Below are 62790 nucleotides of genomic sequence, written 5' to 3' on the forward strand. Positions count from 1 at the left end.
AACTCAGTGTGGAAGTTAATTAACATTCTGCTTCCAAAGCAATACTGCTATTACGAAGGGCACTAAACTGATCCATGAAGTACAGAGTAAAAGCAAATGGGAAGCAATAGAGATGTATTTCTGAGAATTGAACAGAAGCTTGAAAATTATAGATAATGAACAGACATGAAATAGTATTTACATAAAGGTGGGTTACTAGTAAAATTCTAGCTGTGGATGAATCTCATGGAAAAATTATTATATATTTCTGTCATGCCAGACTTTTGCCTTGTCTCTTTAAAACTCTTATGGTGAAACTCATAGGGAGGTATGTCTTTCCCAGTTCACGTTTACTGTTGTAAAAGTATACGTAAGTAGAAGACTCACTGGTAGGGAATCACTTATGGGACTCTATCCTTGAAGTCACCAAACTGGTGAGTGTATTTTACACCTATTTATGTTGAGCAGGCTCAACAACTTGCATGAAGAATGTCATGTCCTGAAGGGCTGACTTCGTAATTTGCGGCTGTGTATATATTTCCTTCATGAAACCACATTTGTTTTTTCATTATTGTTATTATTTTAAAGGTGCTTAACTATGCACAACTCCTGTTTCTTTTACCATAAACCCTTTTACCTCGTCTTCAGTATTCTGACTTTCTAGATTTCAAACCTTGGCTATGGTGTTGAGGATCAGATTGTTGGCTGCAGACATCTGGATGGGTTTGAAATCTGTGCCTATCATAATCAAATCTCCTCACTATATATTTTAAGTCCATATTTTCATTCTTCCTCTGCATTTCTCATTGTTTTGTATCCTCGCTATTTGTATGAGTGTATGCAGTGTATGCAGTCTCATACAATTATATAAAAATTGTTTCCTTATGCATGGTATGAATTTTTATAGCTTTACGTTCACTTTCTTTCTCTCTCTCCATCATCCCATTTTTTGTTTAAATAGGCAGAATAAGCCAGGTAATATGTACACAGGGACTGCTCCACCATAGATTGGAGCTCTAAGTATCTCTGTTAACACATGCTGTAGCCAAAGAAGTTTACAGCATGCAGAGGGAAAAGGTTATTGTTAGTGTAACTGAATAAGTATTAGGGTTAATATATAATGTATAGGTCTGTGTAATGGATAGTTTTTATTCATCATAAAATGTTCAAATGACTTGCAGATGTATGACCGCTGCAGCTGTTGCAGACCTTGTAATGGCATTAGGCTCTGACTCAGAAAGCAGCTCGTTTGCCAAGAGATTCTGGCAGTGGCTACGGCTGTGATATTCCCATTGAAAAAAGTATTGTCAGCAGTGGAGGTGGTGACACAAAACTGAACTGGAGTATGAGAAGGGGGCAAGGCTGGGTCTAGGAAAATGGGGGTTCTGAAAGCTTTAATTTTTTTCCTGTTTCACTATATTGGTAGCATCCTACCACTATGTGGCCTGCTAGGGGAGCAGCTGGAATTTATGGTCACCAGAGATTCTGGTTGCATGCAGCTTATGTTATCCTAATTGGGGAAAACACACAAATCACCCAAGCTTTGATAATGTAAAACTTCACTCCTGAGTTTTAAAAAGAAAAAACAAGCTTCAGTCCCTACAACAGACAGAACTGAATCTCACTGTGCAAACGCAGTCTGTCTCACAAAAGGTGTGGCATGAGAGCTACCTGCTGCCTATGGAGACTGCGCAGTCAGGGAATATCCTTACCTGGCAGTCAAAGGAATGCCAGCACCCTATGGGTGCATACAGTACTCTGAAATAGTACTAAGGAAGGAAAAAAAAATCCCCTGCATGTTTTGTGGTTGTTTTCCTAGGTCTGATTGAAGTGAAGAAAATAATGAAGACTGACACCTTGAAAGAGGCATACATTTTGTATGTGGGGTGTCATATTGAGATAAACATACTGGGTTTGATACAGCTTTTTTATTCCTGTGTGACCGGAAAAGCAGAAGCAAGATCATTCTTAGAAGAGAACTGGAGAAGGCAGTGAAAATCAAAAGCACAGTTTTGACGGGGTTCAGTGAAATTACTCAGAAAGTAGGATTGAGGGAAGCAAACCCTAGAGACAGCTGAACAGTAAATCTCTGAAACGGTGAGGGAGCATAATAAGAGTCACCACTCAATGAAAAGCGGATTTCGTCGCTGCCTTTTCTGTGGCTTTAAACTACTTATGGAGCATATGGGTTAGTTATGAAATGGACTGCAGTGCTGGCTCTTGCTTTCTATGAGCAGTTACAAAGCCATATGCACTATTGTTTCTGGCAGTTTTTGAAAGGCCTCTGCTGACTTCAGTGTGTTCTTTCTGACCCTGTTCAATGCAATATTTATGAAAGTAAAGCTACCAAAATATTCAGATTATTAAAAAAGAGATGCAATCTACATGAACTTTACTTCCTAGCTTTTAGAAACAAAAATTCCAATCCCTAGTAATGTGACTTACACCTTACATGAGTAAAAGGGAATGAGTTGCTAATAGCTCTCTTATCCAGGGCTCAAAATTCCTTGGGAAAGAGAAAAAAAAGCCAGCAGGCACAACTGTGTTGGCTGTTGGTTGGGGCTATGAGCTGGGACCTAGGTTCCCCCTCTTCCTGGTAAGTGTGCTGCTCACTAGAGCAAGATTACTTATTCAGTCTGGACAAGACTTGGTCAGCAAACCAAAGACCTCTGGAGAAGTTTACCAGGGTCCTGTCAGTGGGAAGCAGTGTGTGACAGCAGTGCACTATTGGGCACACCAAGCAACTCATCCTGCCTCAGTGGCTGTATTTCATCTCACTCCTAAGAGCACGATGTGAAGTATGGGGCTTTCTGAGGGATGCAGGATGTGACTCGGCTTGGACATGGGTCCTGAGAGCAATCAAGGGCATGGTACAGGGCAAATTTTATTTCTGTTCTGGTTTTGGACTAGGTGTGTTTAAATAATCCTACAGAGCATTGTTCCATCATCATCCACACTGGTCAATGAACACTGTGTGCAATGAGGAATAATCTCAGTAATGGATGGGTGCAGTTCCTGTCCCAGGAGGCCCTAGAGCAATGGTATGAGGCATATGATCTGCAGATCTCTGGGATTTCAGGCACCTCTTCTATGGGAGGAGGCTTAAGTATTTCCTTGGGAATCTGCACCCATTCTAGGAAATAAACAGGATGTTGCAAACTGAAAAGAAGTGAAAAGTCACTGTCCTGCAGCTTTCAGGTTAGACAGTCTATGGGGGAAGTGGGTCTGTATCCTCAGGCATTCATTACAAAGATCTGGGAGCATGCCTCTCAGGATGTGCCAGTGGCACAATGCATCTCTGTGCTGCAGATTCCCAACCCAGCTCTGAATGGGCCAGTCTTTCTTGGAGGAAGGAACAGACCTTGGCAGGGATACAAGTTTGGATCCCAGAAGCAGTATTGTCTTGCTAGCATAGCACTCAGTCTCGAGCTAATTGGTCTTGCCTCTCAGCCCACCAGCTAACCTGGGCACAGCATGAGATTGGTATTGCTTCTGCTGCTTCCAGATCCAAAGCTATTTCATGCAGAGCCAGTACAGGGATCTCTGTACCTTATTGCTGTGCAAGCTGTTGACATATCCTTATTTCCTAGATTTTTTTCTCATCAAGAAATCTCAGAAGAAATGTCCAGAATGTCTCCTGTATCTCTTCTTTCTTGTGAGGAAAGGCTGACTTAGGAAATTTAACTCCAGGAGAGACTCACTGGCAGATAAAAGGACATTACAGAATTGCAATCTGTAAGTAGGTCCATAAAAGGAACAGATGAATGAATGGAGAAGTCTTGCAGTGGCCATTGAAAACGATGGTCTGATTGCAACTTCTGATTCAGAAAGGTGCTAAACCACTGATCCCAAGAGCTCATAAGATACACCAGAGGAAGGCTGATACACTTGTTCCTGTTTCTTGCACTCTTTCCCTAAGCACTTACTGCTGGCCACTGTTGGACTCAAAGTAGTTTGACCCACATGTGCCTGTGGAAGGAAAGATTGCCCTGCATTTAAAACCTGGGTGCCAGCTAAGTCCATCCAGACTGTCAGGCATGCACATATTAGCCTTGTACTCAGATGACAACAGCCCTTCATGTTGAGGAAGAGCCTGAAAGCATTAATGAGAATGCTGCACCAAACATCAACCATGAGCTGATTCAGAGCCTGGTCCAGATGCCTGACTGCTCCAAAGAGGAAGGGCTTCCAGCTAGAACAGGTTGCCTAGAGAGGTGGTGGAGACACCTGGAGACATTCAAGGTCAGGCTTGATGGGGCTTTGGGCAATCTGGTCTAGTTGGAGATGTCCCTGCTTATTGTGGGGATGTTGGACTAGATGATCTTTTAGATCCCTTCCAACACAATACATTCTACGATTCTATGTGGTGCTAGGAATATGTGTCACATCTGGAATGACAGTATGGATGTGGGCCTAGAAGATATGGTGTAAGTACAGCAGTGTAGACCATTAGAGAGAGACAGGCTTGTTTACTTTCAGCCCAAGGGTGGGTATGCATGGTAGTTCCCACAAATCTCAACTTGGCAGAGGTGAGAAGGGCAATGTTTGTGGAACTCTTCTGCCCTTGGCATTTCCTATTTGCTTTTTAGCTCAGTGCAGACTCTGTGTAGAGCTCAGCTTTTCTTTTGCTTTGTGCTAGGAGCTCAGGTGCTTGGCCAGTTGCATTAGGCAGCAAAGCACCTAATCCTTGCTGAAGGCCACTTAATCCTCTCAGTTTAATGGGTTTCTACTCCTTCAGATAGTCCCTTCTTCTTTTTTTTTTTTTTTTTTTTTGTCTATTTGTTCAGCAATTGAATTCTTGCCTCTTCCATTTGCAAAACAGTGTTGGGAGCAGGCTGGCTGGCCGGCCATTCTCTTTCCCTGCTACCAACACCTCTCAGTTCTTCTAGACTCCAAAATGCAGAAACTCATAAAAGCAGCTGGAATGAGTAATGGAAAGACAGGTCTCTGTGGACTGAAGAAAGTGTTCTGTAGCCCAGTGTTTGAGAACCTCTCATTAATGCTTCCTGGTTATTTTTTTCTGCATTTCACTTTGCCGAATCCAAATCCTGCTCAAGCTGGTGGGAATTGTTCCACTGACTTCTGTGAGAGTTGGATCTAGCCCCTGATCTGGAAGGTAAAACTAGTCTCACTGGTTTTCTTTTATTTCAGTTGGTTTCACTTTCTGCTTCTTAACTCCCAGAATAACGTAAACGCATTCATAGTCCTCCATGGTGGGGTTCATATTATATGTTTTCCAGAAAATAAAAATCAAGATGTGTGTTAGCATTTCCACCTTTGTCCTTCTGACTCTGATTTTCTGCCACTCTGCCTTGTTTATGGATGCCCTCTGCCCTCCCCCTCCAGCCTCCCACAGTAAAGTTAATGTCTTCCTAAGTATAACAAGAAACTTTGCAGTCAAGCAACAAGATACTCTCAGCTTTTGGCGTCACTAAAAGCAGACAGTTTCCCCTCAGAAGGTAATCAGTTTATTGTATCTCAAGTTAAAAAACAACGTTGGGTTGTGAAAGATGTTTGTTCCATCACCATGGAACTCCTTGTGCAGTTCCCAGGGCATTGCATGTGGGGAGGTGACAGTGGATTTCTACATGACAGCTCAGTCTTCAGCTTTTAAGTTCTTTTTCCTAAAATAGCAGTTTGTTCAAATTAACAACTCCGATAGCAGAAAGCAATGTGGGGTATGATACTACAGAACATACAGAAGGGAACATTATCTTATAGAGCTTTGGGGCTTTATCCTCCAGATCGCCTGAAATTCTTTCCAAGTAATGTGTTAAGATATTGGTAATGCAGTGACTCAACCGTATAAACAGATGGACTGAGGAGTATGCAGTCAGTGATTCAGCTAATGTACAGCTCTGGAATTTCAAAATTGATTTAACAAGAGGAGAAATGTTGAATAAGACATTTATCATTTTTCCTTTTTTGAAGAAGGCTTTAAGTACATTGTTGTTGGGGTTTTTTTATTATTATTTAACTGAACAGAGAGGGTGAAAAAGCACAGACAATAATAGTTCATCAGAAGGATGGCATCTTGATCCCGGCACAGAAACTCCTTGCAGTAGTACTGCACTGCAGCGCCAGCTCTTGGTCCAAGCCCAAGTCCTGCTGTGGGACAAGAACTCTTAATTTCTCCAGAGGGAGTGTTCCCAGCTGAGTCTCCACAATCTAGTTCAAGCAAAGCTTGGCATTTATTTAGACTGAGTTAACTCATTAACTCCAGCTTTAAAATCTTAAAAGCCATATCCATTATAAAATACGTCTCACATTTTTCCCAGGCTCCTCCTATACCACATAAAGTTGTGACTGCAGTTGTGAATGTGCTGTGCCTGCAAATAGGGCATGCAGAGGTTGCTTTCTGGAGTGTTCTCCAAACAGCCAGAGGACATCTAAGTTGTCGACATGTTTTATTGCATACTTCTTTCCCTTGGAGTGATGAAAGAAGAAACTGGTTTGCTGCAGAGGCCGCCCATTGTTAAGAGATCAGCACTTAAAAACTCACCTGATTTTTATGGAAAACTGGGGAAAACCCTGCTCTGTTTAGATTATTCCAGTCTTATCACTGCAATTACAATCTTCATTCAAAATGTTATGAGTACAGATTACTGCCACCTGCATGGAAGCCCATCCCTTCACCTCTATGTAAATGTTTCCTTTGAAAGCTTAATTATGAAAGAGTTGCAAAGTACACAACCAAGAGCCATAGGAAGTCTCCTTATTCTGAATAGGTTAAATATGTATGAATGTTATACTATGTACACAGCTGTAACATTTAGAACTCGTAAATGACTAAAGGATGTCAGAGTAAGCCTAATTGGTCTAGTAGCTGCACGTAGGATCCAGTTTTGCCCTCCAATACATTTACACAATTCCAGTATCACTAAATTGCAAATTGAAAGTGTGTTTCAAAGAATAGATCTGGGAGAGTGCTTTTCCCGTTTGGTGAGATGGGACCTTCACAGCTTAGAGTTTGCAAATATTTTGTCCAACTGTGAGGAGTGCTCTTATATGTCTGGGACTGTTCTCAGTAACCAAGTAAAGTCCCGACCCTACAAACATATCTGTGCATACTTTAAGTAATAAGCTGTGCTTAATGAGTGTATTTAGTATGTACAATGTGAGGAAAGTAACAGAAGTTTGAGAATCTGAGTATTCTGATATTTGCAGTTATAAGCATAAATACTACAGAACCTCATTTTTACTACTTGTAGTTACGAAATATTAAAATGGCATTCACTCTGGCATGTAGCTTTTGCTTTTTTGGGGGGAGGGAAACAACCAGAAAACCCAGCACTCTCACCATTGCATTTAAGTGAGTACACCCATGGCAATGAAAGTTCCTAGCATAAAACTCCATCAGTTATGCAATAATCCGTATAAAATGTGTAGTATGGAGAATTTCCTCATAATTGCTGTCTTCTATCTTATGTCTTGGGCCCTTATGCAGAACTGATGGGGGACAACACAGTTTGTTTGGACAATTAGAAACAAAGAAATAAAAGGCTACCCACCCTTTCCCCTTTTTTTCTTTGTTTTTGTTTTTATTTGCCTTTGAATCACTCATCTCAGTTACTTCTTCATTTTTTCCCCTGCTGCTCCTGTCCTCCCAGTTCTTTCTATTTTCCAAATGTTGCAGGCTTCTCTGAAACGCTGTGTAATTTTTGGTGCTTTTCTTAAATCTTCATCTCCTGGAGTAATTTCAGCTGTGACATTAAAAAAAATTAATCTTAGCTTTGGAGCCTGCAGTGGCTGTATCTGAGAGAACTGCAGATGAAATGAAAAGCAAGGACCTCTTGACAGTGTTTGGGAACTGTGGTTGGGAACTGCATTCAGAGATGGACAGCTGGAAGGCACAAGTTAGATCAAGGGTGATTTTTAGTTTACTTTCTTACGGGAAAAAGGTTTATACAGTCATGTCATGTAAGAATAGGGTAAAACTATTTGGGAGCATATCCATGTTGTTTAATAACATTTGAACCTAGTGACTTACTCCAGCACTGTAGGAGATAGGATTAAACCTGTCAGAATTATTTAGTTCCTGTAACTTTCATGAAAATCAGTTGTGGAGCAGCGAAGATGTATCATGTACTCCCTGAATGATGGAAAGTCCGCAGTGGGAGCTTTTAGGCAACAGCACTCGCTGACTAGAGAAACTTTATGTACACCACAACTTTGGAAGATATTTCAGTCAAAGCTTGCAGCCTAGACCCTAAAGTCGACAAGCCATGAAACATAAAATGTGTGGGGAATCAGGCTTTCTTAATTCTATTGTGTCAGAAGTCACATACTTTAAGATCGAGGGAGTCAGAATATTTATTGATATAATGAAAAACACAAGAGGCTGAGGAGAGTAAAGAACAGAGTAACCTTAATTACAGAGGAGACCAAGAAATGGGATTACTGGGGTGAGGGGAATACAGCAGATGAGGAATTTCTACACCTGTCATGTGTGAGGGGGGAGCTGGGGAAAAGCAAGTGAGAAGCAGGAGGAGAAAGGAAAATTCAAGCTAGGAAAGGCAGCAAGAAAGGCTTTGAAGATCTGGGCTGGGAGAAGAGATTAAACAGAAAATAAATTAGTTTGAATTTAATCTCTACTTTCTCAGAAGAATTTGGTGAACTCCTACCCAAAGAAGTGCAGGCAAGGCAGAAAGAGAACAAAGGGTTTGCAGGAAGAATCAAATTTGAAGAAGAGGCAGGTCTGGGCATGGGAACCAGTTAATTTTAAGCACTGTTTAGTGAATGTGTCACTAATGAATGTGTCAGGGATAATGAGAGACGAAACTTGTGGTAGAAGCCTGCCTGGCCACAGGAACTCTATTAGAGGTGTTGCTACACAGTGCAAGAGCAGAAACAGAGAAAGAGGCTCTCCTGAGTCACACAAACTAAGAGTTGTATTTTTTTCAAAATCTCCTTTATGTAAGTAAGTCGTCCACATGAGCTTTGAGACCTGATTCACACATCTGAGCACTCTGGATTAACATAGTTCATTTTCTTTCCCGCTCTCTCTGCTAGGTGTACAAGTTCTTTCTCTTGTTCGTGAGACCAACAGCCATGTGGTTCTGGCTGTAGAGGGGAAAAGGACTTGAAAACGAGCTCATGTAGAGGTTCCAAGCTGTCTAGCAGAGGATGAAACGGCAGTTTTGTTAGTGGACAAATGGTGGCAGTGTGCACAGAGTGACTAAATTCCTGAAGCCCCAGAGCAACTGTGTTGGCTGAGCAAGGTCTTGACACAGCAGTTTTGCTCGGAGGACTGAAGGCAGACCTGGCTTGCAGGAACACTTAAGTAGCCATTTCTATTACCAGTCCGTTACCCAGATCTTTAAGCGGTTTGGCTCAGGAAAGTGTTATATGAAACAAACTAGGCAGCTTGCTGCTAAAACCACCCGGAAGACTGGCACAGACCTTGAAAGACTGGAGGGCATTCCCAGTTTACAGGGGTATAGGATAATCAAGTAGATTCCCAACTGCTGCTCTGCAGAGGGACTGCAAAACCTGAAATTAAGCCTGCTTTGGTTTTGAGCTGAGTTTCCCAAGACGAGATTTGCTCCATGTGTACCAGCTTCTTCCCCGCCTTGGTAACTTTTGCCCTGAAAGAGGGAGGGAGAAGTTGCTAAGATGATCTTTCAGATATCTTATGAATAGGGAGCAAGGTAGAACTGAGCGGTCACCTCGGTGACCTGACTGAAAGGTTTACGTTCAAGCCCTTTTGCACAGCAGGGAATCTCCGAGAGAGAACCTTTTACGATATCCTAACTGTGAAATCGCCACATCTAGCAGACACCGCGTTTCCCCCGATTCCCCTTAAGCTCCTTGCTTCAGAACAGTTTGGGGAAACCGAGCATGTTGAACTAGCGGCAGGAGGGAAGAGCTGTGATCCCGCTGCTGTCTTCCAAGCAGAGAAGGGGAGTTTCAGTTGAAGGAAGAGATTTGCTCCCAGCGCCTTCGCTTCAGAGGATGCAAAACCTCACCGCACAACCCCGGGGGGGTCCTGGGGACGTGCTGGCTGCAGAGCGGGTTCCCCCTGGCTCAGCGCCGGCAGCGGGAGACGGGTTTGCGGGAAGGCTGGCGGGGGTCTCGGGGAGGGGGTGAGGACGCCAGGCCGGGCACCAGGCACAGCGCTGAGTGTCAGGGCCCGTCCAGCCTCCAGGGAGCCCTCCGGCCGGACCGCCCGCCGCCCCCGCCCCCCGGGCAGCTCGGCAGCGCAGGGTGACTCCCCAGCTCTCGCCACCCGCCCCGGGGGCACCGGGCAGGGCACCCCAGCCGAGCGCCGCGCAGGCGGCACAGGCACCCGCGGGGCCCTCGGCCCGGGCCGGCCCCTTCAGCCCCCGGGGCGGGCGGCGGGCCCGCTCCCAGCAGGGCCGGGCGGCGAGCCTCCCCCCGCCCACCCCCCGGCCCGGCGGGGCCGCCCGGTACCTCCCGCCGCCCCCGAGGAGGCGGCTTCGCCTCCCCCCCCGCCCCCCCGCCTCTTCCCCTGGGGGAGGGGCGTGGCCGAGCCCCCGCCCCCCTTCTCTCCATATTCATGAGCGCGAGCCGGGGGGCGCCGGCGCCGGGAGGCGGCGCGCGGGGAGCCCCGCCCCGCCGCCCCGCCCCCTCGGTGAATATTGATGAGGCGTGCCGCGCGGCGCGCTGTCGTGTCGGGCGGCGCGGGCGGCGATTGGCCCGGTGCGGGTGTGCGCGGTGACGCGTGTCGCGGCGGTGCGGGTCCCGATTGCTGCAGCCGCTTGTCAGTGTGACGAAGATTGGCACCCAGGTAAGCGCTGTCACTCAAACCCGCTCCCAGCCAGCCAAGCCAGCCATCCATCACGGCGCGCCCGCCGCCGCCGCCGCCGCCCGGGCCCAGGCGTGCCGCCCGGCCGGGGAGGGGGCGGCGGGGGCGGCGGGGCTGGCTGGAGGAGGGAAAGAAGAAGAAGGGGGTGGAAGGAGGGGAGGGGGGGGGCGGGGGGGGCTGGCGAGCCCGGCACGCGGAGCGGCGGGGAGGGGGCACCCGCGCTCCGGCGCCGGCCCGGAGGGGGGTGAGGGGCGGTGGCGGGCGGGCGGGCGCGGGGAGGGGGGTGGGGGGAGGAGGAGGAGGAGGGAGGGAGGGGGCAGCGAGGAAATTTCTGGAACGGCCGCCGTGTAAACCGTTGTCTCTTGTGGGGGCGCGCGCGGCGGCGGGGGCGCGCGGCCGCGGCGCGCGAGAGCGGGAGAGAAGCGGGAGCGGGGGAGAAGCAGGAGCGCGGGCTCCGCGCGCGGCGGCGCGCGGAGGGGACGCGGCCGGCGGGAGGAGGAGGAGGAGGAGGAGGAGGAAGAGGGGGAGACGGGAGGGGGGAGGCGGCGGGATCCTTAAAGGGCCAGCGCCGGGTTGGCAGATGCTCCCTGGCGGGCGGGCGGGCAGGGGCTCTCCGGGGGTTCCTCTTCGCCCCCGCCGCTCCTCGCTGCCGTGCCGGGCCCTCCTGCCCCAGCCCCTGCAGCCCTCGCCTGTGGCGGGGACCGAGCCGCCGCGGCAGCTGCCGTCCCTCCGCACCTGCCCCGGCCCGGCCGGGTGCGGCCCGGGGGAGGGGGGGAAGGCAGGCAGGAAGGAAGGCAGGCAGGCAGGCGGCCGCGCGTAGCCCCCGTGCCGGCGCCGCGGGGTGCCCGCGGGGGTGGGGCGGTGACCCCCAGAGCCGGCCCCCCGGCCTGCTGCCGCCTCGGTGGCGGCGCGGTTCGCCGGCCCCGGGAGAGCGGGGGCTGTCGTGTCTTCGGCCGTGCCTCCCGCCTACCTCCCACCCCCTCCACCCGCCTCCCATCTTATTCATAGAAAGCAGATTGTGTGAGCGGCCGACACTTGGGGCAGTGTGCACAGTTCTTGCTTGGGGTGGTTTCCTTTTTTTTTTTTATTTTTTTTATTACTATTATTTTTTATGTGACCTCATTGTCTCTTGGCTCGGTTACGAGTAGAGGCTTCTTCGCACCTAGACTGCGGCTTCCTGAGTGTTTACACAGCCGCAAATGGGAGCTGGAGCTTGACATTGCCCAGAGGCCCTGCTTAAGATATGTGTAAACAATAATAAATCAAGTGCTAGTTGTATCCTGAAATATTGCCTCAATTAGCCACATCTCCCGGGTCTCCATGGTGTAGTCAATAGCTTTCCCTAATTCCCACAACACCATCTGTATGGCCCAGAGTTCACCAGTTAACAACAGAAGTAGTTAACGCACTTGTGTTATACTTCTCTGTAGATCTTACCACTATCTGCTTTTATTATTTCTTAAATATTTTCTGTTGTCCTGAATGGTAACATATAGTGTAATTTTAGAGAGACAGTCTGCAGTTTGTTACCCCTTGTCAGTTATGTCTACATAAATGACTAATACGGTTTTGGAAGGCAGAATGAGACTCTAGGTCTAGTACTGTACGCTTATGGGTGAATCTTTGGGCCGTGCAATGAATTAGTTTTGGGTTTTTTTTTATTGTCACCTACAGTTAAGAGCTGTCCAGGCAAGACTCATTTTTGTCCTTGCCCCTGTTTGGAATACGTTTTATGCATTCCATTAAACAGATCAAAGGCATAGGGAGCATGAACAGTATGTTCTGGTCTGTACGTGTTGGAAAACACTTGAGCCAGCATCCTATGGAGGTAGCAAGAGGGTGTAGATCACTTTCAGTCTATGCTAAATATCCTGTCAAATTGTTGTGGTTTTTTTTAATACTAAAAAATTATTTTGTAGTCTTTAGTTCATAATACTGTTCAATATGTTATTCTAGAGCATGCTCTGCACAGAGTTTTACCAGGGCAGATTTTTTATTAGAATTATAACAATAACTTAAGAAATTTATGCACCTGGCTATTCTCCATACTATGAATACACTTACAGGTTGTTCCTTTTCCTCTATGGGATGTAAATGTTTATGGTCTGCCTGTGCTATGGAGTTATATCCCTTTAGTTACATATGTGTAGTTAAGGTGATCTAGCTTCTGCAGCTGGGTAAGTGCTGAAGTCTTATTCTTGAACAAGACCTTGCTAGCTGTACGTACACATTTTATGGATTGTACTGAACCAGGAGACAAATTGTTGTGATTGTATCAGAAATCCATCTGTGTATTTCAAGATCTTGTCGTTGATAGTCTCCAGCAACAGCATTTTAAGTGCCTTTTCCAAGTAGCTCTGTAAAACAAAATTGCAGAATTGCGCTTTCCTGTGTGTAGCCATATATAATTATTACAATTAAATTTTAAAAAAACTTGTGAGGAGAAAAACCCCCAAACATTTCACATTTTTTCAGTCTGAAGAAACAATTTCACACTTCTTGGTATGTCACTGGTTTTAATCTATCCAAAATAAGTAATTATAGTTTTTTTTATGTATGTTCCATCTTCAGTTTATTTTATTTAGTGTATAGCATATTTTTACTGTTAACTGTTACCACTTCACATATTTTCCTGTCATTTTATGATTATCTCCAGGAATACTTCGGTGAAGGTTTCACCATGTTTTGGTGTGGGTTTTTTTCAGTGTAAACTTCAATGAAATGGTGAAAGGTGTCAGTCTGTTTACTTTATTGCAGGGTAGAGATACTTAGTGTAGGGGCTATTGCTCTGCACTGAAGCTTTGAAGAGTGATACTGTTCATTCTCATTGATCTCATGAGTGATTTGGGGGCATGCATTTTTTTTTTATCTGTGCATATATATCCTCCTGTACATAAAATGAATATTAATACCTGTCTCATATCTGAATTGGGTCTTATCATGTAGTTAAAGTGCTTTGCTGGACCGGAATTTATTTTGGTGCTGTTTCCTGTGTGCTAATAGGAAAACTGGGAGTTCTCCAATTTTTGTGTATGTTTTTGTTGTGGTTAGTTGGGGTTTTATTTTGTATTTGGAAAATCCACTTTAGCATGTAAAAATTCTAATAGTAATTTACAGCCTTGATTTGTACTCTTTCTTAATCTAGATAAAATTACAAAGATTCAGATTATCTTTTGGATATAAAAATAACATTTTAAAACTAACTCCTTGCAGTCTTCCATTAGTACAACAGAAAGGAGCTTAGAACGGGTTAAATATATGTTTATTCTAAATACTTCAGTCATAAAATGAATGTCTTCTAGAAGCTGTACTTTCAGAATTTTTATTTCCAGCTGTATTTTTCTTACACCTCTCCCTGTACTTTAAATGCAGTGCTGTAACAAAGTGATAATAATTCTGATTGCTACCACAGCAAATTTAGAAAAGTTTTGGAGCAATTCAATTTCCTGGAAAATAATAACTCTTTTGCTATTACTAAGATCTCTACTAACGGCTAGGGGTGAACGATCCACAGAACCACTACTGGGATAGTGGATCTGCTTGTTCTAATGGCTCTGTTAATGTCCTGAATGAAGAGAGATGTAGTCCCAGTTGTATTTCAGAGTATTATGTAGTGGTTTGGGAGCCAAATGTTAACTTTGCAAAACTGGCACACATGTGAAAGCTTACAATAAAGCAGATTAATATTTTTATTTTGGTATAAACGAGACTGAATTATTTTCTGGTGTGTGAAATTTAAAATTCCACAAGTGTTACTTCTCTCTTGCAGCAGCTGGTTGCTTCAGTCTTGCTTGTTAGAAGAGTCTGTAGGTTTAACAAATGATAAGTCTCAGGGGGAGGGGTGGTATTTTACCATGGCTTAATGCTGTACAAAATGTAAAACGACTTACTGCTCTTCTAAGCAAGAGGATTCCAAGAGCAAGGAAAAAAGCTGCTAATAGAGTTCTTTGCTTGCTTGCTGCCAGATGTTGCCAAAATATTTATACCCAGACCGTTATAGTTCTCCCCAAGAAAACTGAATGCTGAAGTTCTGCTAGCAGGTTCTTGACTTTATTCAGCAAGATTGTTTCATGCTGGAACTGTAGAACATGGCTATCACCAAGTGGAACTAGCAGTGAGGTAGAAAATAACACCAAGAATCTGGCAATACCAATCTTACTTGTTCGTGAAGCGCTGGCATACTTTTAGGGAGTTGGCAAAGAGCAGCAACCTTGGGCAACACCAAGTTGTGTGGGTTACTGAAGCACAGAAGGAAGTTGGTGTTAGAAGTGAAAATAAAAGTTAGGTCTGCTTGTTATCACGTGCTTGGGAATCATCTTTCATGTGAACACGCTTGTCTGTTTTTAATATAGTAACTACTATAATACAGTAACTACTCCAGGCCATGTTCTCAATTTTTTCTGTGTATGTGTAGAAAAGAGCTATTTGCTGTTAAATAAGAAGGCCATTTAACTACTTAAACAGTCAAAAGGCGATTTTTGAAAATGGGAGCTGACTGTGATAATCACATACTGTCCCTTAGCCTGCTGTACCTGTGGTCTGTAACTGTCATCTTCTGTGGCTTACAGTAAATTCAAGCAAAAAAAGTAAAATATAGTAGCTTACTGCTGGTGTCTCAAAAGAGGGGTAATTTAAATTTTTTTTTTTCTCAACATCAAATTCCAGTTTATGAGCTTTTGAAATTGCCTGTGTTTTTTCTTGAGGACAGGGGAAGCTAGGAAACATGGCTATGCTTCACATCCTGCTTAGCTTTTTTTCTTTTTTTTTTTTTTTTGTTTTTTTTTCCAAATTACATAGCAAAAAAAACAAAGGGAAAAGGGTATTATAATAGTTACTATTGAAAAATCAAGTCCAAGTCTTTTATATTCAAAGGAAGTAGAGGCAATTATGAAACAGGAATTGGAGCACTATATGTGTTTAACATGGCTAGAGAGTATGGTAGTAAAAATGTGTGCTCTGTGTTGTATGTTTTATAACTAAAGAAATTCCAGGTCAGTCCATGATCACCTAATGTATGTGTTCTAGACCATTTTTTTGTGTTCTAGGAGTGATTGATGCCAGGAGTAAGGTTATCTGGTTTGTTTTGTTTTTGTTGTTTTTTTTAAATTTATTTTGAGATGTTGTTTTCAATGGCTTATTAGTCATACTGGAATTTGCTGTGATGGGTATTCCAGAAACTTTCAGCTAAAATGATTCAGCATTTTGAAAATTACTTTGAGAGAAAGTAAATATGTTAATTTAAAGGAGGGGAAAATGCTTGTTTGACTTATTTAAGAACATATCAGCACTTCAGTTCTGGAATTTATTGTTGCAGAGGAGAGAGGGGAACATCCACATGGAGCATATGGCTGTTCCTTGGAAAACTTCTACAAATCATATGCTCTTTAAACACTTGTTCATGTATGCTACTTGGCAAATATGAACTATCTGAATATTCCATGTAACATGAGTATCTTCCTCTCTGTTGATCCTTGCATGTGAACTGACTGTGCGGTTACCGTCTGGACCAAGTAGTTTAGCATGATGTGTCACACAGCGGTAGGCGATGGGGAAGTTTAGTCCTAGTCTTTCTTTATCTGTGCTTCTCCCCAAACCCCAGAATGCTTAGACAGCAGTCATGCTCATGGAGGGATGGATCGAAACTGCCATGCGGGGAGAGGTGGGGAACAAAGGTTGATGCTTGTTGTAAATGCAGTAGGCCCAGGAACTTGAAAGGGATGATACTAGCAAAACTACAAATGGTTGGAAGTGGGGGTAACGAGAGAGTGAGAGGTGAGAAAGAGGACAAGGTGTATGATGGTGCGGAGGAAACATTGTGTAATGGTAGTATGAGGCTGAAGAGCAGAAAGGACGTGGATAGGATGGTATTGGAGCAGGAAGAGCACTGACAGCAGGAACGGAAGAGGATAGAACACAACACATCTTCCTTGCAAAAAAACAGTTGAACTCATTGCTTCTGGTTTGCTGTTACTAAAGAGTAGTGGACAAAGTGGAGCAGGAAAGGAAGAATTTTTATATAATCACCATTTTGAAAGGAAAATAACAGTTCGTTTTATGGCCTACACTTAGCAGCAGAACAAAGTTGTTCATGTTCATCCAAACATCAGAGTCAAAAGAGGGAAGATTCTGGAAAAGTTACCAAGGACTGAAACTGGATTTGTCAGAGTTGCAAGACCAGGATTTTGTTACTCAGTTGGTCCAAACTGATGCTTGGTTCATTGACAGGCTCATTATTTCTGAAATAATAAAGGACATAAAATAACTGACAATGGAAAATGTTAATTTTAAATGTTTCTGTGCCAAAAGTGTGTAGAGGGGATTTTCATATGCAATCAAGATCTTAAATCTATTTTAAATGCAGTTATTAGATAAATAAAACTCTTCTTCATCCTTTGAGTGTACTTCAGTAGCATTAGGAATTCAGGCTTTCATAGAAAGAAACATTAGAAACTTTCATGGTTTTTTAATAAAAATGTTGGAAAACTTACATATGCTTACATAAACTGCTTGCTAACACTGAAGTATTCAACAGCAATAAAGGCATAGTGAGATTGGTGGTTATTCTGTGTCTTCTTTATGAAACTGCAAAGTATAAACACAAGATTAATTTCAATCATAGTTTATTGGGTGCTGATACAAATAATGATAAAAACAGGATTTCCTGTTGATTTGGTTTAATTTGTCTGGAAGGATATGATAAAATGAGTGTCTCCACAGTAATATTCCATACATGCTTGTGTGGATATTCCAGAGGCTTCAATGGCAAAGGAACAGAATTGTCGCTGTCACATAGACAAACCTGCTTATCCATGTGGAGAATGCTGGGGAAACTTGGAGAGTGGAGTTCTGTTTGGGGTTTTGTTTTGTTGTTTTTTTCCCTAACGAAATTGTGTTTGAAAAAATAACTAAGTATCATTTAGTAGGAAAGTTGTACTAGAATCTGTTCCAACTGGGGAATTGCTGATACACTTCCTCTGGTATGTAAGGGGTTTTTGGTAGTCTTTCTACTGCAGCAGGGCAGGTAACTACATTATGCTCTTGATTTTGGTGTCTAAAACTTTATGATGACGACACATCTGGTAAATATTGAGGCGAAAAAGTATTTCTCTGTCCAGTGACAAGTCGGAATGTGTGAGGAGTCTTGATACATGTGCTAGGATTCACAAGCAAGAGCTGTACAAATCCTTTAGTTTGCAGTTTGAAGAATACAGGGGGGAAAAACCCTGAAGGAATCTTCATTTGCTGTGTAAATATTAGGGATGAATGAGGGAGTGATGGGTAATATATTTGCTTTCTCATACCCTAATCCCCTAGGAGTCTTGTAGCAATTAAAGCTTTGGTTTCTTTTTACCAAAATTTCTGTTTAGTCCTCTTCATTCCTTACTATTACTTTATGGAGCTGATAAAGCTCGGTCAAATTACAATGTGAAATGGGTAGGAGGAACTGAGTTGCTGTAGGAAGTCTCTTGGATTTGAGAATCTTTTTAACGGTAGGTAGGAAGGCAGGAGAACTGCCAGGGGATTTTCTTCTGCAATGGAGGCAGGATACCCAAGTGTACTGCAGTGACATTATTTTATTACTAGATTGGGTAGGATTTACCATTTTTCTCTTCCTTGTTGTTAGGAAGCACTGTGGTAAATTGGTGATTACATGAACCATGTACATGAATCATGAATGTAAACTATGGTCGTGCATGCTTCCCACGAAATATGCAGGTGTAAATACAGAGCATGTATGCAGAATTAAGGAGCTGAAGTTCTTCAAAAGACCCAGATGCCCTTAATTCTGCTTTTGTGCCTCGAAAAATTTATATTATCTTACGCATGCTTAATACCCATTTTATAAGTTCTGCATGTGCAGTTTTAAAGTGTCACACTTTTTTTATACTACTTTTTAAATATTTGGCACCTGCAAATAAGAGAATTTCCAGAACTCCTTTAAAATATTAAAAGCAGAGTTAACACAAAGATTGAATTGCTAAAGGAACACAAATCTTTTAATGGTGTGGTTTGTTGTTTGTCATGCTATGTGACATTGTGGTGGTGCTTGGAAGAGTCTGAAATAAATACTTAGTATGGCTTGTTAAGTTTTGAAATGGGATCATATAAAAAGAGGATGCCATGAAATATTAATGGGACAACAAAGCAGTATGTATAATGTTGGAGAGCTCTTGCTGTATAAAGTCAGTGCTACATAGTATGTGTGTTCAAAATCCTACAGGCAAAGAGAAGTTTATGATAGCTTGTAGTGTAGCCTGTATTTCTGAAGAAATGTAACTTTAGTGGTAGATTTAAATTTATTTCTAATTTTCAGTTTCTTGAAGTATAATATGCATTCAGTTTCTTAATGTAATCTCATAGTCACCTATATTAATAAATAAATAACTGTCTTGCTCCACCACACAATAGAAGGAAAAAAGTAGCACAAGTCTTATTTTACTGCAGCTGAAAATTGGTTTTGTGGCTTTTTAGGGCTTGTCTCCAAGGGAAATTTATGGCATAGGTGTTGTGTAATAACTGTTTAGCTGTATCTGTGTAGTGCAGCTCGCGGAGGTTGGCGTTACATTCTTGAACAGCAACATTATATTTTTAAAAGTACGATACTCTAAATAATAGCTGTACTTAGTACGTATATAAGATAGAGGAAATGAAAGCCACCTTGCTGCTGAATGAGGGGTACATTCTTACTGTGCACAGTTTTAATAAACTTGTATGCATCAACTTCATATTGATTTGTTTGTCTTATTTTTTGTCACTTTGTAGTCAGGTTGATGGAGATAGGTAACCACTGCAGCTAAGATAGAATGAATGCTGTGATGGCATATTGTCATATATACTCTTACCTATTGCTTCATTATTATTATTATTTGAGTCGATAAAATATAGCTCTGTCTTGATTTTGGTGTCTACTAGTATTTTTACATGTGAATATATACACAGGTCTTTATTTCTTTCTAGCTTACACGCAAAATGAGAGAATTACTGAACAGTGGGTTCTTTTATGCTTGAATGAATAAGGTTATATTTTACTCTGTAGTAAAAACTTCGATCATGATACTCTGAGTGACAAAACAAGTTGCCCATAGTTCTGGTTTCATTGTTAAGTATTTTCTTTGTTGTGATAACCTGACTTTAAAGCTTGTCTGCAAGAGGAATAAAGGAAAAAAAAACAAAATGGCAATAACAATTCCAAGTTTAAGCTCCACATTGTCTTGGTATTGTCTCCAGCTTTTAACAGGTGTATCTGCTCCCTGTTCTTGCCCCCACTGGGATATATGAGAGGACATAACATGAAAGCTCAGATCTCTCGTTTTCTTGTTTGATATGTTTTAGGGTAGACTCTAGTCTTAATTACTGTCAAAGAAGGAAATATGACTGCAATGTTCTCTGGCTTCTTCCCAGTGAGACTTTTTCCTCTGCAGCAACTTTCAATTGGGCCTGCATTTCTTCAGTACCTTTTACTTTCTGCCCTCAGTGTCTCATACACTATCTAGAAACTTGCCTGTTTCCAGAGTTTCAGTGGAAGGCACCGCAGGCAAGGGCTACTTTCTTCTTTATACATTAAATATTTTTGAGAGACCAGATCTGGCAACAGTGGTGCAATCAGTTCTTTGCTGCAGTTGTTTCTGAATGAAGGGATAAGGTTTTTCAGATTTGCAGTGGTGAAGTAGTCTTTCTTTATGTCTGAACAGAGAGAAGAAATAGATAATCCAAATTTATCTGGCAGTGGCCTACATTCAGTAGATGCTATGAATAGAGAGAAGTCCCCTATTGGAAAATAACAGTAAGTTGAGGTGGGTGAAAATGGGTACCAAAATAAGAGAAGATAAATAGCGTGCAAAGAAGGGAGTAAGAGGGTACACTGTCTCCTTGGGACAGAAATAAAAAGTTATGAACATGAGAGAAGTCTCTTACTTGGGGATATAGGTCTTTGACAGTTTAAGAGAAAGTGGTAAGAACTTCTAATGTGTCATTTGCCCCTTGAGGCTCCAAGACCAGGTATATAATTTTGGTATGAAACTCCTTCAAGCTCAGAATTTCATCTCCAACCAGTGACTGAAGCTTATACCACTTTATAACTTCTCAGAGTATCTTCCCTGCTTTGTTAGAGTTAGGTTTCATGAACCAGACTTGCATCTATATTGAGGGGCTCTTAGCCTTTTTTTAATTTATTTTTTTTCCTGTCAACATACCTGAAAAACATTAATTCTACACTATGTGTGTATGAATTTTGGTTCTCAAATCCAAATTCCAGTTTCATTTCACTTTCAAAGCTGTTGAAAGTTATTTTCATTCCAGTTCTTACACAGTTGGCAAAACTGGGGACACAGGAACTTTGTCTATCTGAGAAACAAAGATAATCTGATTCAAGATCTCAGATGAGTGTTTTAGCCATTATATAATTTCAGATGGCATTTGTGCAATGCTAGTGTCTGGAACTTCCCCTGAGATAGTTTTGCAGGCTTTTAAAAATGTTTTTCAGCAGTTGTGTTTTATAAATACATTTTCACAGTCTTTGCTGCTTTGCTTCCACAGTCATTACTACACTTAAGAAGTAGCTTTAATATATCAAACAGGTGCTATTCAATTAAATATAATTAAAGTAATTTTTTGAAAACTTTTAAAAATGCTGAATAATCATGTAGCAGAACCTGTCTTCCCATAGCATGTGGTCCTAATAATGGCTTATGCCCCTTCCTATAGTCTGTTAATTTGTATCATGTAGTTGATTGCTTGATCACAGCCATCATTAGAGTACATTCCATGGCCAAATCAAAGCATGACTATGGAGGTTTAAATTTTTAAAAGTCTTTGACCTTTCTTGGTTTCATGCTTAATTTTTACATAGAAGGACTTTGTTTAAAACACTGATGAGTTGTTCCTATTTGCATTTATTTTTGAGATGTCTTGTCTAGTTAAGCAGACAAGCACTGAGCCAGAGAGTAAATACAAAGGTTGAACAGCAAGCAAGTTAGCAGTCCAAATGTAGCCGTCTTTTAGAGATGGCAGCAAAAAAACATAAATACGGAGAATTAATGGAATAAGATGAGGGAAAGGTAATAGCATAGTATAGTGAGTGTAATTAGAAAGTAATAAAAATGCAAAAAGAATTGTAGAAAATGTGGAAAAAATCCTGTCAGTTTAGTTAAATTTGGGGAGGGAGCCACATAATAAACAGAAAAACTTTCTTTAATCATATTGTCTTAGAAAGTGTGTTCTGTGTTGTTGTCTCCTGAATATTCTTTTGTTGGCTTTTAGGTTTTTGTCCTCTACATTGTACATCACTGGGATTAACTGCTGGAACAAGATAATGTCTTCTTCATGAGTTGAAAAAAAGGGGTGAGCAGCTTTCTCATGTACATTATTTTAACTCCTTTAGAAAAGCAGTGTGCCCTGGAAGCAAATATCGTTATGTATTTTGATGAAAAGCCAGTTCTATATGCTTTTCATGTGTCAAACAGGTTTGCTGTTCTGATTTTTCTTTCTTTTTAACTTTGTATGTGAATATGAGCATCTATCTTACAGAGCAGATACCAAGATTGAAGTTAAATAAGAATGAACAAATAGCTATGCTGAATCTGCCAATCATCCATTTCTGCCTGAAGGACTTCAAAGGAACGTGTATGGGGGGAAATTAGAAGGAACAATTACTTGTTAACAAGTCTGCTGGGTAGTTTCTTCACAACCCTAAGACAGTTAGTGGTTGGTTTATACCCCAAAGCATAACTATTTATATCTCTTACAAACATCTGTTGTAGCTTGTGTATGTTAAAAATGATATTACTGAACTCCAACAGCTTACTTGCACCTTAATGTTACTGGGTGGTCCCTTTGCCCTTAATTATGAAGGAGTAAGTAGAGCAAATGGGGAGTGATGTATGGTAAATGATGAATTCGTGTACATGAGTCAGCTCACCTTTAATCTCTTTTCTTAGGGACTCCTTAACTTGCACAAAGTCTCCACATTTCTAATTATGATTACCCCTCTTAATTTAGCTTCCTTTCCATTCTGTTTTAGCTTCATGCTTACTTTAATTAAAGGCTTGGGTTTTTTTTCTTTTGCTTTATTTTGCAAAACACAGTGCTTTTATGAGTTCCCTTTCGCCACAGGTATCAGTGTAGTTGTTGATTGCAGTTCATGCATCAGCTTCCAGTTTACAGGACCTTAAACATTTCCTTGGACTTTCCTTATACTTTGTTTTCAAAATAAATAGAATGAGAGTTAATTCTGTTCTGCATGAAGCAGACTGACTGACTCTCTCAGCCTCGGGTTATTTTTCTTTTTTGTAACTCTTTGAATATAACACATGTACAGCTTTCCTTCTACTCACAATTTGTTTAACAAAGAATAATTGGCATTTTTAAAGCTAAGCTATCCCCAGAAGTCATGTGTTCTTAGGCCCACTTCAGATACCTTAGGCCATATAGTACTGGCTGTGGCTGTGCTGGTTAAAGATAGTCCTGCTGTGAGTTGATAATCACCACACATAAGCCAGAAATTACCACACTAATAGGTCAGCCAAGAGCAAGGGTTGTATGAGTACACAGCAATGTGCTTCAGACAAAGTCAGCTGGTTTACATCATAGCCACCTTTAACAGTGGGTTGAACCAGCCTAGATGACTTCATGTAGAAAGGATCAGAAATCGTTCACATGTTCTGTGAGCTCAGTGGTAAAGCTGTGGAAGTAATTAACTCTGGCAGGGTGGCAGTGATAAACATCTGGGAGCGATACCAGCTTCATCTAGCATTGTTGTTTCCAGATTGAACATCTGCTTGGGCTGTGTATCTGCTAACTAGAAATGGATGCTGTATCCTAAATTAGGTTATAAAAGCCAAATGTGTAAATACCTGATCAATTGTTTTTCTTAAAGTTTAACATAGTTTGTCTCTTAACGCTACTGGGTAATGAGAAGATGTTTCTTCTTAGTGAACCAAAGTAATTCCTCAGTTAATTGCCTCAATTTAAGTGTGTGATTAGCTCAATTTGTTCTTTTTTGTTTGCAGTAGTTGTCTTCACTAAATCTCATCAGTTGCTATCTTGCCTAATGGCTTAATCTTCTTCTACTGTAATTATAAGTCAGAGGGGAAGCTCTTACAGGAAATATATGGATATACCCATGTAGAATTCTTTCCAACCATTTGCCTGGGAGAGAATAGGGCAAAAGTCCTTTTTGAGGAAATAGTTTATGGATCTAGCTCAAAGGTGTGCACATCTTTCTTCCTTCGTGCAGCCTGAGAGGCTTCCAGATGTGGAATGTCTCTTATGGACATCTTATGGCCCAGTTTTTCTTGTTTTCCATAAATTCTTGCCATGTCCCATTGTGTTCACCAGTTTATATGTGTTACCTTTGTTGCTTCCCTCTCTGTGTTGTTCTTTGTGTAACTAATATGATCTCACATCCTTGCTCTAAGACATTCTTCCTCTTCTGTGATTGTTTTCCCTCTTCTTACTTCCTCCTTTCTAAGAACTTCATCTTTCTCCCACAGCCAAACAAAATTTCTTTAACAGCATTTTGTGGGGAGCTTTTTATTTTTCAGCTTTTAACACAATCACCGAGTGGCATTTACTCCTTCCTTGTTGATCTGTTCAACTGTTCTGCTTTTGAGGGTCGTGTGGTCTGAGCTTTGGATGTAATAGGAAATTAAATGTATACCTTTTAAGAAGGAATAAAACCAGCATTTTGTATGAGCCCATTCACTCTATAAATACAGAAAGACACTAGTGACCCAGCTGTAAGCTACCATTTTTGAAAGAAAATAAATGTTTACAGTTAAGATGGATGCTTACAGGCCGATGTTTTATAATATGTCCCAGTATTTTGAAAGATACTCACTTTGCTATTGTGGCAAATGCTGATTTAACTTCAACATTAATGATTCATAACTATCAAGTAGTTTAACAATCTGAAGTACTTCTGTCAGTGAGTGCATTATGTCATTCCCTTTTTTCGTTTTGGTGTAGATATTGGTAATGTTTTTGGAGTTTCCGAGAAAGAGGTACTGTTGTTCTACAAAGACAGGTAGACAAACCAGGGAATACTTCCATTAAAGCTATTTGAAAAACTCTAAATGCAGTCTTTACTCTTTTCCTCTATAAATTGTATTCTTAAGAAAAACATATGTCAGCATGGGAGTTTCCAAACTGTAGTATACCTTTTAGCTAGTATTCCCCAACCTACTTAAGTAGGGGTGATATGGGCATGTTTCTGCAAATAGAAACATGTTCAGCTCTGCAAGCATATGACCAGATGTCAGAACCACCATCAGCTGCCTCTGCTCATATTTGCGGTTCCTAAGTTGCTTTTGAGTGCGTAAAATGGCAGACACTTCCAAAGAGCAACAGCTCCATTTAAGCATGAGTGAGTGAAAGCCAGTAACCTCGTTTGTAAAGGAAGTCATGCTTATGTCCTCCTGATGAACTTCTCTGGACTTCAAAGCTGTTTAAAAAAAAAAAAAAGAAAAAGGAAAAAAGCACAGTAATACTTAGGAATTGCACTTTGGATAGAACTTGATGCAAAGTAAGGCTTGAGGTTTGTTCTGTGGACTTACGTTTGTCTCTGTGCTGGAAACTGTTTAGGAAATAGAGACGGGAATCTTGAAGTTTGTCCTCTGTTTCCTAAATGGAACAGTTGCTCAAGACTATTATAATCCATAGGAGAAAATATCCAGAAATGTAAAAATTGCTCTTCAAAATGGTTGTATGCTGTAGCAGTATGCAATGGTGAAGGAAAGATTTTTAATGTAGTTGCAAAAATTGTAGTGACTGGATGTATTAAAAAGAAAAAAGTTTTTTTTCAAAATTTATAAACTTGGGGAAATTGTAAAACTTAGTTCTTTGATACTGATGTTAAGTGAAAGAGAGCAGAAAACCTGGAATTAATACCTGGATGTTATAGTTTTTAGGACATGAGCTCTGTATGAATATTTTTATAGTAGCTAAACATTAGGACTCCTACATGTCAAGGAAAATTGAATCCTATGGTGATATTTAATGGTAACAGTTTAAAGGATTATGTGAATTCAGTTATAATGGCTGCTAATCTGACATAGAAATTAAATGTAAATTAATCATTTAATGGATAAAATCTGTCTGGTGGTGGTGCTATGCTAATTCTTTCAATGTTTTTTTGGGGGGTGTTTGGTTTGGTTTTTTTCATTTAGTGAATTTTTTACTTTAAAAAGATGTTTAACTCTTCTGCTAATGCTTAGAGGGAATGATATACATAAATCTAATTGAATTATAAATCTTATTAAACTTCTGAATTCCTAGGTCATTTTTTGTAACTATATAATCACATACGTCCAATTGTTTAAAAGTTATTAGATATTGTTATATTCTTTGTTGAACCCTAAATGACTTAGATGGCAGATTCCTGATGTCAGAACTTATTTGAGACTTTGGTTTCTAAGAGTAATTTCAGGTCCTAACTTTAAAATATGGGATTCGTACTCATAAATAGAGTGTTCCTTAGCAATTCTAACATTTGGTTAATCAATTGTAGACTCTTATTATTTCAGTTGCAGTAATTCTCAACATCTTGTTAGCCTTTTAAAAACACAGAAACATAAATCTTTGCTTGTTTCTAGATTTTATGTATTACCTTAGAATAAGTAGTGCAAAAATAAAAAGTTTGCTTAAAGTCTGTTAATGTAAAAGAACCTCAGCCTTGTATGAAAAATCCTATGTTAAAATATGAATTGATGCAATTAAGTTTTTGCTGGTGAAACCTGTTGCATTTTCCAACCTGTTTTTATTTATTTACTTACTTATTTTCAGAAAATTCTAGTTACGTTTTCAGTACACTCACATTTTTTAGGAAGACGTGCATAAATTTTCATCTTTTTTTGTCTTTTAGAATTGGATTAGAAGTGGTCACTTTTTGTAACTGACTTTTCTTTTTAAGGAAAATTTGCTCATACTTACGATGATTTGACATAATTAACGTTTTATTAACCATGATGGCAACACAGACATTAAGTATAGACAACTATCAAGATGGACAACAGGTAGGTGTGTTTTTCTTTCTTCTTGAACTAAATACATTTAGAAAGAAAAAAAATATAATTACTTTTTCCTTAATGTCAGCTTTGACATTATGTATCTTTTCTTGTTTGTCAAGTCTTTAAAGTGATAATCTGCTGTTTAATACTTTGATACTTATTAAAGGTGTAGGTAATCTTTGCATGACTTTGCTTAACTTCTGGAAGAATGGTTAGATAAGTGGTTTCCTTCTAAACCTGCTCTAGATTATTTTTGTGCTGGAGTGCTCTCTTTTAGGAAAGTCAAATGGACATCCCTAGTATTTTGTGTATATGGTACTTCAGTGCTCTTATGTGTCTGCAGTTACAATAGATAGATGACATTTATGCAAGTCATAGACTTGCTGGTCTTTAACAAGTGAAGGATGAATTTAGTTATTTAGAATTACATGCTGCTTTGACTACATTTAAGTTGATGCAATTATGCTGTAGGCTGAAAACTGATTAAATACTCAAATTAATTGTATGGAGATTATTGATTAAAATTGCTAATTAGAAAGCTTGTCAGTGGACTTCCAGTTTCTTACTTTGGTTAACAAACAGCTAGAATAATGAAACATACTTATATGTCTGGTCATGATGTTTCTTTTTTGTACAACAAGCTGTATATTGCAACAGTTTGAATTGGTACATTATAATACTGTTAGCTGGAGACAAGTCATGTCGGTGGCCTGTACTCTGGAGACCCTCTTTTACGTTACTTTGTGTCATCCTTAAGCAGTAAATGCACGTACTTTTGTCAGCAGATGGCAACAGTGATGAACAGTCAGAAGAAAACCAGCAACTTTCCATCACTTATAAAAAGATGTTTATCAGAATACATTCTGGGATTATTGACTTTTGTTGCTGTTTGCTTCTCTTATTGTGATTCTAATTTCTCCTCTCACCTACCTTCTTTTACTTTTCCCCCCCCACATTAAATACACGCCATCCTGTGACACATCAGTGAAAGTTATATATGTTTTTGTAAATAACTTGTTGGGAGAGAGCCTTTTCTTTTATTTGTTTTGTATTTTAAGCTTGCTGTGACCAAGATAAGTAACTTGGGTGCTTGGTGCTTTTGTACTTTGGAAATGGCCCACGGAAGATAGCCAGCAGTTTATACGGAGCTATTTCCTTCTTGTAGTGAGAGAGAGCCCTAACTGAACATGCTCTCTCCCTTTGAACTCCAGAGATGTGTGGCTTCACATTTATAATAATTTGTATTAGTCATCCCCTTTTACTTTGCCCCTCCTTCTTGTTATTAATTAATTAATAAATTAGTTCATTACTTGTATATTCTTTTGCAAGCGTTCTGTCTTTAAAATAATCTGGTTTTGGCTGAGGAAGCTTTTTGCAAGCAGACTGCTCTGTTGGGTAGGATACACTGGCATTTTCTCAGTTTGTGATTTTGCTAGGAGATGGCTTGGCTGGGACAGTAAATAAAACATAAACCTCTTGGTTCTCTGAGACTTCTTGTTGGGAATATTATCAATTCCTTTTGCTTATGCTGTGTGGAAATAGATGAAATTCTGTCACAGTTGGGGTCTATAGTAGTTTCTGGAGGCCAGCCCTCCTCTCAGAGGGTTCCAATGTGTGATGGATATGTGCATCTCATGGGAAAAGAGGGTAGAGGATTGTCTTCTGTACACTTCTGCATGTGTCAGTTCTTGCTGCCTGGTGATATCTAGAACAATGTTTGTCCTCTACTCGAGACAAAACTTGTTAGGGTTCAAGTGGAATAAAATATTGTAGTGATTACTTGTCTTTGTACAGATGTTCCCAGTGCTCAGAGGGGAGAAAACCAAGGAGTTTGGATTTCAGAGATCAAATTCCTTTATGACCTTTTACTCTGAAAGATATTTAGCTGGCAGTGATTGGCAAACCACTTTTCAACACCTTCAAAGCACCACAAAGGCATGACTAGGCTGTAGTGCAGTTTAGGAGGTGCTCAGCAGAAGCTGTGGCTCTGTGTTGATTTTTCCAGTTCTGGCAAATTGTGTGACTGTATGTTAAATGGCTCTGTAGAAGCAGTTACTCCTGTTTTCTTCAGTAGCTTGATATTCCTAAAATAATTTGTTATTACAATACCTACATTTGAGTGGTAAAGGTCAGGGGAGGCTATGCTCCTGATAATGGAAAGATTGGAGGGACACAGGACATTTCAGTGGACAAGAAAAACTTCAGGACCTCTTTGCTTCACTATCTTGATACAATACACAGTAAGAAATAAGAAAGAAAACTTAAAAGTAGAAACTTCCCTTTCTTTTGTTTTAATCCTAAAGGCTTTTTATGTAGACATCCCCATAAAATTTTTGACCAAAAAAAAATTTTTTTTTGCTAGCCTATTCCAAAAATAACTTCTTCGTAGACAAAATGCTGTAAGAATTTGCTAATATCTGTCATTCCTATTCTAAAGCTGAGTGCTGAAACTTGAAGTGACCTTTACACTACCCATCAAAAAGTGTCAAGGATTAAAAAAGCAGTTTTGTTACTGCTGTGGCTTTTTGAATAAGTGCCAAGGCATACCAACCTTCCAGCAATTTAGTAGCCCTTTGCATTGCTATTTCCTTAGAAAACAGTACACTTATTTTGTGTCAAGCATACAGATTTACTTACAACTTACTCTTTTTCTACAGATGCAAGTGGTAACAGAGTTAAAAACTGAACAAGATCCCAACTGCTCTGAAACTGATGCAGAAGGGGTGAGTCCTGCCCCTGTAGAATCTCAAACTCCAATGGATGCAGACAAGCAGGCCATTTACAGGTAGTAATGGACACATGTTCTGTCTTTTGAAGGGTAAAAAATAGAGGAATATTTTTTTGTATTAACACTAAGTTCCTTAAAATCAGATAATCTCTTGGCTAGCTGTCTCAGTAGCTTGCAGAGAAAGCTTCACTGTCTTTAGCCAAGTGAAATTCAGCAAGCTACTCAGACTGTTCAGCTATGGTCACTACTTGTTATACTCGTTTTTATCTTTAATGTGAGATTTTATTTTTTACAATCTATTGCCCAGTAAACAGCTCAAACTGGATTTAATGTTGATGGATAAACACGCTAATTTGAGATTTTCCAGTGTTAAGTGCCATGCTAAGCACTAAGTGCTCAGTTTTGATGTGATTAAGTGTTGTTTCACTTCAAGTGCTTTATAAAGACAGTTATTGCCGGTTTGCAGCTGAAAAGCATACGGACCAAAAACCCAAAGCAGAAAGACTTATCCACTCATTTACAGACTTGTACTACCAAAATTATCTGCTCTGAGTATGATATCATAGGAGGCCTCTGAGTACAGTCTGCATACTATTCTCAGTTCTGTAAAGTTATCTGTGGTGTATAAATAAGTTCCACATTGAAGAATAAATTAATTTTATCACATTTCAATATTTTAAATCTACATTAATTGTATTTGCAAACCCTAGTCCTCATTTCTAATGCACTGTATTAACATCTCTCTTGCCACTCAATTACAGTGAATTAAATACTATGTCATAGCTTTTTAGCTTGTGATTGTTCTCTTTATTTAAATATACATACTTTAGTCACAGAATGCTTTACTTGTCTCTAGTGTGTGAGAAATCAAAATAAAAAAACCTAACAAGTTTTCATCATGTTTTACTGTAGCCAGTGGTATTACATGCAGTCTCTTCCAAGACTTGCTTTTCTGTTTCTTCTACATGTGTGCCAGATGTTTTACTTTTCAGTGGTGTACATGTAAGTGAAAATACTTATTCATGTATTTTAACTTTTATTCTAGGCACCCACTATTTCCCTTGTTAGCACTATTATTTGAAAAATGTGAACAATCTACACAAGGCTCAGAAGGCACAACTTCTGCTAGTTTTGATGTAGATATAGAAAATTTCGTAAGGAAGCAGGAGAAAGAAGGAAAACCTTTTTTCTGTGAAGATCCAGAAACTGATAATTTGGTGAGTAGAAGCTCTATTTGTTTTATTTTTGAAACAATCATTACATATGCATCTTTTTTCTAATTTCTGCCCACAACTGGTGCTTATAGTTTCTTCTCATATTTTTTTCTTCCTACAATAAATTATTCTTTATGTTAATGCTGAGAAACTTTTTTTATATATATTTTTTCTGACTCCCTTTTCCCCCTCTTATCTGTAAACTTACATTGGGCCCTTTCCAGTGTTCCCCATTCTAAACTGTCTGAAATCAGCGTATAAGATATGAGCAGATACATGTTTGCAATAGCCAGGCTGACTCTGCAAATCAGTTTTAGAATGTCAGGTGTATAACATGTTTTTCAAAAATGTGATCAACTGTTGTGTTTTTGTTTTTTTAAGCAAAGTTCATCTAGTTAATATGGGAGAAGAGCTGTTATAAGATGAGCTTAGAAACTCTTTAACATATACAGGTTTTTTTCTTATATGTCATTGTCTCCTTTAGGCTTTCTGAAAGTCCTTCCTGTGACGAAGCTGTGATTTCCCCAGTCTCTGAGTCTCCCTCTTGAATCACATCTCTAGAGAACACCTCTTGGCATGCCAGTTTCCAAACTGTCTGCCTGTCTTCCTCTCTTTAGAGTCATGTTGCAGCTAGATTTTAGCATATTCAAGAATATTAGAATTATAGGGGTGAAATGTTTTCTTTCATTTTTTAAAACTATTCCTGTAAGGGACTATGTAATAAAACAAGTCTTCATCCTTGAGTCGACCTTGTAGGAGGAGAAAAGGCTACTTTAAATATTGAAGTTCACAATCAAAACTGAACATATGGGATGCTGTAAACAACAGAAATGGGAATGTTTTAAAGCTGATTTCAAGGAAGATTTGTGTGTGCAAATAATATCCTGTGTGGGAGGCTAAAGCAATGTACCTGGAGAAAACTCTTAAACAAAACCAAGACTTAAAAAAAAAATAAATCTGAGATTCTGTTTAGAATTGGCAGGAGTGTTGCAGTGAACAGTGTGTTAGGAGGGGCACATATTGTTGCAGAAAAAGGGGTCAATTTTGGCTGCTTTTTCAAGCAGCCTAAATTGTGATTTTGCATAATTTAATTTCTTTCCAAGTACTTAATGACTAATTGTTAGTGTACTTAAGTTCTGAGGAGAGAGTATTTAAATAGTGTCATGGAAAATAAAGCTACAAGAGTCTTTATGTGTAATCAGACCACTGTGAGAGTAAAGAAAGCAGAAGATGGTAGGTTCTAGAGTGAGGCAAGCTTTTACAGCTCTAGCTAGAAAGGCATAAAAAGTTAACTTCTCAGCTACTTGTAACTTTTTAATTGAAGGTTACTGTGCCCAAGATTGAAGTATCTCAATACATTGTATCAGTTGTCTTAGTCTATGTAAATATAAAGTCACCTTAGATTTAATCTGCTTCAAAAATTGATCAAGTTATCACAATTCATTTTGCACTAGTCCACCTGCAAGAGTGCTTTCAAAAAATTCTCTTACAGCTTTGGGTTTGAAGCTCTTTGTCTTATGGAAGCATTTATTTTCAGTTTAAAAACTTTTTGAGGCTCAAATAAGGTTTTTGTTCTGGATCATCTTCTAACACCAATGCCCTTTAGAAAGATGGGAAAGGAGGATGCGTAGCATGATACATTATGATGCTCTCAGGATTAGTGTAAAGATTCTCAGTTCATAAATGAAGAGCAGGCATTGTCCACTTTGTCCAAAGTTACAACAAGAACAGAATTGAACCCCCAAAGTCTCAATATATTAATAATTAGATCTTTGTGGGCAAATATTGATGTAGTTCACCTGAGAAATATTTATTGATATAGATAGTAGCTTATTTTTCTAAGTACCAAGAATCAGTGATGTATCTACTAACAGCACCATGAATAAACCCTGTAGCAGAATGACTGTTGTCACCATCAGAATTAAAAATAGAATAAGAAAGGAGAAAAATTAAGGGGAAATAAACAAAAATTCAGAACAGGAAAGCTCTTGGACAAATTTTGGGAGGAATAAAAAAGTGCATTATTCAGAGAGAAGGAGAGAGAGCCATTAGTTTCTGAGGAAGTCTAAATCCAGGCAAAAAACTGCAGTTCGTCACAGATGCTAATATTCACATGTACAAAATCTTGTGTATCATTTGGTTGTTAATGAATTGCACATAGGGTTCCCCAAATAACATACCAGTTTCAGGATCTTGTGGTTTGACCCAGTAATGTAGAAAGTTAACTACCAGGGATATTTGTAATTTTGGAATCTCTTCATTCTCTATCTCTTTCACTCTGTAATATGTTTGGGGTTTTGTTCCTGCTATCACTGACACCTCCAGAGTGCTGCTTTCACATCAGTTGTGAATTGGAAGATGCCAATAAGATTTTCCATGGCTCGTTCTTCTGAGACTTTTTTGACTGTACTTGCTTCCAATATTTTATTAAAAAATGGGCATTAGTTCTGTTCTACATGAAGCAAGTCTGCTGCCTTGCTAAGCCTCAGGTTATTCTCACATGTAACACTCTGAATTCAACAAAAATATACTGTTTTACCTTATTTCTAATCCCAGATTTTTTTCAGAGGCATGTGTGAAATCTAATAGATAGAGTGTTGTAGGTCTGGCTCACCGAATGAGGAGGGAGCAATGGATATGATTTTTCTTTACTAAGGCTTTTGACATTGTTTCCTATAATGTTGTCATAGATGAACTGATAAAATACGGACTAGATAGGTGAGCAGTGGGATGGACTGAAAACTGGGTGAGCTGATGGGCTCAAAGAATTGCAGTTGTCAGCATAAAGTCCAGTTGAAGGCTGGTCATTAGTGGTGTACTCCAGGGGTGGAACCCATACTGTATAACGTCTTCATTAATCACATGAATGATGGGACAGTGGAAGGTTTGCAGATATTGCAAAACTGGAAAGAGTGGCTGATGACCAGATGGCTGTGCCACCATTCAGAGGTACCTTGTTGCTTTTGCAGAAATAGACAAACAGGAATCTCACAGAGTTCAACAAAAGGAAGTGCCAAGTCCTGTACCTAGGGAGGAATAACCCCATGCACTGGTATACTCCAGAGGCCACCAAGCTGGAAAGCAGTTTTAGGGAAATGGACTTTGACATTCCTGGTAGGACAGCAAGGCAAATATGAGAGAGCAATGTATCCCAGCAACAAGGAAGTTCAACATACCTGAGCTGTTTTAGGAAGAGTACTGTCAGTAGGCCAAGAGACACGATTGTTTTCCTCTGCTAGGCACTGGTAAGAAACATCTGGATTGCTGGGTACAGTTCTGGGCTTCCCTCTATGAGACTTAGATACACTGGAGTGAGTCCAGCCAAGGACCACAAAGATCACTGGGGGACTAGAGCATCTCTCATACGAAGAGAGGCTCACCAAGCAGAGACTGTTAAGCCTGCAGCAGTGAAACTTTATCAATGTCTCTAAATACCTGATGGAAGAATTAAGAAGACAGACTCTGCCTCTTCTCAGTGAGGCCCAGTGAAAGGGCAAGAGGAAATGAATGTAAATTGAAACATAGGAAGTTACATTAAAATATAAGAAAAAACATTTTTACTGTAAGGGTGATTGAATACTGGATTGTGTTGCCCAGGGAGGTTGTGGAGTCTCCATCCTTGGAGACAACCAACACCCAACTAGATGTGTCCCTGAGTAACCTGTCCTAGTTCACCTTGATTTGAGCAGGGGGGTTGGATTAAACAGTCTCCAGAGGTCCCTCCCAACCTCAACTGTTCTGTGTTTTCTGTGAGCCTTCAAAGTTAGGTTTCTCAAACATCCTGCACGCCGTCACCTGCATCAAGTGCTTTTGGCTGTACACAAACATTCTCTCAGATCTATCTACTTTGATTCAGAGAGTCCTTCCTGCCAATTGAGCAGTTTGTGATTTTAGTGGTGACAAAGTCTCTTGGTTTACGTGTTGTTCACCTTTGTTGATAGGCTGCACAAACCTGGCTGATTTTTGCCTAAGGTGGATGAGGAAGTTTGTTTGTGTCTTGTATTCTGTGCCTGCTGAGGTCAATCTTGTCTTAAAGTGGTAATACATTGCAAAATCAAAAATCTTTGGCTTTGAACTCCTGTACTGTAGTCATATTGTTAGACATTACTTTCTATTACTAGATACCAAATGGAATCTGAGTGTAAATTGTCCTCTGCATATCCTGAAGGCTGGGGATCCTGAACAGCTGGTATTCTGACTGGCTGTTCATTTAGTCACAGGCAATGAGCAGAAGAGTTTTTGTCAAGTTTTGAAATACCGAGTATGGTTTTTCAGTCCCTCTTCAGCTCAAAATATTGGTGCTTGCACAGAGAAAAATGCAGCTGTGCATATTTTTCTGCCTTGTGTCACATAAATATGTTTTATATAGATTAAAAATCTCCTTTTAGTGGAGAGGGATTCTAACATTGCACACCTTTGTTATGTCTTCTATTTTTGCCATTCCTCCCTTTTTGAGTCCAATGTTAAAATCAACCATTTACTTGAAAGGAGAAGCTAGTGAAGACTGCTAACTAGAACAAGCCAGAAGCATGGAGCAGGTAGGCCAGATGACTACTTGCTTTCCACCTATGCTCTTCTCTGACCCTAGCAGAGTCAAACTTGGAACCAGAGATAAACTGAGATGAACTGATCATATCACAAAGGACCAAACTCAAGTGCTATCTGAAAAGAGTCATAGGCCTGTCTGTAGTAAGAAAATCAGCCACTAATTCAGCTGCTTCAGTTTTTTCTCTTTACTTCTTTTGGAAATGATATGTAGAACTCAACTACACTGCACAGTTTTTGTGATGGAGCTTAAACTACTGGCTCCAAAACAGCAGAATATAATTTCAGGCTTCATATTCCCTATAGGCTAATTGACTAGACAACAGAAATTGTGAAGGGGCAGAGATATTAATTGTAGGGCCTCTTACCATCCTGGCAATGTTTCACACTGTGCACTCACTTGAAATGTCTGGAGTATTCCAAAGGAGAAACTTGGGTTTCATCCTGAAGACCATAGAATGTTAATCTGGATGACACAGGCAGTAGGTCAGTTTGACCAGAAAGAAAGTTCTTTAAGAGCAGTGTAAATTTGTTCTAACTTGAGTAGCTCTGAGTAAGCTACTGTCTACATTACCATGTTACTTTGGAATTATGGTTCCCCTTCTAAATTAGTTGGTGGTTTCCTGCATTAGTAATATAAAGGATTTCAGCATGGGGAAATACAGGTAGCATCCACCTGAAACTTAATTGTAAGTATCTCCATACAGAGCTAAGCCTGGCCTGCAAACCAAGTTTCAGTTCTTTATTATCTAGATTAAGGGATTCCATTCTTTCTAGTTAACCAGTCCAACACCATCAGTTGCTGATCTTGGAGTGGCATGGCAAAGGGTTATGGTCAACATGAAAATAGTGTTACTAGGTGTGGAAAATGGCCAGTCTTCTCTCTCCACATAAGACCTTTTACTTTTGCAGTGTCTCCCAAATCTGACTTTGACATACACATTGTTGAAAATAGGGTGTTTGCAGTGAAATAGATGGGAACATGTCTATAAATATTAACAGCTTCTGGATCAGGTCAGAACTTTGGTTTTCAGCTTTAGTATATTAGGAAGAGCAAGAATTTCTCAGATTGTAAGAATTTGGAAAGAGGTGGGAAAAAAAGGCACTTTGTGTGGAAGGTTGTTTTTTTCCTTAAATTCATTTTTAAGTCATTCTGTGAAATTACTTGGATTAAGCATATTTCTTGTTTGATTTATTGCTGTGTTCCTGTTCTTTTTCTGCATCTGCATTCATGCAATAGAGTCAGCAATGGTTTGTGTTCAAAACCTGCAGCACTAAAAAAGCCCACAAAGCTGTGTTACAGCTTTGCTTTGTCTGAGAGGTGTATAAGATGCCTTGTCCTTCCAACAAACAGTCTATCGCAGGGAAATGCAAAGTTCAATATAAGGTTGAAGCAGCCTTGGTGCAGGAACGGTCTGAGCTGGTCCCTAGTCTGGGCAGCAGCACAGCAAAGCTGGCTGTGGCATGTCCTTGGCACCTGTGAGCACCTCAGCACATCCCTTCAAATGTGACCTGTCTCTCCATGCCTCCATCCCCCCATGCGGGAGATGGGGGACCTCTAAGAAGGGCAGGGCACAGGACACAGAGGATCATTCCAAAAGCTCATATTTCATATCAGGAGCCTGAAATTCCACATGAACAAAGACAGCACAGTTGTCATCAGGAGACTTAAAGGAAGAGATCCCTCCTTCCAGGAAGGTAATCTGGCACCTGACAGCTCTGATTGTACTTCAACTGCAATCTGACACTGGGTTCCCTCCTCTGGCAAGTCCTTCTTCTGCCTTCTGAGTGTGAGGCCAGAGGCAATGTCCACTCTTCAGAGTTCTGCTACTTCTTCAGAGGCATTCATTGAGGGCCATCACCAACCTAGGAGGTCTCCAACCCTAATCCGACTCCCCATGGATGGGACAGGAGCTTGACAGCTGCCGCAGCAAAACAGACACAAACTGCTTGTTCTTCAACATGCTTCATCAAGAAAGCCAGCCACCTCTTCTTCCTTGTGTCCCTTATGAGAATAACCATGCCAGCCCCAGGGGAGAGAGAGGGAATAAAAAAGGTCAAGAGTGCAAGCTCCTCAACAGATTTTATTAGCTTGCCCTGAGATCTGGGAATTCATGGCATAATAGGTATGTCTTTGCTTTTAACACAGATTCCTCTTCCAATCAGAAGAGATAGTTATCTTTGGACTGAAACTTTCGCAGGAGTTCTGGTTCATCCCTAAATAAATACACAGTGTCTTTTCTGTGGTAGTTACCTAGTTTGTTCTTCAGGAGCTATTGGCTGCAAACAGAAGTTCAAAACTTTTCCCTTCCAATTTCACTGGCTCTGACCACACAGGTATAAACTGTTCAGGGAGGTAGAAGAGAGAGGTAAAAGTTTATTATTTTTTTGCAATAAATATTTAGCTCTTCTAGATATGCACGTGGCACCACATATTATTAGAACCTACATTATCTTCTGTCTTGGAATGTCTTCTACAGGGGTCTTCTGGTTTTCAACAGTTTTGTTTTCTTTTCTGATTCTTGGTCAGTCATGCTGTCAGTGTCACCATTGATCTTCTCTGAACTTGATCTAAGTGCCAATTATCTGCAAGAAGTGCTGCAGACTTCTCCTTTTCAAATCCTAGACCCTGTGAGAAGGAAGTGGAAGCTGAAGGTTGTGCTCATGTTTTCCTACCTAGACTGGAATTGTGCTTTCTCTCCCAGACCTCTAACTTCCTCCTTATCTTTTTGGATTGTTATTTTACATCTACCTTTACATCTACCATCTTATATCAAGAATCAGTACCAGAAGAGATGTGTTCACTGTTAAGAACCAGGTCTTGGTGGTCTCTTATCACTAGCCAGAGGTTCCCAAGTGCACATGCTTTCTGGAAGCATGCTCAGTGGTATCCCCATAACATGGAGTATCTGTTGGTGCTCCTTACCCTTTGCCTTTGACATCTCTATCTCATTTTCACAGAGAAAACAGATCTTGGGATGAACAAATGAACCAGCTTCTGTTTGTTCTCCGTTAGTATCCTTTTATGTCTAGGCTTTAGACATGTTCCTCCATGTCTAAGAAGTCATTCGGCATGGGTGTTGGCAGATAATTTTTAGAGATTACAGGTTCACAGATTACATTATTTCTTAAGACACTGACTACTTAACACTTCTTTGTTACTGTTAACTGAGCCACTGCAGAAACATCATGTTGCCTCAGGATGATTCCTGCCTCTTGTATGGTTTTAACTCAGAGTAAACTCTTCCCATACATGGTTAGCTTTTTTAGTTTCCCCATGTTCATAGAGACTGTAGGGAGATTGAGGTTGGATTCTATGATTACAAGCTCAAAGGGCCTGTAGTCCAGCCTTCTTCACAAAGCAGGGACAGCTGTGAAGTCAGAGTAGGTTACTTAGGGCTTTATCAAGTCTAGAAACAATACAAAACATGGGGTGTTAAATATACTCTCACTTTTGTATTTGAACAGGACACTGCCTTTTTTGAAGACCCCTGAGTTTTTTTTTCATTTGGGGTAAGGATTTTTGGTTCAGTACCCTCTTCTCAAAGACTATCCTATTGAATTTTTAGTTGTGTCAGGACAAGTTGTGGTGGTGGTGAAGCCAGATGATGTAACTTGAATATTCTTGAGTGAACAAGCCATGCTTCTGCATTTCTGAAAAGCATTCTTACTACTGTAATGTGCAGAACTCTCTCATAAATCTCTAGTCATACCTTTCCCAGCTATGTCTCTTACCTTGGGACTCAAAATAGGGGAGAGAGGTTATTAGTTGAAAACAAATTTAAACAAAATACGTTCTCTCCCAGAGTCTTACGTTTTCCCCCTGAAAACTTAAATTGCCACAGAAGGATTTGCTCAGGAAGTTAGGTGAGCTGTGAATGTATGTATTTTAATGTTTTTTTGCAAATGAGAAGAGTAATATGAGTGAGAAGATTGCTTGTTACTATATGGAGATTCTTTCACATGTGCTGTCCACATATGTAGTTACTATATGCTTATGTTAAGTGCACTGAAATCTATAAAAAATTGTCCACATATCCAGCTGGGAATTACGAGTAAGGTAGTGCATAGTGTGTTCTTTGCACCACGTGCCTGAGGCACTGAAAAGACAGGGCGCAGGCACAGTCTGAACCATTTTTAGAACTAAGGATGTGCCCAGTTTTAATATATATTTGTATGTCAATATGCTCTGGATAGCAGTTTTGGCAATAACTGGAAGTTTTTCAGTGGCCTACCTTTCTCTGCCTAATAGTTTACCATTATCTTTATTTATAACATTTTCAACAACATATGTATATCTCATGGTTACTTGTGTCTTTGTGCAGTTCTCTTAAAATGATACTCGAGGTTTATTTCTACAGCTGAATCAAGTGGGTTATAAAAATTCATTGTTCTGAGGCATACTCTACACAGTAGTACTAAATAACAATCATGGTTGTTTTAGATTTTTGAGAACATAGGAATGAAATATTACTGCTTCTCTGATCTGCCTGAAAACATTTCTTTGTATTACCTTTGTCCGACATGGGTGATTTGATCAGGAGTTCTTGATTTTTTAAAAAAATTTTCTTTTTTAGTTTCAAGGAAAAAGTGAACTTCTGCCAACAAATTTAAGTTTGGTCCACCCATGCTGCAAGAGAGCAGGAGCCACATGGCCACAATTAACATCATTGTAAATGAGTAAATAAGACCTGGTGACAGGCATGGCATATTTACAAAGTTTTGTTTGCCTTCCTAACCACAGTAGCACAGCTTCCCGTAGGAGTAGCGTGTCTGTGTGTGGCTCTGCAAAAACCTGGATAGTGTTACTCTGCGTTTATGGTTAATTTTTACTTTAATTCAATTTTCACTTCAAGTATCAACCATCAATTTGAAACTAAGTCTAAGATGAAAAAACTACTTTTATTTTTACCCCAAACAAGTGCTGATAAATTAATAATATAAATATGAGTAATGGTTTAAGAAAAAAAGCTCCAGACTGAGCAAAGCTAATTACTAATATGGTCAAATATTATGTGCCCAGAGGCATATTTTTATTACCTCAGTTCTAACTGAATGTTTAAGCCATTCAATAATATGTGTTTTGTGTTGGTCTGCCACACATGAAGAATTTTATTATTTAAACTTTTTTGTCTCTGAAACTCTTTGGCTATTGCAATATTACAGAACAATCATTAATAATTGTGAAAGGAGCAAAATATCTTTGAACATAGATGACCATTCTTTTGTGTTAAAATCTAGTTAAATTTGCATAGTTTTACTTGGTTGTGTTTAAAGGTTCTTAAACACCGTTTTAACAGCAACCACTGCTGAGAACTGTTTCAGAAGATTGCTGTTTTATATACCTCAGCTCTGGGCCATTGCACTTACTACTTCAAAGGCTTTTGGTGTCATAGGTTGTAAGAGTTACCAGACTTTAATTTGGATCAACTGCCTCAAGTCTACAGCTTGTATTTTTTCTGCAGGCATGCTTTTAAAGATTACTGTTGTGGGGTATTTTTTTTATATATTTAGCCCTTAGAAGGGATACGGTTTCCTTTTTTGTTATCACTTCATTTTTTTCCCCTTGTTTATTTTAATATACAATTTTCCACACTGGGTGAATGTCATACAACATACCAATGAAAACGCAGAGAAAAGATCTGTCGCAATGAAAACTAAAGTCATCATGGGGGAGAGGGGAGTACGTACACTCAGGAGTATGCCTGTCTTGGTCACCTTCAGGTGCTTGAACAAAGGCAACTTCAACTCCCAGTTGGCTTCTTTAGTTAGAAGTAATAAGCCAATTACTTAGTAAGCTATCATTTCTGGTCACTGGATTTAGTGCTCCAGCCAGGTAAATGATGCTTTGTATATCAGAATTTTTTCAAAATTATGTTAAAATTAGCTCTGCAGTATGTTTCAAAGTTACAGTTACTCAGTTTCATAAAACTGGAGGTTATTTTTCTCAGAGATCTAGCATAGCAAATAAATGTTGAGGATGGCACACTGTATAAAAAAATAAGTAATTACTTTGCCAGTGTGTTATGTACATATTTGAATGTCCTGGATTTCCTACTGGTTCCTGAAAATTTAGACTATCTGGACTTTGTTTTAGCCTTTGATCTTCTGCCACGACCTTTTACAGTCTTCTATCTTTATGCAGGATCTAATACCATTAGCTGTCCGAGTTTGTGAGTCTTTTTCTCGCAGTAAGCATGTTAAGTGTTCTCATCATGTACGTATCTCCTGTACTGCAGTTTTTGTTTAAACATGGATTTGTTATTTGGTTTAGTGCTATGTATTTATTGGTATATATTCCAGAAACAATCTCCTCAACTGAATGTTACAAGATTTTATCCCTGAGTTGTTAGTCTTTGACATAGGATTGCAGAGGAATTTGGAGCTCTAGAACTAAAGAACTGTTTATTTATTTTGTCACATTGTTCAACAAAGCTTGAACTTTGGAACCTCTTTCATTTTATAGAAAAATGAAAGCTATTGTGTTTTTGTTATAGGCGAGCTGGCAGGCCATTTCCTGTGTTTCCCCCTCCTTAGCAATCAGTCTGACAACTTTATCCTAAGTCACACAAGGGTCTTCTCAGTTTATCTCAAATTAATCTGTGCACTTTTGGTGTAATGTGTAATGTAGGGTGTAATGTGGAACTGAATCTGGTATAATTTTTGTAGCTGAAGATGGCTGTTGCTTACCAAGGCTGTCTCAACCACACTTCAAAATACTATGTATGGATATGATTACTTTCTTCACTTTAAGCTGTGTGTGGTGTATGACCCAGAGTTGTAAAATGGGGATAATGTGACAGAGACAAAGATTATATTGAAGTTCTTTGTTTCCCCTGTATGGTAGTTATGCCATGAAAGGATACAGGTTTTGTACATAAACGTGTTCCTTTCACATTTCAGGACCATAATGATCAGAGCTAGAGAGCTCTAGTCAGCCCTTAGCAATTAGTAACTCTGCCTTAGTTTGATGGTCTTTGTTACTGTAAAGTAGTGTTTGCTTAAATCTCATATTAAATACTTTTTAAATTAACAGTTATTTTGTTTCTGATTTTTTTTTTCCAATTCTCTCCCTAGATGGTAAAAGCAATCCAAGTTCTACGTATCCATCTCCTTGAGCTAGAAAAGGTTAATGAACTCTGCAAGGATTTCTGTAGTCGTTACATTGCCTGCCTGAAGACAAAAATGAACAGTGAAACTCTATTAAGTGGAGAGCCTGGAAGTCCTTATTCACCTGTGCAATCTCAGGTACGTTTCAAATACAGTTAAGCTTAGATTTCCTTAGGAAGTTATAGCTACACTTCTATTGCTATTAGTTTACAGAGCTCCTGCAGTTTCTTTCACTTTCTCAAAATCAGTTATTAAGAGCAGAAAAAGCTATCTTTTTTTCTGCATACCTGTGTGCCACTGCATGATGGGCAAATTGTTGAAATGTGCCAGAACACCAAGTCACTTCTTTGTCTGTCTTCCTTTTTTGATTTGCCCTCGGTTGAGCAAATGGAGTCATTCAGAATAGCCTAGGTTTGCTATTTTTTGGAAGGAGGCTAGGAAACAGGCTGGGGCGACTGTAGCTGTGGATAGTACTAATTTCTATACGTATGAACCTCAGGTTATGTATTGTTAATGTTACCTAAATGCAATAACCAATTGTATTTTTTGTAATAAATTAACCACAGTTCATATGTTAATGGTTGGTACTTCTGCTGTTAGATGCTAGAAAGTGAGCCCTACTAAATACCTGGACTTAAGGGACAGTTCCATCTCTGCCTTACTAATGTGTCTGATGCTATGTATTGTGAAAAGCCTCAATGACATGTAATCTTCACTATATGGACTCCTTACTTAGGTTTTGGTGTTTGAAAGTGTGGAGAGCCTAAATTCAGACAAAAACAAATTTTTAAATGTTTTTTGTGTGTCTGTTACAGTCCTCCGTAGAGGGACTGGTAACAATAGAAATTATTCATACATATTAAGGAATGCATAAGAGTTTGCATGGTCACAGTTGAGTAAGAACTATCCTGAGCAGAATAAAACATATTTGGCATCTTGAATACTTGATACATTATTTTGAAATTGAAGGAATTCTGGTAATGGCTACAATCCTAAAGCTTTGATGCTTGCAGTTAAGACCATCAAGGGTCTATTTAATCTGTCCTTTTTTTCTTGTGTCTTTGGAATCTGTTTCTCTTAGTATGTATAGAATAATTTCTCTCCTAAAATTTGTCAGGTTGGTTCTGTTTTTTCTAATAGTTGCTTTTGTGAGAGTTTTCAAAGGTAATGGTTGGTGATGATGAGAAATTAATGTAGGTAATGACGAGCTTCTAAATGCAGTCTCTTTCTTTTTGAAGTTAATCCTGTGATTAAACTCCGAATGTATTTTTAGACCCAAAATTGCAAAAGCATGCTTTATCTCCTTAAAAAACAAAACAAAACAACAAAAAACCCAAAACAAAGAAGCAACCAACCAAACTTTAAAAAAAATGCAAGCAATTAATTGTTTTATTTTTCTAGCAAATTCCAAGTGCCATTGCAGGCACACTCAGTCCCCAAGGGATTATGGTGCCAGCATCAGCATTGCAGCAGGGAAATGTAACTATGGCAACAGTAGCAGGTATGACACTGTAAAGAAAAACTGACACCTTGCTTTTCATTTTGGTGTCTTTTATAGTTGCTACAAAAAATACAGAAGTAGTTTAAAAAATGTGTTTTAACTCTTAATACCTGAAAAGTTGTGATACCGTCAAGTGCCTTACTGGTTTCTGAATGTTTGTTTGATTTATGTGTGTCCCATGTATCCATATATGAGCAGAGGTTACATATATATGTAGTATTAAGAGATCTTCCTATGCAACTTTACTGTTATAAAAGATATTTCAGAGACTGGGGTGTTTTAGTAATTCTTTTTTCCTTCTTCAAAAAAATTATTCTGTTTGACAAAAACATGCATTTCCTAAAATATTGCCGTTGCTAGCTGTCTCATGCTGTATGGAGTTTGGAACAACACCCAGAAGTCTGTGAAACTCTTGAAGTCCAAGTGGTTTTACTGTTGTATGGGGATGACATTTGAATTGAAATGTTTTATCTTGCTTCTAAGCAAGATTTTAAAGCAAGCGGGGAAAAAAAAACGCCTTGACTACAAATGCAGCAAAGCAGTGCAGTCTGCTCCTACAGCATATACATGCAGAGAGGTTATCCTGAGACACAACATATCTGTTGTGGCTTTGGTGCCCAGCATGTCCTGTGCATTCACCAGGATTCTGTCACCTTAGTTGACCCAAACATCTAAGTGTTACCCAGCTGTCTGTCCCTAACCAGCTGAGACACATGGGTGTGGTTTTGGTGTTGTGACCTTTTTTGACTGAAGAATTATCTCAGTTAAAACAAATATTTTATAGCCCGATAGTCTTAGGTAGGTTTAGAATACCTAGAACACAGGGAAACAATCAGATTTTGTACAGATTTTTGTGGAAAAAAAATACAGTGTAAAAAAGAGCACATCTTACACGCTTACTAGAAAATAATAGTTTGTATATTATCAAAACTGTTGTATTGTTTGCAGTGCTGGTGTGTTTGTGTGTTTAGAGAGAATAATATTTGAAGGGCTTTTACTTACCTATGATCTTTGTTGCTGTTTTGTTTTGAGGTGGGACAGTGTACCAGCCAGTCACTGTGGTCACTCCACAAGGTCAAGTGGTGACACAAGCACTGTCACCTGGCACTATTCGGATCCAGAACTCTCAGGTTTGTGTCATGAGCTTCAGAGAATAGTATTCTGACAGACTTGTCAGAATGAGCTCTGCATGCACACACATAGTAACTAATGTAAAATTAATGTAAGCACTGCTATAGGAGTTAAAAGTTGTGTAACATGACTTAAAGTCCAAGACAGATCTTCCTTGCCATGGCAAGTCATCAATAACCCCACCAAACCAAAGCAAAAAACCCTTTGAATTAAGTAGACTCCTTTTCAATGACTAAAACTTTTCTAATTGCTGAACTAGGTTTATGGCTGGATATATTTACTATATTGCATTATGGTGCCACACTGCTGTTGTCAGAAATTTGACTTTTTACCATGATGGCAACCACTCGACTGTGAAATTAAGTATTTCAGAATTGATACATATTGAGAAACATTTTGACATAAAACCTACAAAATACGCAGTTGACACTATGTGAGATCTTCACATTGGGCTCATTGAATCATACCAGAAAAGATAAGGACCAACACTCTTTTTTGAGGGGGAACTCTTGAGAGTTGTATCTAAAGAGCTCAAGTAAGGAAAAGGAAACATGAAAACTAGACCATCTTCAGTTACAGAAAACCTCACTAGCTTTCTCTTGGACCAGGAAGTGGTAAATGAAATCTTCCAGGAATCCAGAGTCACTTAAAAATGTGAATGAGGAGCTGCCATCTACACAGCATAAAATCTGTTGGTAATCACTGACTCATTGTCATTCTCTACTTCCTTCTTCTGACCTTCCAACCAAAACAGTATGCTTAGAGTATTCTTTCATTTTTTATATTTACAGTAACATGTATGTACTTGCCCATATTCTTCAGAATGCATGCTGTTCTGTCCTCAGATACCTTTCAGAGAGAAACATGTAAAATTACTCTCCTAGACTGAAGTGTTTTGAAGAAAAATGTTTTTTATACCTCTGAAGGAAAAAATAAAATATATGTATTTCTGGCAACTCTTGATGTTAATAGGAATCTCCAAATCCACCTGTACATAGGTTTGGACCTTTATTCCTTGTCACTCATAGGAAATCCTTCAAATTCTTCTTTTTCAGTTTTTAGAAAGCTGTGGATGTAGGGCGAAAGTACTGGGGGAGAGCTATTGAAAGCTCATAATAAAGCCTCCATATACAAGCAGATTATTTAGAATGTAAACCGTTATTTTTGGAAATATAAGTATGCTTCAAATATATATTTGTTGTAATTTGATAGATAATTTAAACCTTTTTAAAAACTTGTTTAATACAGGACATAGACATAATGACTGTCTTGAAGAAATTGCTTTGTATTATCTGAAAAACCTGATTTAGAATTATTTCAGTTATAATTGTCTGAAATATAAGCTCATATGCAATTTATATACTGTTTCTTCTTATCTCTGCATAAGCATTTAAGAGCGTATTCCCTCATGTTCAGATAACCAATGTGCAAATTATTTCATGCTTCCATAGAGAAAAGAAAGCAAAATTGAGGAAGAAATAATAACCTATAAAAAAACAGTAAGAGTGTTGTGAAGTGAATTAGGGTTTCTACCATACATGTGTTCTTGCTCTTTGAGAATTTAGATGCATTTATTTAGCAGGACCTTTAGCATCATTTTTTGCAGCTCTTTTAAGTCCTGTAAGTCTTAACTCAATACTATTGTACTGACTACATAAGGTGACAAAGTAATCAGATCCCCTGGGTAGTGAAGATTAGTACAGAGGATCATTAAGCTGACATGAACTGCATAGGTGGGTTTTATTCTAAATTATAGGAAGTCAGCATTTGGCTATTGCCACAAGATCACATACAGAGCCTGGTAACAGCTGTAATTCTTAAAACAGAAGTTTCATGAAATGTGAAAACTACAGAAATCTGATACAGCATCTTCCCTGGATAAAGACTATGCTATTGTAGGAGAGCTGCAATTTTAAGCCTTCCCTAGCAAATAAAGTAGCTTTTTATAATCAGTATGCCTGAAGCCTAATTTCATTTATTCTATAAATGAGTTATTCATACATTGATACAGAATACTATTTCTGTGTTAACTGCCTTATTTCTTCTAAAATTATATGTGCAGCTTCAGTTGCAATTAAACCAAGATCTAGGCATCTTGCATCAAGATGATGGCTCATCAAAAAACAAAAGAGGAGTTCTTCCGAAGCACGCTACAAATGTGATGAGATCTTGGCTTTTTCAGCACATAGGGGTAAGGATTGAACATGATCAGGAGTCACAGGATTTTATGTGACTCTTTTATGTGGTCTCTTATGATTTTGCTTCATAAAGAAGGTGATTTTATTCTGCTGTCATTTGTGTAATCTCAGTTCAGTTTTCCCTGAAGTCATTTGAAGTAGTTCACAGCCTAATGTCAGTTGATTTTATTATTATTTTAATAAATATGTTTCATTTGTACCTCAGAATCTCAATAAACATTGTTGAAAGGAATCTGCCTTCATTTCATTGTGTTGAGAACTTAGGGCTCTCTACACCCTGCTTCATGGCACAAGGAAAAATAGTTCCATCTGTGTTTTGTGGGGTATTGCATAGAGGAGAATTTCAAATTTTTGGGCTTTTATCTCCTTTCTGACAATCCTTTTACTGTGTATCAAGTTACTATCTACTTGTGCTTTCAGTAGAATATTTTTCTATTGTATAAATGCTTGTTCTGAAAGGATAAATGTGTCTCAAGTTATATCGCAATGTTTAGTTGATTGATGTTTTGTCTTTTACAACTGTTTTACAACAGACAAATGATACAGGGGAACTGTGTGTGTGCTTCTTATGTTACGTACACTCTCTCCATCTATTTAGTTCAGAGTAGCTTTATTTAACTAGAAAATGCTTGTCAGTACTCTCATGTGACACTGCCTTCAAACAGCATAACTAATCAGATCTTATCACATGCTGGGTTGCCCAGAGATCATGCTGTTTAATAAAGACTGTCAGCCATGAGAAGCTTTTTCTTCTGAATTACACATCAGCAGTTTAATGGTATCATATACACTTTCAAGGATAAAATAATTTCTTTGTAGCAGAACAGTCTTTGTAAAATGATTTTTATCTATAAAAGTTTGTGAGGTTTCTAAATTTTATTTTTAATGAGTCAGTGATTTTAATCTAGCAGCTTTAATCAGTTGTAGTAAATGAGTCCTTATTTTTGTTGAGATTAAATAAGCTTATCCTTTTTTTTTTTTCTTGTCCTGTTTAGCATCCATATCCAACAGAGGATGAAAAGAAACAGATTGCAGCACAAACAAATCTGACACTACTCCAGGTTAACAATTGGTAAGAGCAAAAACTCTTACTTCCTGTCTGTCATTGTCTCCACCTGTGTACAACATAGAGAAATAGTTAAGAGTATAGCTTGGACATCTGGAGTTGAACTTTCTTTTTAACCTGTGTTACAAAATACATATAAAAATACAAGAATTATGCACTCATATGCAAGCATATTTTTATAGTGAGTTTTAAATTGTCATTTAGATTACATAAGGACTCCAGAAAACTTTGCAACATTTGGGAATTTCATTCTGTTCTGTTGCTGATAGGGATGGAAGTACTGTCATGTCTCTTCTGCAAGTCAAGAAATTGAAGTTTAAAGCTGTTCAGTGACCTGAAACTCTGAAAAGAGTTCTCTGATGATTGTGGTTGCAAATGTTTAAGAAGTTACTGTCAACAGATACTCCTTCTGCTCTTATATCAAAGGATATTATTCCCTGTGCAGTGATGTCTGAATGGAGAGTGTCAGTATCTCAACTATTCTAGTTAATGGTTCAACATGTGATAGCATGTCTTGTCTTCACTGGAGGTTTAAGATAATACACCTGCCTCTGTAGAAGAAGGGAGCGAGGGTGCTGACATGAATCCGATTCTGTTTGTGATGTTGGGTCCTAAAGTTATTATAGCTAAGTTCAACAGGAATCTTCCTTGGATTTCAAAGATGACATTGGCTATATGGCAGAGGGGTCCAGTGGGGAGATATTCAAGATAGTGGCAGTACGCTGCTTCCAGAAGTGGAACAGCGTAACTATGCCTGTGTGACGTGGTAATAGTGGAGCTCTGTGGTACTGGGATCTTGGCTAATGTCTTTGCAAAGCATTGCTTTACACCATGTGAACCTGCCAGCTGCACCCAACTTCCTTCCTGGATGTGTTTTGTCAGATTTGGCAAGGAATGCTATTGTCAGTCACAGCTCCTTGCCACAGATAGCTACATTGAAATTGCTTCAGTTAACTGCTGGTAGCTTAGTGAGATGTGGTTTAAGTATTTTCTTGTTTACTAGCAGAAAGGAGAAGGGCAGCAATTAGCATGCTAAAGTAAACAACTGGCCATCGGGATTTGGGAAAGATCTGAAAAATGTGTTTGCAGAGGTCTTCTGGATGAGGAGCCAGACGTTGGAAAGCCAAGCAGCCTATAAAATAAGTAATGTGGGAGCTTAAGGAAGTAAATGAAACCAGACCAGACAAACTAGGTTAGGCAGAGGCTAAATTTTAGGTGAACTGTAATGAGAGGAGTATCAGCTTTCTGAGCTGTGCCATCAGCAAGTTTTCTGGTGCTTAGTTTTTAATAAGATCTTGCTGTCATCTGTCATGCTGTCTAGAGAATTTCTCCTTCTGACCAGGGGAAAAAATGCTGTGAGCAGCAATATGATAGAAGTACCTTCTTAGCTAGTTTGCCAAAATCAAAGGGTGCCAGTGGCCTAGCAGCAGTTTTACATATTAAAAAGAAAGTCCAGCCAAGCTGGCAGCGAGAAGATTTTCTATTTCTTTCCACTCCCCATGCCCCCCTGCATACTTTGTGAATCTGTGAGAGAATTTACAGCCAACTGGTCATAAGTACTTCTTGTCTTTGATTTAATTTAGGTTTATCAATGCTAGAAGGCGAATTCTTCAGCCGATGCTGGATTCCAGTTGTTCTGAAACTCCAAAAACAAAGAAGAAAACAGCACAGAACCGACCAGTTCAGAGGTTCTGGCCTGACTCCATTGCCTCAGGAGTTGCTCAGCAGCAATCTAATGAGCTAACGATGTCAGATGGTAAGGAGAACGGGCAAAACCACAGATAATAAAACTAATTTCTCTCTGACAGGGAAATTAAGAGTTTAATGGCTTTGGGGGAGGGGAACGCCTTGATATTTCAGTATAAATGTGTTTTTAATTTGGAAAAAAACAACAGGAAGGTGTCAGTTTTTCCCTGTTTAAAACTTTTCTGTGTTTGGGGGGTATTCTGTTTTTTTTGAGAGACTATTGCATTTGTTTCAAAAGTGTGAAGCAGCAGAACAAATGCTAGATGTCCAACTAACTTCTCATAGTATGCATATGCATATCAGTAGTCTTCTGTTTGACTGCAGTTTCAGTTTCAGGACTCCCCATCCTGTTTGCATTCCTTTAACTATTGCTAGAGGGACTGAGCATCTGCACTTCTGTATATGCCTCATGTGCTTCGAATTGAACACTGAGAAGCAGGGAAATGTAATAAAGCCTCCAAAGACATTGACTGAAGTAATTTCCCTAGCATCAGATCAAACAAATAGGCTCAATTTAAGAAAGATAAATGACTAATCTCAGGGCCATCCTTTCTAGCCTGCCACCTGCTGTTTTATGCCTTTCTAGTTTGTAGCGATTTTCCTTTCGGCCTCCACTGGATCTGACAACAGCTTTATCCATTTAACTCACCTTGGATCTCTATGAATACTCATTTTTTTTTGCAATTAATTAAGCTGGAATACTTTGCAGAAATAGTCTTGAGATTACTTGTTTGAACAACTGCTATAATGGGTGTCCATACCACAGCTAAGTTTAAGATTCCTGGCCAACTTAATTCTGGCATTTCCTGATATTTAAGTGTTTGACAACCTATAGAGCTTTAATTTAGATCCTTAAAATCTTTTAATTTAGGTTTTCTTCCTGCTGTTAAAAAACAAACATTGCTGTATATAAGCATGTATTACTTAGAAAATTAGAAATAAAGTACTACAACTACATAGAAACATGCTAAAGTACTACAATTGTGCTTCTCCAGGTGCTGTTGTAACAATTACAGCTCCAGTCAACATGAATGTAGACAGTCTGCAGTCTTTGTCATCCGATGGTGCTACTTTGGCTGTTCAGCAAGTTATGATGGCAGGGCAAAGTGAGGATGAGTCTGTAGACAGCGGTGAAGATGATGGAGGAGACCTCTCGACAACAAATATCAGTGGGCTGGTCTTGGATAACAGCGATTCTCTGCAGTAGGAAGCAATGTGACAAAACGTTTAGGAAAAAGAATGGACTGACTGACTGTTTTTATAGTTTGCACAGCAAACATTTTACACAAGTTTTATTTCTAATATGTTTTATATGTAGATATAGAAGGGTGCACTTTTTTGTATTTCATAGTAAGCTTAAAGAGTGTTTTTGCAGGTGCAGCAACTTCTTTCAAATGTGTTTTTTCATTTGTTTTCCTTTTCTTATTCCAGAAAATTATATCTAGTAATATAAAGAACCACATAAGCACCCCTTTGTTCTATTAATTGGAAGTGCTGCAATTTCTAAAGAATTATGCAGTTTCAATTAGTGCTGTTATTTAAGACAGCTCTTGATGGGCAGGTGATGTACATTTAAAGCATGTGACACTAGTGTGTGGAACTTGATCATTGAGTTAGATGCATATATTTGAAAGATGCTTCTGCACCTTAAAAACTGCTAGTCTGAGGTGGACAGCAACACACATAAAAAGAAAATGTTGATGTGTGATTCAGTAGCGAATGTATGGCAATTTAAATAAGTTTAGTTTCTCTCATAGTCTGTGAGCCTGTTTATCATTTGCTATAAAAACTCCTATTTTTACCTTGCCGGGATTATTGGATAAAAAATATTTTTATAAATTCACTAGGAATTGGGATGACGACTGTATTAAGCAGGAGGGGGAAAAAAAAAAGTTTCCAGAGGGGAAAAATAAATGTTTAGTATTCCTATTTGGAAGGTCTGAAAATTGACCCAATTTAATAAACAAGCCTACGCTAGCATTCTATGATTCTCAGCTATCCCACAGTGATATACTATATTTGATAACAACATAAGAAGGGCCCACTGTTTGGTGGGATTTTGGTATCATCAAATATTGCTTTATATTATGTGTAAACTGATGTTCAAATTACATAAACTCTGTATCTAGACTTGTATCTGAAAATATTTGCTAAAGGCATATTCAGGTAAGTAAACTTTTCCAGTTATTAGAAAAATTCAACAATTTATAGTTTGTACAACTGAATCTGAAAAATGAGAAGTTGCCTACTATACAGTCATGAATTCTACTATCACTGCTATTTTCTTGCATTTGAAATATTTTCCCCTGATACAAAAAGAAATGTAACTTACGGATTTATATAAAATTTCTTCAAATCTGAAGGTTACTACCAGAATATACAGCAGGCTTTATTAGAGTAGAAAATCCTGTGTGTCATCTAAAAACTAAGAGCTAGTGATGGCAACACTTTTTTTTTTTTTGGTGTGTGTGGTAACAGTTCACTTGTTTTTTTCCCCCCAAAGTTTAGAGTCTTTGTCTGTCTATCCATGAACACTTTGGAACTTTGTATTTCCCGTGGTTAAGTATAAATAATAGACTCCAAGAGTCTCATGGTAAAATCAACATCCTCTTTTCCCCCTGCCCTTTTGTCACAATGCCGGGTTAGATCAAAGCCAGAACTTCTGATTTAGACCAAACCTAGTTGCAGCACTAACATGACAGGGAAAAAGATGTTAGCTTTTAGAACCTTTAGACATTGTATTTGAACAAAGCCCTTTGATGGATGCAAATATTTAATCGGATACTTAATTTCTGCTTCACAAAACCTTTGGGCATGTGCTTAAATGGTTGAAAGCTGGTCTTTAAAGATTATCTTCCAAGGCAAGAAAAAGTTATGAAGAGAAACTTCAGGAGGAGATGTCAGTAGTATTGGCATCCATGCATGGAGAATAATACGTTCACAATGACTGATAGCTATTGTGAAGAATTTGCCTTGGTTTTTACTCAACACAAGTTATGTTTCTGCCATTGGCTTTCACTTATTCCTGGCTGCAGATCTTGCTTCTTAGTTCAAATGCTGTAATGATTGATCTACTCCAGCTGGAGTGATAATTTCTTAATTTTTCTTCTGACATCTCTGCTTTGCCACTAAAGTGCCATGTTTTAAAGAGCACAGTAAAAGACTAATGAAAGATTTAATTATGAAAGCTTTGATACAGCATAACTGTCTCAAAGACTATTGTGTCAAATCCAGTTTGGCCCCCCAAAAAAATTTAAAAATGGATACCATGTACGAATCATGCTCTTTTGGAAACTTTCAACCTACTGCTCCTACAAAGAACACCCGAGATTACTAAATCTGTGGGACAGATTCTGTATTTTTCTATTTAGTTGTTTTGTTTGTTTGTTTGCTTTAATTTAAGTGCTCCATTACCCCACAGTTTTGGTTATATTATAGGTAATACTTGTCGGTTGTTTGTTTTTTTTAATTAAGTTACTTTTGTTCATGTTTAATAGTGTGTTAATCCTTCTAGCACGTAGGCATATGAATAGTCTACTTCTCAGTGTGTACAGGCCTATGGACAAGTAAGTGCTTTTCCAAATCTACCTATGCTGGAGGAACAGGCCATTTCTGACTGTCTCCTTTCCCTCCCTGACCAGTTGTTGCTGCCTCAGTTCTACCACCAGAGCTTTTCCCAGCCTGCTTTGAGATATTCTAGGAAGCAGCTCAGCCAGCAGATCTGTTGGGATAGCAAGTAGTGAAGGAAAGGGAAAAAAACAAAATAGGCAAAAAACTTCAGTGGTTTGGAGATAAATGTGGTAATGGGTATTTGCTCACACTTCAAAACTGTGAGAACTGAGGCCTTAAAAAGAGAGAGGGTATTAAAACCATTTAATATCTATTCAGCTGGTTGGAAAAGGGTTCAGGAATGTGTAGTTTATGTGCCACTTGGGACTCAGTTGTAAACAATCAGGCATCAGGGTTTGCAAAATTCGGAAAGTTTATTTTTCAGAAAGAAACCATTATGTGGTTAGCTTTTTGTTCTCCTCACCTTACATGCAGCAGAAGTTTTCTTCTGAAACATTTGTGACCTTGTCTTCTGCTAGTTTATCAATACATAGAAAGTGAAGTTGACAGAATTTACTGTGAAAAGGGAATTGTGTAGTAGTTTTACTGTCAAATTAGAAACTTAAAAACATAGGGACAGGAATCCCTAAAACTGAAAAGGCTTTACCAGCGTAATCAAAAGTATTACTTAACATATGGAACTCAAACCTTGTCTTCAAATTTGGTAAGAATTCTGTAGTAGGTATGAATTGCACAGAAGTGTTTGTTGTTTCCACAATTAAAAAAGTCCTTACTTTTCTTTCTGTGTAAGAAAGATTGCTGAATTAAGCAAAGCATTGCTATTCAGGAAAGGTACATGTTTACATTAGTTAGAAAGTCTTTATAGGGGACTAAATTTAACCCCATGTGAGGTCATGTTCAAAAGCAATACAACTACCTTGCTTTTAAAATCAGTGTAATTCTTCTGCAATTACGGTTACTGAAACTTCTAAATTTTTTTCTGAGTAATCTAGGTTGTTAACCCAAAACAGGGTTCAGTCCAATTTTTCCAAGATTTCTGTAACAGGCAAGGCAATTTCCTGTTGTTCTTTAGAAATGTGTTTTAGTAAATTAGTTCCAAACTGATGAGGTTATATTTTTAAATTGCTATTCCAATGAAGTAATCACATTGGAAAACATTTAGAATGGACAGGCATGGCTCTGGCTCTGCAGAGTTTCCTGGGTCTGAATATTAAGTCAAAGTGGAGTCCTGCTGACCTCAGAGAAACTCCATGAGGCTGCATGACAGGCTGCATTTACCTGTAAGTGAATTGGTTCTTTGTTCTGCTTCCTGATCACTATTAGGAACCTTTTGGAGAGTCCTCCAGATTTATCTTGTCTGCATACTTAGGTTTTCTTCCAGTGGAAACCTGGGTATGGACAAAGGGCTTAGCAGGACAGGAATTTGTGTTGACCTGTTGTGCACTACATATTGTTTTGATGTTCAAAATATGGCCAGAAGGCAGACCTATATTGAGGAACTAGAGTTTCCAGTTCCAGTGCTTTAAAAGTAGCTTCAGGCTTATGGATATTCTAGTGGAGTATGGAAACAAAGACTTAATGCATGAATACTATATATGTTTGTTTCTCTAATCACATGGAAAAAGAATTAGAAGGCAGGTCAGCTTCCTGACTTTATGAACTTTACAGCCCAAAGGATGAAACAAAGTCTTTCCAAGGGATGATAGTTTCATAAAATCAGTAGACTTGTAGCACTTAAAACCAACAAAAAAAACCAAAACACCCTGGTATTTTGAAAAAAAAAAAAAAAAAAAAATAGAACACATGCATTTAATTGTAAGTAAAGTTGATTTAAGATTTATTTTCTGAAGCTGAGTGGTCTTGAAAGAAAAAAAAAATCAATAAGTATTTGTCTATGCAAGACATAAATGTCAAAAATGTGTGAATTACCCATTTTTAGGTGCTGTATTGTTATTGTCTTTTTGACTTCTGTTACTTTAATTAGTCTTTTAAACCTTTCAGCCTTATATTCAGCTTAGTTTTTAGAGTTGAACAGGCAAAATGTAGTTTTGAATTCCTGTTGGAAATGTAACTAACCTTCATTCCTTCATGAAAATATCGCATGTTGAACAATTAAGTGAAATGTTTTGGTTTCTTAATAATAAATTCAGGCTCTCACCAGCCCCTAAAAACAACATATCCATGAAAATGCAGGTTTAATTGTAGCATGCAAATGATCAAATCATCAGCTTTGTGCTGAATACATTTTGCTCTTTACTGTTCGGTGTAGCTGAATAGTAAAGCTGGTTGGTTTTGCCAAACTCAAACTTGGTGTGGACTCCTCCCCAGCACCGCCATTGGCTTGCTAACCTCTTTCAAATAGGTTTTGGGTTTAATTTTTAAGTCCTAAAGTCACTTGATCATCCAGTGTAAAGTGTAGAGAGACTGGCACTAATGTGCTTTTAAGTGATTGCCCAAGTCATGTTATTCGTTATTTTTTGTCACCTGGAAACAAAATCTGTTCCTTTTCTGTGACTTAGTTATTTAGGACCTGCCGAGTGATTACAGCTTCTTTGCCAGAGAAAAGCAAGGTACAAGAAAGCAGCAAAATGCCTTACCAACCTTGTAGACTCCTATAAAGGTACTGACTTCATATTAAGCCAGTGTTTGCAGGTCATGACGAAAGTTGCCCATAAATCTTCCCATGGGTTGTCAACATTTGGTCTATACAATCAACAATCTTTAAAATGTGAAAGAACCTTGTAACTTTTTCATTCCTTAGTTGTTAAGGGATTTTGAAGTAACTAATCTATCAAGGGATAAAATTAAAAATCAGAATATGCTTCATGGATGACTTAGTATTTTATTCTCTGTGAACTGAAAAAGCACATATTTAAAGCAAAGCATTTGCATTACTTTAACCTTATCATTATTGTTTGGCTGAAAGACAAATATGTTTTCAAGAAATCTTGAGCATAGTTCCAAACTAGTTAACCAGTTCTTGACCCGAGGACAATCCTTGGCCTTTTTATTTGTTTGGGATTTTGTGTTTATGCAAATGAAGAAAAATATTTACTAGTTCTTACCAGTATGGGGAGTTTTATTGCGCTTGTGTAATGCAGGAGCAGCTTTGATGAAAGAAAGAACTAGCAGGTAAATAGTCCATCATGTGTGTGAATTTGGGGGTTTTTTTTGTTGTTGTTTCAAAATTGTTAATTAAAATGGCATGGACATCAAACTTTCAATAATGGTTCCAAGCATATATGGTAGTAACTTACTTGAAAAGACTTCCCCTTGTGGAAGTCCCACGTGTTAACTTGTTTAGCTAGATAGACTGTACTGCATTTGTAAAGTTACCATGTTCTATAGGATCAGAGATCTTCAGAAACGAGCAGCCTTTTTATTGCAAGGTAGCGATTCCTCTCCAGCAGGAGATTCAGATTGTTTCATCCAGTGTGAGTCTTTCTCAAAGACACAGACAGACATGGGTGCTCTGAGGATAAGATGTACTTCTGCTTAGTATCGAAGCTTTTTTTTTTATTATTCCTCCTCTCATTTCCCCAGCATCTGGCATGGTGCCATACAAGTGTGTTCCCCAGAACAGGACAGGCCTGAGCCCAGGACACCTGGCTGAAGGGATTTTGTGCAACTGTGCTGGCTAGAGCTCATACAGCCTCATGAGACAGTGCCAAATTTTTACAGCTTCTTACTTACTCCAGAGCAGGTCCCCAAGGATTATGAATCATATTTTGTTTTTAAAGGGTTAATCTGTGATTAACTGAGTAGTATGTGTTCTAGACACAGGCGTATTTGATCACTTCTTTGTCTGACATGAAATGAGTGCCTGAGAAGACCACCTGGTGATATCGTTGGAAATAATTTTAACTCCACTGCTGCCAGGGAGCAATTTTTTCCTTAATCTGAAGAGAATACAAAAACAGCCAACCAACCAAAAAAACACAACACTGTAAAGCAGATTAGTTCACCTAAATTATGTCCAGTATCGTGGATTCCTAGTCTGTTGGTTTCAAATTTCCCTGAAATATTAATCCACTTCTTCAAGAAGGCATTAGAGGAATTAGAAACATAGTCCTAAGTAACTGATCAGCCTGTTTGCTTTTGTGGAGCACCTGTTTACAAAACAGTAATCCTTTAGAATGCATTTCAGGGCTGTTTCTAAATAGCTCTCTTTGTAGAAAGACAGAACAATATCCTCAGTGTTTAAACTAGGGAAAATAACAGCTAAGGCTGGGATGCGTACTAGGTACTGCAGTATTTATTAAAAATCCGTATTTAAATTAATGCAATTGACAGTGTGCATGGAATGCAGGATTAAGCCTGTGGTGTGTTTAAAAAACAAAATGACAAACCACCATTGAGATACCCTACTAAAATCTGAAAGCAATGTGACCTTCATAGGTTGGGTTTGGTTTGTCTTCCTCATGCAACTATGATGTGATCTACATCTTAGGAAGTAATCAGTGAAAATCTCTTAGGGATGTTTATCTTCTCTGGTGATCTTTGGACTTCTGTGTCACTACTAGCACAAGTCAGATTAGGCCCATGGACCTACTCCTGACCATTTTTCCTAGCACACTTTTATTGAGTTGATCACTGAATCTTAAATACAAACTGATGCATATACCAAATGTGAATGTGGTAATAAAATTTAATTTAGAGACATATTTGTTAAGATCCAAGCATTTTCAAGTTAGATTTTTAATAGTTGTGAAAAATGTGCAGATCATACTTAAGGAAGCTAGTGACTGACTGAGACGCCACTTTTGTTGTGCACCCCCAGAAGCATTTCACTTGCAAGCTACGAAGCACAGAGACTCTCCTTAATGTTTTATTATTCATCAGATTATGCTGACTATCTATTTCTGCGTAGCTCAGCCGAGAACCTTATTTGGTCTTTAAGATTTAGGCCACTCACTTTCAGCAGAGGCTGGCACACAGAAGAGACAAAGGGATTTCCACATAAGCGAAATCCATTACTCCAGAGGTACTGTGTTGTGGTTTTTTTCCTAAGGTACTCAGGAGTGGATATGGTTCCATGGGTGAAATCCAAAATAAAGCCAGGAAGGAGAGAGAGAATATTTCTGTTACTGGTGTCGCACTGTATTTTTATAGTGGAACAAGAAGGTGCGTTTTTTGTTTGCTGGGGGGTTTTCTGATAAACAAAAGGACTATTTTGTACAGCTGATTCTGATTAACTTTCTTAACTCAGTACTATAGCTGGATTGAGACCTGAAAATCCTTAAATTATTTAAGAAGCATCATCAAAGGAAACTCAGATTTTGAGGAACCAGGTTGGCATTTGTGAGGTAATACCTGTGCTGCCTTTTCAGATGGTGGACAAAACAATACTTCCGACTCACTTGTGAATTCAATGACAGTTTAAGCAGCTATAGAAATCGTAATTTTAACTCTGAAATCCTTTATTCTGTTTTCAAACAGGTGCTGTTGTATTCCTGTTCTTTTTTCTTCCCCCTGCCCCAACCCCACCTCCTGCCCTACCCCCCTTCCTTTCTCTCAGAGCTGGCAACAATTAATCCTTGATTACATACTCTGAACTTTTCCTGTGTCTCTTGAGCTTTTCAACTGTGAATGGTACTGCATAATGACTCCATAAATTGCTCCAAGATTCAAAGCCGGCTTTGCTGGAAAGAGCCCAACAACTTTACAGAACTGAGTTGTGGATGCTACTATGAATCCAGTATTGGAATGATGACTAAAACCAAGCTGTTCTGAGCATGGATGCACAATGTTGAAGATAAATAGACCTAAACCAGTTTGTACATTCTTTTCCCAAATGGCTGTGGGTCATTTTTGTCACACACATGCTTTTTTATAAGGTTTGTGTTTGCCCCAGTAAAAGGTCTTAGGTGTAGAAGTATGCTGTTTTAATGCTCTGCATCACAAAATATGCACTTGTTAAGGAAACATGCAAAAAACCCACCTTACTAAATAATGGAAATCCATAATTCAAAGAAATTACACTTCTAAATGGTCAGGAAAATCCATTTCTGTTTTAAAATTCAAAAGTAATAAATATACCACATCAAGTGTGCGTATATTGAGTTTGCCCTGAAACTCGTTACCAGCAAATCCTGCCTCTTATGCAGCCCCTTGCTTGCCCTTTGGTAATTTTGACTAAGATAACCCAGGCATCAGCTCCTCTGCTCTACTTAGAGGACATCTGTTCTAAATGCCAAATCAAAGGTTTTGGTTGCCTCTGCCCACCCACGCAGAAGAAGGAAAGGCCATTGTAGTACAGAGAACATCAAACAATGGGGACTTACTGATACCCAGTGCTGTTTGCAGACAGTTTCCTCTAAAATACCTCCATGACTTTTCACTGTGATACTGAAGCAAGTGGAAATGGGAAGAAGTTGCATTTAAAAAATCTGTTCCAACTGGATGTCCTGGTGTAGGTCATATTTTACTTCTTGGTATGTTGACCCAATCACATTTGAAAGTTTAGTTCTCAACCATGTGCTGATTGCTGGTTAGCCCGTTGCATCAGCACCACACCAGCAGGCATGCCAAGGCAAATATACAGTTAAACTTTCCTATAAGAAACACAATAAAAAGATAAAGTACCAAGTTTTACCTCTCTTCCCACCCATAAATTTTAAGGAAGTAATTCTAGGGGCATGAGGTTACTCCATTAGCAACCCTGAGTGGATAGATTAGACCAACCTCCGTGACATTGTGTTCATTCTGATCAGAAGTCTGAAGTGCAGAACCTGCTTCAGGATCAGGGTTTCTGATCATTTAAAAGCCTAATAACCAGACAAATGGCAGGCAGACATCCCCCTGCACCCGGGCTTTGCAGACACAGGCTGGGGGACCAGAGGGGCAGGGATGCTGAAGGTGTTTGGTGAACCACCCAGAAGGAATGCACCACTTCTGGCAGGGTGTCAGGAAAGGTAGAAGCAGAGGCAAATGCTTCAGTTTGTTGGTGCTGGGTATAGTTGTACCAAAAGGACACCTCCTAATGTGCTTTCACTCATTCATATTTTACAACCTAATATTTTACAGCCTTGTGAGTCAGGAACTGAGAGGGCCTGTTAAAAGGAATGGAGCCCAAAACTTGGTTCTTCTTAAATCACTGTAATGCAATGAGGAAAGGCCCTGGCAGTTTCACAAGTCTCTAAGCAGCAGTAATGACCTTTTACCGAGTTATCAGACACTGAAGAGCATAAATGAAACTATCCCCCCCTTCCATCCCATTTGGTTATGCTGTATGTAAAATTAATTATTTTTAGGAATTGCAAATTTCAGCTTTTGACCCAATTTTCAGGGCTGGTTTAAGGATACACAAAGAGTCTATAAGCTGCTCTGCACCTAAGAAACATGTGGCTCCTTACTTGCAAACACATACCTGGCTGTGATGTAAAATGACAGTGACCATGCAAATGGGTGGCCACAAAACTACACTCATGTCCAGACTGTGGGGAAAATCTGGCCTGGAAAAATATAAATAACAATACCAGCAATATCATGTCTAGACTGTAGAAAAGCACACGGGTGATGAATATTGGAGAATTCAGGACAAGATGCATTCAAATAGAACATGCTAAAAACCAAGACATTAAACATAAGTGAATTAATTCTGATGAATGGTGGGTCATGTTTGAACACAGTCTTCTTTTTTTTGTTTTTCCTCCCTGTGCTGGTGCAGCTGTTAATGGAAAAAGTGGCCTAATGTGGCTACTTATTTCAATGTGGTGAAATATAGATGGGGAGCCTGAGAGATGCTCAGGCAGGGGCTGGAGATGCAAGCTGTCCTCACATCAGAGATGGTGGCAGAGCAAATAAGCTGTTTGCCACCTCCAGCAGGCAGCTTGCAAAGGAGCTGGCAGCGACATTTGACACAAACGTTTGAAGAATAACTCCTCATTGTTCCCATGCTGACTCTGTGTAAAGAGCATTCACACAAACCCAACATTATTCAGGGACTGCCATCTCCATCAGTCAGCCTCTCCCGCTCAAAGACTATCAGTCACGTAAGGGGAGGGAAGCGGTGGGACAGATAAGATGCATGACAAAGAATAAACATCCTCAGCAGACCACCAGCCTTCCAGGCGACAAGGAGTCTGCCCAAATAACTCGTGCCTCCCTCTGAACAATCACTGCGCTTGCAAAACCCATTGCTGCACTTGCAAACCCGTTCTGATTTCCTTAAATGCAGCTGCGCAAGAGAGCTACCCGCATGGACTACAATACAAGCATATAGAGGATGTGAATTTATGTAGCTATTCAGCAATACCTGGACAGCATGTAATTTAAACGTATAATGAGAGGCATTTCTTGTGCTGCTGGCTTCAACAGCAGCATGGGATGCTCAGATGTCAAGTGTGGGTGGTGTAGGTTCTGTTTTCCCCCACCTCAGATGAGATGGAACTGCTTTCTCCCTGCTTTCGCTCATGCTGGTGCCTGGTCTGTGAGGTGACAGTGAGCTTGAACCTTATGAAAAACTGAAGAGATTTTTTTTAAATCAAATGGAGAATAGTGGAGGGGGAAGGACTGCTGGATTAAAATCCCTTTGCCTGTGACAGAAGCACGTCCTCTGGGAACAGAGCAAGGACGTGTGGGGCTGGGGTCTCGGCTTTTGCTGGAGCTGGGGACCTCATGGAGGCACAGGCACCCTCACTGCTTGGGGTGTGTGGTTTCTGACCCTCCTCCCATGGCTCAGCTGCTGTAAAATCCATGGTGGAAGAGCTGAGTTTTCACTGCCTAGGGCTCTACACTGGTTTATATCTGGATTCACTGTCTACCTTATTTAAGAACACCTGCTTTAGGAAACCAGAGGGAAGTGAGAGGTGTTGTTTCCTGACCTCATTACTTGTTGCAAGTGATGAACTTCCCAAGTCTGAACTGCAAAGCAAGTACTGCAGAAGTTAATCACTGCCCAAAGATGGCTCAACTTGGTACTTCCTGTAGTTTTCCATGTCAAGTGGGAGCCTGTGGTGGCTTTTGTGAGGCCATGCCATGTCTCAGTTTGCAGTGAGGGCTCTTCCTCAGCTAGACCAGCCTCTGGTTCACTGGGGTTTTCTGCAAATCGCACAGGCAGGAGGCCAAACTGCTGAGCAGGTCACCTCTGCGGGGTGGGTGACAGCCACAGGGTCATCCTGGACAGGATGGGGAGCTTGTTAGGTGCCAGCTGGGCACCTGGGGAGGATGTTTTTCCCATTACAAGTGTTCTTCTCTTCTCCTGCTCCCTTATTTCCCCATCCCCACAG

At 39.3% G+C, this 62790-nt stretch overlaps 1 protein-coding gene across 5 annotated transcripts; it reads left to right on the top strand.

Moving 5' to 3' along the window:
- Window positions 1–10641: 10641 nt before the first annotated feature.
- PKNOX1 (PBX/knotted 1 homeobox 1) lies at window positions 10642–59355 on the top strand. 5 transcript variants are annotated; one of them, XM_051618967.1, is made up of 14 exons: window positions 10655–10729; window positions 20440–20531; window positions 22007–22087; window positions 26655–26757; window positions 29409–29536; window positions 30525–30696; window positions 41384–41455; window positions 42316–42486; window positions 43750–43849; window positions 44882–44979; window positions 47043–47171; window positions 48174–48250; window positions 49828–50000; window positions 50986–59355. In XM_051618967.1, the coding sequence occupies exons 4-14, from the start codon at window positions 26707–26709 to the stop codon at window positions 51195–51197; spliced, it is 1383 nt and encodes a 460-aa protein (XP_051474927.1). In that variant the 5' UTR covers window positions 10655–10729; window positions 20440–20531; window positions 22007–22087; window positions 26655–26706; the 3' UTR covers window positions 51198–59355. The 5 variants fall into 5 exon arrangements, with proteins under 5 accessions (XP_051474916.1, XP_051474927.1, XP_051474936.1 ...); XM_051618956.1 differs by lacking the exon at window positions 20440–20531 and having other exon boundaries at window positions 10642–10729; XM_051618976.1 differs by lacking the exon at window positions 10655–10729 and having other exon boundaries at window positions 11375–20541.
- Window positions 59356–62790: the final 3435 nt, after the last annotated feature.

Source organism: Apus apus, chromosome 1, assembly GCF_020740795.1.
Source record: "Apus apus isolate bApuApu2 chromosome 1, bApuApu2.pri.cur, whole genome shotgun sequence".
NCBI classification, from domain to species: domain Eukaryota; kingdom Metazoa; phylum Chordata; class Aves; order Apodiformes; family Apodidae; genus Apus; species Apus apus.

Coding starts and splice junctions, on each gene's coding strand:
- PKNOX1 (XM_051618956.1), top strand. CDS start 26,707: ATGATGGCAACACAGACATTAAGTATAGACAACTATCAAGATGGACAA. Junction 41,456..42,315: donor ATGTTAAGTGTTCTCATCAT/GTACGTATCTCC, acceptor TTCTCTCCCTAG/ATGGTAAAAGCAATCCAAGT. Junction 42,487..43,749: donor ATTCACCTGTGCAATCTCAG/GTACGTTTCAAA, acceptor TTATTTTTCTAG/CAAATTCCAAGTGCCATTGC.